The sequence below is a fragment of the Pleurodeles waltl genome, chromosome 1_1, assembly GCF_031143425.1.
Source record: "Pleurodeles waltl isolate 20211129_DDA chromosome 1_1, aPleWal1.hap1.20221129, whole genome shotgun sequence".
NCBI lineage: Eukaryota > Metazoa > Chordata > Amphibia > Caudata > Salamandridae > Pleurodeles > Pleurodeles waltl.
The window spans coordinates 123,761,683-123,833,771 of record NC_090436.1 but is presented as its reverse complement, the minus strand read 5'-3'; positions in this window follow the sequence as shown (position 1 = coordinate 123,833,771).

The window sequence follows — 72,089 nt, the reverse complement described above, 5'->3', positions numbered from 1 at the left end:
AACATCAGGTCTGGCTCCAATTTGGTACACAGTTCTTGGCTTGTGGCCCGATCAAGTCTGTATGTTAGGATACTGTTTCTGTCCTCCATTGTCGCAAGGTCCACCAGGGAGCTGTACACAGGAGGATGTCTCCATCTCATATTCATACTCAGCGGTTGAAGCCTATGGAGGAAAACGGTTAGCAGAGGTTTATAACCACACATCTAGTGCAATAATGATGCATTTCTTCCTTTACAGAACCAGTATGTGAATCAGAGAGCCAGTTGCTGTGCAAGTGTCTGCTGTGACGCAGTTAGGGGCCATGGCCTGTGCTCCACTGAAATGGCGGTTGCCTGACCTGTGAGGAGGGACAAGTGGAAATGAGGTAAGTCCGCTGGCATTGTGCGCCGTTGTGGTAGGCAGTCGATGACCGCCGCATAACTTCGCATTGGATATCATCGGGCCTTATGGATTCCAGGAGCCAATGGTGATGTACACCGGTAGTGACGGTACGCACCGCCGCGGACGTAACTGCCATTTTCTATCTCTTCACTCACTTGCTACCTGACTTTCAACAGGAGAGGACCTACACTGCAAGTGCTGCTGTGACCTGTGTCTGGAAGTGACAATGGCTCATTTGACTGGGGAAAGGGACCCTGCCTTCACTGCAGAGGAGTTGGAGAGACTGGTGGATGGGGTCCTACCCCATTACACCTTACTCTACGGTCCTCAAGACAAACAGGTGAGTACACTGTGAGCATGATGCAAGGGCCATGAATGTATGGAGTGCTGTGTATGTAATCCACATGGAGGGGGGGGCTGAGGCATCCTGGCCAGAGTGCTGCATGTATGGTGGTCAATGTATGTGCGTCAGGGATGGGAGTGATATGGTGGGCCATGAGTGTGACGGTCCAGACGGTTAACTAATTCCCTTTTATGCTGTCTTTTTCCTGCAGGTCAACGCCCATCAGAAAAAGGGTATTTGGCGTGCCATCACCAAGCATGTGCAGACCCTGGGGGTCTTTCACAGGCAGAGCACCCACTGCCGCAAACGATGGGAGGACCTGCGCCGCTGGGCAAGGAAGACCGAGGAGGCCCAGCCGGGGCTGGCCTCCCAATGAGGAAGGGGTGCCGGTCGTACCCTGACCCCCCTGATGTTCCACATCCTGGCGGTGGCCTATACGGATGGTTGGATGGGCACTTGAGGGCATCACAGCAGCCACAAGGGGGTGAGTACAAAATCTGATTCAGTACTTTGCACACAATAAGCTTTTACCTGGGTGGGGATGTGGACTGTGGGTGCCCCTAGGCCAGGGCGCACAAGGCAGGGTAGGTCCCTTGTTGGGCAGACTCTGAAGCACTCCAAACCCAATAGTGTTACTGGGCATATACTACTGGTCAGGGCTCTGTTTATTTCAGGTGTGCAGCTGATGGCGTTAGGCACTGTACCCCATGGGCTGGTGACTGGCATTGTAACAGGTAGTGCATGGAAAAGTGCATAGGGCTGTTCCCTGTGAGTCGTGTACATCAACAGTAATGTTGTTGCTGGCATTGACCAAGTGTATCCTCTGTCTCCCCCCCTTTTTGTTTTGTCATCCTGTCCTTGTGTGCATTAGCATCATCTGGCAGAGGAGCAGAGGCACCGGCGACAGAGGGAGCTGCATCCCACATGGGCCTGGAGGCCGAATCCACCGACGGTGAGGGCACCAGTGGGACGGAGGGCGAAGGGAGCACCACGATGGGGACAGGAGAGGACACCACAGACAGCAACTCGTCCTCCGATGGAAGTTCCCTGGCAGTGGCAGACACCTCTGTGCCCACCCCAACAACAGGTACAGCTGCCACCCCCCCCCCCCACCAGCACCGCCCTCCCAGCAGCTCCTCAGCGTGTTTCCCATGCCCGCTTACCCAGGAGGGTGGGCATCTCCTGCACCCCAGGCACCTCAGGCCCTGCACCAGTCAGCCCTGCTGCCCTCAGTGAGGAGGCTATTGACCTCCTGAGATCCCTCACTGTTGGGCAGTCAACCATTCTGAATGCCATCCAGGGAGTCGAGAGGCACTTACAACAAAGAAATGCATCCCTGGAGTGCATTCACTTTGGCGTGGCGGCCCAACAGAGAGCATTTCAGGCTCTGGCCTCTGCACTGATGGCAGCCATTGTTCCTGTCTCTAGCCTCCAGCCTCCCCCTTCCAACTTCCTCTACCCAGTCCCCATCCCCTCAACCCCAACCTATTCCAAGCACACCTTCAGACCAGCATTCAACCAACTCAACACACTGAAGTGGCTCAGGCAAACACAAGCCCCACATTTCATCTCACAGGCACTCACACAAGCACTATCCCCATGCAGACACACAAACATCCACTGACTCCACTGTGTCCCCCTCCTCCTCCTCGTCCACCTCCCTCCCAGTAGTGTCTCCACTCACACCTGCATGCACTACATCTTCATCCACTACCTCCATCACCAGCACACCCATCACTACACACCCCACACTGACAGTCACCACCCCCACATCCATGCACACATCCCCTGTGTCCTCTCCCAGTGTGTCTGTGACCCCTCCTCCCAAAGTACACAAACGCAAGCACCCACCAACCCAACAGCCATCCACCTTACAACAACTTCCAGCCCATGCACCTTCACCCAAACTCAGCAGACACCTCCTACAACCACTCCCTCTTCCTCCACTCCCAGACCTTCTCCCTCACCCCGCCCCAGTGTCCCTAAGAAGATTTTCCTTGCAAACATTGACCTCTTCCCTACAACACCCCCCGTCCTTCCCTTCAGAAAAGGGTGGCCAAAACCCAGCTCAGCACCTCAGCCAACAAGTCCAAACCCGCTGTGGTTCCTGCAGCTGTCAGAGGATCAAAGGGGGCACCCGTCCACCCAGCCAGTGTGCACCAACCCCTGCCAAGGCAAAATCCATTCCACCACCTGGCAAGGTGAAGAAGGGGATAGCATCCAGCAAGAGAAAGGAGCCACAACCACCCAGCAAGGCCACTTCAAAGACTCCAGCTCCCAGACGCAACGTGGCACCACCATCTGCCAAGGTGAGGAAAGGGCACAATACACCAGGCAAGGCATTTCAGCAGTCCGAGGCTGCAAGTGATGGGCTTGTGGCTACCAGCACAACCCCCAGCACCGCCATCTGCACCGTGGCCAGCACCGCCAGCAGTCCCGCTGCCAGCACTGCCACAAGCACTGCCACCTGCACCGCCACAAGCACCACTACGGTCAGCAGCAGCAGCCCCAGTGGGCAGCCGTCGGGGTATGCGGGAGAAGGGCTGGAGCCTCCCCCCACCACTGGCAGCACAGGCACCTGCACCGCAGCCAGCACCGCCACCTGCACCGCTGACAGGAGCACCACTGCCAGCAGCAGCAGCCCCAGTGGGAAGCAGTCCGAGGCTGTAGGAGAGGGGCTAGAGTCTCCCTCAAACACTGGCAGCACCTCCAGTGTCACCGGTCCTAGTACCACAGCGCAGAGGTAGCCGCCACCGGATGAACTATAGCCCTGCCTCCATGGACTATCATGCATCCTGGTCACTGCAAATCTGGTGGCTCAGACACCCAGGTGAAGGACTGTGAACTGCCACACCCCAAGCATTGCATCATTTGGGCACAAAGCCCCCTCCAGAACCTGTGGAGAAAGGCATCCACTCACCCTATCCTTGGCAGGATGAAGCACACTGGGCACAAAGCCCCCTCCAGAACCAGTGGAGAAAGGCATCGACTTGAGAGACTGTGGCTTTGCACTCCCCAGGAGCAAGCAGTGGACAAACCACCCACTTGAGAGACTTGAGAGACTGTGGCTTTGCATTCCCCACGACCAGGCAGTGGGCAAACCACCCACTTGAGAGACTGTGGCTTTGCACTCCCCAGTACATCGCTGTAGGCATGGAGCCCCCCCCAGTAGCAGTGGCGTTGTCCCATCTTCCGGCTGAGTTGCCCCCCTTTCCCCGTCCCCCTGAGGTGCCTGTCTGTTTTTGACCTGATGCCCCTGCAGTGTTCTCTCTTTATTGAGGCAGGAGTCAAGTGTGGGCTTGGCCTGTGAGTTTTATCCCAGTGGCCCACAGACATTTTGAGTGGACAATGTACCACCTTATGTATATATTGCATATATTGTAAATACTGTTTTGGAATTTGTAACGTATATCTGACTATTTCTAATATGACACTCATTTTACTCAATTCCTTTTGTCCTTGCATTCTCCCTGATGGTTACGGGGTGTATATGTAACGTTGATGCATGTATTTGTGTGTATGGTGTTGGGGGTGAGGGCGCGGGTGTTGTGTGTTTGTGTCACTGTCATTTTCAAGGCAAAATCCATTCCACCACATGGCAAGGTGATGAAGGGGACAGCATCCAGCAAGGGGAAGGAGCCACAACCACCCAGCAAGGCCACCTCAAAGACTCCAGCTGCCAGACCCCAGGTGACACCACCATCTGCCAAGGTGAGGAAGGGGCACAATACACCAGGCAAGGCACTTCAGCCGTCCGAGGCTGCAGGTAAAGGGCCGGTGGCTACCAGCACAACCGCCAGCACCACCACCTGCACCGCAGCCAGCACCGCCAGCAGCCCCGCCTCTAGCACCGCCGCAAGCACTGCCACCTGCACCGCCACCTGCACCGATGCAAGCACCACTACTGTCAGCAGCAGCAGCCCCAGTGGGCAATCGTCCGAGGCTGCGGGAGAAGGGCTGGAGCCTCCCCCCACCACTGGCAGCACGGGCACCTGCACCGCGGCCAGCAGTGCCACCTGCACCGTCGCAAGGCCTGAAGCAAGCCCCACCACCTGCACCGCTGACAGTAGCACTACTGCCAGCAGCAGCAGCCCCAGTGGGCAGCTGTCCGAGGCTGCAGGAGAGGGGCTGGAGTCTCCCTCCACCACTGGCAGCACCTCCGGTGGCAACGGTCCTGGCACCACAGTGCAGGCGTAGCCGCCACCGGATTAACTCTAGCCCTGCCTCCATGGACTATCATGCATTCTGGTCACTGCAAATCTCATGGCTCAGACACCCAGGTGAGGGACTGTGAACTGCCACACCCCAAGAATTGCATCATTGGGCACAACGCCCCCTCCAGAACCTGTGGAGAAAGGCATCCACTCACCCTATCCTTGGCAGGATGAAGCACACTGGGCACCAAGCCCCCTTCAGAACATGTGGAGAAAGACATCCACTCACCCTATCCTTGGCAGGATGAAGCACACTGGGCACAAAGCCCCCTCCAGAACCAGTGGAGAAAGGCATCGACTTGAGAGACTGTGGCTTTGCACTCCCCAGGAGCAAGCAGTGGGCAAACCACCCACTTGAGACTTGAGAGACTGTGCCTTTGCACTCCCCAGGACCAGGCAGTGGGCAAACCACTCACTTGAGAGACTTGAGAGACTGTGGCTTTGCACTCCCCAGGACATCGCTGTGGGCATGGAGCCCCCTCCAGTAGCAGTGGCGTTGTCCCATCTTCCGGCTGAGGTTCCCGCCCTTCCCCGTCCCCCTGAGGTTACTGTGTGTTTTTGACCTGATGCCCCTGCAGTATTCTCTCTGTATTGAGGCAGGAGTCAAGTGTGGGCTTGGCCTATGAGTTTTATCCCAGTGGCCCACGGACATTTTGAGTGGACAATGTACCGCCTTATGTACATATTGTATATATTATAAATACTGTTTTTGAATTTGTAACGTATTTGTGACTATTTCTAATATGACACTCATTTGACTCAATTCCTTTTGTCCTTGTGTTCTTCCTGTGGGTAACGGGGTGTATATGTAACATTGATGCATGTATTTGTGTGTATTGTGTTGGGGGTGAGAGTGGGGATGTTGCCTGTGTGTGTCACTCTCTTTTTCCTCCTCCCCTCAACTGTGTGCTAGGTGCAGTACTCTCTGTGGTCGTTGCCGCCATCCTTCGTAATCCTGGTAGATGAGAAGGTACACCAACATCGGAAACACCTGTAGTTCGGGCTCCATGGCATCCTAGTTCTTCGTTGAGTGTCGAGAGGTGAGTGGTTTCCCTTCTGTGTACTGTTTCCGCCGTGCTTTTGATGGCATTGGTACAGCCCCAAAAAAGCTGGCGGATGGGCGGTTTGTAATGTGGGCAGTACATTGACTTCTGCCTGTCTGTTGGTGGTTACCGCCTCAGTGTTTGTTGCTACCACTGTGGCAGTCAGAGTGTTGAAGTGGCTTTCTGTGTTGGCAGTTTCCGCCGTGGTCGTGATTCCACTTTTTTTTACTGCCGGCCTGTTGGCGGTTTTACCGCCGCTTTAACACCAACCCCCAGGGTTGTAATGAGGGCCAAAGTGCAGTAATGCAGCTGAGCTGTTGCATTTATTGCCAGAATTCCATGCAATAGAAGACACACCCCAAACAAACATTTATATTCTATAAGGTAGAACTCCTTAGCTGGATGAGGTAAGGAAGAAGGGATGGTGCCTGCAGTACGAGGCAGGGGACCTTATCCAGGGATCACATGGAGTAAAATTAAGTCATATGAATGACACACTCATAATCGTCATGTGATAGGTCAATCTCTGCATGATGACATAACCCAAGGATTGTCTAGAATAGCCTAGATCAAAAACTAAAGGATTAAGTTGACTGAGTTATCTAGCCCCTGGATGGGGACACTCTGTACAGACATCTCAGATGAAATACACTAGACACATCCTAGACTTGACTTGTACGGAGGGTAGCCAAGAGAGAGTTCTGATTGATTTTCCATATGAAGGAAACAGATATCCTGATGCTACTGATACATTCATGCACTGTAGCTTAAGTGCTAAGGAGAGGGTTTGACAGCCACTGGTTGGCTGCATGCTGTGCATTAGAGCAACAATAACCCATCTATATTGTGCAGATATATTTGCAAGTGTATAGTGATGAAATGTGTTTGTGTGCCGATCAGCTGCTGAAAATGTGACCGAAGAATAGAATATTTCTGTTTTATAGGCTGGATGAGTATCAACAACAAATGTAACAAGACCCCCCAGGGCCGTTAGGTCATGTGCCAATAAATGTGCAGTAAGGGGTGGTCGAATATTGTTTGCAATTGCTACCTGTTGCAGGTTTGCCATAATGAATGGTAAATTTTGTTCAGAGATAAGCACACCAAATGGGGATTATCCTTTTAAAGTTCAAGCTTGAACAACCTACAGCGTGAGTTAGGTACTCCCTACTTAGTACTCTTTAGGTAACTTCCTCTGTGAATGAAATGGTGTCCATAATAATTATAGCAAAACATGTCACCATAATTCTCTTTGGATTGATAAACATCCTCACTTTCAAATACAGTAAAATACTGCAATTCAGTTATCATATAATCAACTGTTTTCACATCCCAGTCATCAGAAACAACTCCGGGTATTATTACATTGTTCATAGAAAGTTCAAACACATATAGGGCCTGATTCTGACCCTGGCGGCCAGGGTCACCGGCCACGGGAGCACCGCCGACAGGCTGGCGGTGCTCCAAAGGGCATCGCGGTCAGAAAGGGTAAACCGGCGGTCACCCGTCGGTTTACCGCTGCCCTTCTGAATCCTCCATGGCGGCGGAGCGCGCTCCGCCGCCATGGGCATTCAGACACCCCCTACCGCCATCCTGTTCATGGCGGGAAACCCGCCATGAACAGGATGGCGGTAGGGGGTGCCGCGGGGCCCCCGTAAGAGGGCCCCGCAAAGTATTTCAGTGTCTGCTATGCAGACACTGAAATACGCGACGGGTGCCACTGCACCCGTCGCACCTTCCCACTACGCCGGCTCAATTCTGAGCCGGCGTCCTCGTGGGAAGGTTGATTTGCCCTGGGCTGGCGGGCGGCCTTTTGGCCAGGGCAAATCTCAGAATCACCGCAGCGGTCTTTCGACCGCGGTGCGGTATTCTGACGGGGTTACTTTGGCGGGCGGCCTCCGCCGCCCGCCAAAGTAAGAATGACCCCCATAGTATTTGAATGACCTCCATGGGGCCGTAGATATCAATTGTGACTTTATCCTAAACTATCCCGTCAGGATTTGGTATGGTGGAAATGTCTGCGGACCTTGTGAGAAGAAAAATGGGGTATTAGGACCTCATCTACCAGTTCAACTGTGGATCTTTCAGGAAGGTAATGACCATGTATTAATAGAAAGAAAGTAATAACAAAGCCAGTCCAAAGGAAGAAAGCTAATATAGTCAAGAAAAGCCACAGATAGTTCCATGGGAAAATAAAGTAATTTTTTATGCCACTTTATCAGCCTACGTGTTTTTGGCAGTTCAGATGTAGAAGAGGCAAATAAGTCCGAAAAGGTGTCATTGATGTCCGCAAAGTATTCAGAAGCAGTTTGTGCAAAAACTGGAGCCGTATTTGGAGGAAGAGAACTGGTAGGGGTCTCCTGCAGTGGTTCACTGTAAATGATGCCATCCGTCTGTTTAGAAGTCGAGTCAAATCAATCAGAAATTCCTGTGTTGTGTGTTTGTATAGATGTTAGTGGAATTAATGCAAGATCATTTTCCACCCTCCCCAAGCTCCAAGGGGTGTCAGCATTGCTGTTCAAAACTTGTAGAGGGACATCTTGAACAGTAGTGAGAGGGCTTTGGGAACTACTGGTTGCTGCTCTTGGTCTGCTGTGCAGGATCGGCCACATGGTGTAACTTGACATTGTCAATAGATACAAAACGATTTTCTTTAGCACCAGGCAATGGTGGTAGAATGTCAGTTCTGGTACAGTTCCCAGGACTAGGACCAGTGCAAGATAAGAAAGACCAAACTCCTTTTTCACAGCAACTTTTTTACGTACTAGATCCCCAACCTTTGGCATCCAGCCAGAAGATGTTATTGGTACATCCTTAATTCCTACGGAAGCAGCACTGGCAGAAGCTTTGTTGTCACAGAACTTTTGTAATTCCTGCAAGACAGTGACATGTTCATTTATGTTAAAAGGTGTTTCTGCCTCCGCCACGCCAGGACCATCAAGATCTGGAACATACGTTTTGATTTCCAAACAGGCACTCGTATGATGTATGACCCCCCAGGGACCCTCTAGGCTGATTGTTAAGTGCTCGCTGGACTCCATACAGGTGATTGAGCCAACTACGACCTGTACCTAATACTCTGGCTGTTATGGATTGCTTTAAATCTCGGTTTCGTTGCTCCACAACACTATTTCCCTCGGGATGAAATGGAGACGAGTAATGGAGTTGGACCCCTAATGAAGCCATGGCGTCCCTGAATGCCCTTGAGGAAAAAGCAGGGCCCTGGGGCGAGTGGAAAGCCGCAACTGCATATGTGCCGATAAACACTTGCAAATCTTTAATAACAGTCCGAGCGTCAGCCGAGCATTGTGGCCACACCCATAGAAATCTGGAGCAGGAGTCAATAGCGACTAAAATTTATTTGTATGCACTGTCCGGTGTTAGGGGACCACAATGGTCCAAGTACACACATTGTAAACATTTGTTGGAAATTAGGAGGGGTGTCGGCAGTGGGCATTTGAGGGTGGACCCCTTAATTTGTTGGCAGATGTCACAACAAAGGACATATTGCTTGGTCTGTTTGTATAGACCCGGCTACCAATGATGTGTTTGCAATAATGATATTGTAGGCGCCACACCAGCATAGGCAGAAGCAACCCCCTCATGCCCACCTTTAATCAACTCTGGTCTTAGGTCTTTATTTGGAATTATCCAAACCCCTAAGCCTGGTATTTTTACTTCTGAGTCAAGGAAGCATCCCATTTGGTAGGAATACTTAGCAGGAAATGCTTTTGGAAAGGGCATGCCTTCAGCCTGGGCTTTCATGGCAGCCCATATGTCATCGTCCGGTTTCGTTCTAGAACGAGTTACTGCAGCAACAGAAGTTGTGGCTACTGCTGATTTGGCTGCTTCATCAGCCAGTGTATCTCCAGCAAAGTGTATTCCAGCGCACTGGTGTCCAAGTGTATATACAACATGGCTGTCAAAGATGCTGCCCATTAAATCCAACGTGGATGTAATGCTTTAGCGTTTGAAACGCTGCCTTTGGTAACAGCCACAAGGGCTGGAATTTTAGATACAACAATTATGCGTTTCCCCTGGGCCAGTGGTCTTTCTTTGATGACAGCCATCTGAACAGCAGTGACGATTTCCTCATTGGAAGTAAAGCGCTGTTCTGCTGCTGAACACAAATGTGATTTGTATGCAATCAGGACCGTCCCACCCTCATTGAAAGTTACATAGGTAAAACCAATGGCACCTGCAATTACTCTGATGACCAGATGTTTTTTATTGTCCCTTATGTGCAGGTGTTGTGTTGCAAGCATGTCTGTTTGCAAAGCTCTGAGACTGCATATGTGTTCGACTGTCCAAAATTTACTGGAAAAGTTGGGACATATTAACTTATATAGGGTTTTTTGCGTGATGCATAATCTGGAATGTAAGTTCTGCCAAAATTTAGGAAACCCAATAGGGATTGGAGTTTTTTATGGTATTTGGAGGTTGTAACTGTGTGCATTTTTCTAAGAATTGTTGCGTTAGGCTCTTTCCTTCACTTGATAATTCAGATCCCAGAAACAGGACACTAAGGAAGGCTATTTTAGTTTTTTTAAAGTTTAATTTATAGCCAAATTCGGCAAATCCAATAACAATGTGGGCTACCTGTCTTAGATGTTGCAGTAATTCATCATCCATAAAATAGATATCATCTACGTAGGACAATGCTTCAGGGTCAATGTTGTACAATATTGCAGTTACACGAGCCACGAACAGTACTGGACTGATCTCATATCCCTGTGGTAAACGACAGAATTTGTTTCTGTGAGCCTAGTGCACTGAAACTTCTAAGGTCTCTACTTTCAGGCGCTATATTTTGGCATAAGAAACCGTTGAAAATATCCAGTGTTTTATATTTTATGCGCACTATGTTGTTCATAAGTGCTGTGCTATGAGATTTTAGTATAGCGTATGTATGTGTATGACTGTTTAAGTGCCTGTAGTCTAAGACTATTCTGTACGAATGGTCCAGTTTAGCTTCTGGGAATAAAGGATTATTCATTGGTGAGACACAGGGTTCGATTACGCCCTGGTACTCTAGTTGTTTGAGGATTTCCCTCACGGGTGCTTTAGCATCATGTTTTCTTGGATATTGTGATTGACGTTGGGGTTTATTTTTTATTGGAATTACATGATAGGGGGAATCTTTATCCCACCCTACGTGGCTGTGATATAACGCAGGTGCCTGCAACAATGTCCAATCAATGGCGTAGGAGTCTGTGAGCTCATGTGGAACAAGGGGCGAGAAAGAAGGTTTGATAACATCTTCCCCTTATGTGCAAGAATGGACAAATTCTGGTGGCCAATCTCTTTCGGCCAGTAGAATATCATATATATTTACGACGCGGTCCCAAAAGATTGCGTCCATTGTGCGTTCAATGTCTCCTTCTAACTGCAATGTTACTTTGTACAACATATCAGGCGTGGAGATACGCATGTCTGCAGTTTCAACTTGTAAGAAGTCATCAGTTGCTTTCAGCTCAGGATGCTCTTGAAGATTCTGGAGAACTATTGTGACCTCTGCCCCGCTGTCTAGCAGAGCTAGTGCCCACTTCTTGTTCTTCAATAGAGCCCTCTTCTTGATTGGCATGATGAATCGCAACTGCTGCCACTTTTTTCTTTTTGAATTGGGGTTTTTGTTTGGGAGGTTTCTCTTCATTTTCAACAGAAACTTCTGTAGAGCGTTGTGATTCCTGTCTCAGTTTCACGTACTCAGTTCTTTGCTCTGACCGCCCAACTCTCTCACTGCTTTTTTCCAGTGAGTTCTGAAAGGAACAAGAATGGCCTGTATCAGTATATTGATATCTGTCAGGTGTTTTTATATTATCTCTATTTCTGAGATTATATGTATTCTGTGGGGTCTCCGTATGCAGAGATTCTCCCCTTTCTTTTTTAGTTGTTTGTTGTTTTTTATTCCAGCATTTTTTAGAACTCCCAGGAGCTTGATTGGTAGAAACTTTATTAGATTTACCCTGAAATTTTGGTTCTGTGGGTCTGGCCCCCCAGACTATCTCGACCAATACTAGAGTAGGTCTTCGCGATAATCTTTGGCAGCTCACGTTCTTTATCCTGTGGAGGAACGTCCTAGAGCCGCTGACGCACTGCTCGTGGAATTGCTTCCCCTTTAAGATTACTCAGTATAATGGAAGATACAGTGGCAAAATTGCCCATAAGTTGCATCCCCAAGTCTAGGGCCGGGGCAGCCCTGTATTCATCTTGAATTTGTTTTAACACTTCAGGTAAATTGGCAAGTGCTGGTGTACCGTGTGCGGTGGTATAGAGCGTGGCAAATACTGTGCCCCAGGTATTGCAGTTACCTACTGTGGGAACCACCCCAAATGGCAAGCACATAGTTAATATTCTATGCTTATCCTGAGGTCCTGTTTGGGGAAATTCCGCTTCCAGTGCATTTATTGTTTGAGCTAACCAAAACGGAATCTCTTCATGTTTGGCGGGTACTTTATCCATAATCGAATACACAGTTGCAGTATTAATGCCTGGTGTTACTGCATGTGGTTGCACCTGGGCAGCACGTGCTGAGTTTGTATTTAATGTTTACATTACAAACTGTATTAATCGTCTGTATATTGCCATAAGCTCGGCATATAAGCAACGTACGTCAGCTACAGTCAAGGTTGCTGCCCCAGGGTGAGGTGTATATGGGGCCAATAAAGGCCAGGTAGGACCATCATTACTTAGAGGACCCTACCTAACGTGTAGAATTGTATGTGGTAGGGCACCATTAAGCATATTATTATGTTTTTAATAAGATAGAGGTATTTCTAGATATGCATATGCTGTATATTGTGCAGGTGTATTTGCAGGTGTATAGTAGTGAATGTATTTGTGTTCCCATCAGCTGCTGAAAATGTGACCAAAGAATAGAAAATTTATGTTCTATAGGCTGGATGAGCCTCAACAACAAATGTAACAGGACCCCCCTTGGGCCGTTAGGCCATATGCCAATAAATATGCAGTAAGGGGTGATCACATATTAACTGTGTCAGGAATCCCCAAGGTGCCTCCTGCGTTATCTGTCAGCATCCCCAGGGATTAAGGTTAAATCATATCTCTGTTCTTCGCTAAACCTTCATGTTTTCTAAGTAAACATAATGTGCTGTGTTACACAATTGGTTTTTATCAATCCGTGTTTTTCCAATGCTTGTTTGCTAATGTGAGCAAGATTAGAACATGTGCTTCTAAATGGGTGTTGTGACTCATCCACATGTGGAAACTCAACTGCTTTCCTGATTGGCTATAAAAAGCAGAGTGAAGCATGCCTCCCTGCTTGGCTTCGTTTTGCTTCCTGATCTCAGCATCTGATTTGGCAGTCCAGCCTCTGCTGTCATTCTCATATTCAGGACTTTGAGGCAATTCTTTTCTTTGTTCCTGTACCAGCTGACACCAGGCATTCCTCCAGCACTCCAGAAAAGACTGCAGCTAAGTGACTAGTATTCTCCAGGGAGTTTGTTCTTTGAGTGCTGCGTTTTCCTAGAACAGCTAGTGTATTTCAGACCTCGTATTTTAGCAGAGAGCTTATCTTGCAGAGACAAATGCATTTCTGAACATTCTACATAAGTATTGTAGTTACTTGCCTAAATGTGCTTCAGGAAATCTGCTTGAGCTCAAGTACTACAAAAAGTGTCAGTGCAATTTTAAAAGAACATTTACGTGACTTTTCTTTCTCTAATAGCATAACTCTTGGATTTAAATTGTGTCATTCATGCCTGTGTTTCAGGTTTGAGGAATTTGCTTTTGAAGGGGTTTTCACACACACAGTGAAACCAAACTGTGCCACCCTAACTGTTTAAACTCAGAGTGGACATTTGTATTTCTTGGATTGTTTTTGTTCCTTTTAGTTTAACCCTATGCATGCAGGAAAGTCATATGTGATATGATTATTAATGCCCTTGTTTGCCTTTCTTGTGCATGATAAGTGCAACCACAGTTCTAATTGTAGTGTGCAACAGTGAATCTCTGTGAAGCCAACCCTAGTGTTGCAGTACTTATTGTTATGGAACTCAGTTTGGGGTTTGGTAATGCAGTGTTAACAGTTGTGCCAACAGTTATTATTATCCAAGAAAAGTGCTGGAGCATCCTAGTGACCGCTCCCATTCCCATATCAGAAAGAGAGATTCAGTTTCAAGGAAGTTGAGTGCACTAACTCTGCTATCACTCTGTCAACAACGACCTGCCCCCTAGAAGATACATGGTGCCTGGCTTGACCAGCAAGACCTGGCAGTGTTTTGTCTCTTTCTCTTCCACTTCCCCTTTCCTTTTGGGACACCTGCTGGGGTTCCTGTGTCCATCAGGAAGTGCCGAGAGGTGTTCCAGGAGGTCGGGGGCATACCATCGCCCCTGCAGACATCCTGCTTTTCAGGTGAGTTGCCCCGTCTCGACATAAAGCCAAGCCTCAACACACAGGGCTGCCTGAGCGATGGATTCCTCAATGGGTACTTTCAAAGGTTTAGCACAGGCTTTACCAGCTGATCAGGATGCTCCATCTATATTAGATTTAATTAGGGCCCTAGCAAGATTACAGAAGGAAGTTCTTTCCTTAAAACAGGAGAACCTCGAGTTGCACACTGAACTACAGCAGTATAAACCACAAGACACCCCCTGGGAAGGAGTCAAACTAAAACAATGATCTCCAGTACTACAGGCCCCTCGGTTTGACCCGTCTAATCATGTTCCTAGACCCCATTCAGGCCCAACGATTTCCACTACACAACCCATGCAGGTAATGGTCACAACACCAACCCCTGTGCCCTTAGCTCCTCTAGAAAGGTTTTTGTAGATAGTGCCAAGTTAAAAAATTTCTTTACCAGTGCCAGCTACAGTTTTTGTGTTGGGCAGCTGCATTCCCCAACGATGATGCAAAGGTAGCTTTTATTATCTCCTATTTGGGAGGCAATGCAGCTAATTGGTCTATTCCGCTGGTGGAGCGCAATGACCCTATACTGTATGATTTCACCGGTTCAAGGAAGCCTTGCGGAAACTGTTCGCTAAACACCTCTTCGTCCAAGCCAGTGACAATGAGTTGCTGAACTTGCACCAGGGAAACAAGGATCTACTGTCCTAAATTACTTCTTTCAATCGGTTGATGGCAGAGACTGAGTGGCCTGAGGAGAAGAGGACCTCCCTCTTCTATCGTGGCCTTCGGGGCGATCTCAAGGATGTTCTATCCCAAATTGTGGAACCTACTACAGAGTGTTCTGAGTTCATTGACCTGGTGGTACGATTGGATCACCGCTTGAGGGAACGTAAGGGAGAAAAATTCTGAGAGACACATGCTTAGTGGTGCTCAAATCTGAGAAAAAGGAGTCCACTATTCCTCATGATACACCTGAGCCCATGCAAATTGGCAGTGTGCGGGGCCCACTGTCTAAGGAAGAGAAAGAACGTAAGAAAAAATTGAAACTGTGTTTATACTGCGGTACGGCAGGGCATTTTGCTTGGGAATGTCATAACAAGCCTACTGCTCCAAAGAAAGCCATCGGAGTGGTAACAGGGCCTGAATTCTCTCTTCCTGACCAGGCGGAAAACTAACTGGCTCGATAACTTCTGAGACCATTTTATCGAGTGCTTCTTTCAATATGGTCTCACATCTTCTAGCTAATACCACCAGTCCAGGACCTCAACATCTAACTCTTATTTTGACGTTAGTGTTGTCCCCTCAGGTTTGTAAGGTAATTCCCATATTGTTTGACTCTGGGGCTACCGGAAACTTTTTAGACTTGGGTTTGGCTAAAACCCTAAATATTACGACTGTCAGAAAAGACGCCCCTGAACCAGTCAGAGCTGTGGATGTCTCAGAATTGTCCTCCGGGCTTATCGTTTATCAAACAACACCCTTGTCCATGCTTTGTGCAAACAACCACACAGAACAAATTCAGTTTGACCTCATAGATACCCCAGTATTTCGAGCCATTTTGGAGATACCCTGGCTTCAGTTACACAATCCTAAAATTGACTGGGCAGCAAGGAAAGTGACATTAGACTCTAAACATTGCTGGCACTCCTGTCACCAAGACAAACCATTACTAGTGACACCCTTGCACCACACATAGGGGGTTATTCCAACTTTGGAGGAGGTGGTAATCCGTCCCAAATGTGACGGATTTACCACCAGCCGTATTACGAGTTCCATAGGATATAATGGACTCGTAATACGGCTGGTGGTATATCCGTCACTTTACCGTCACTTTTGGGACGGATTACCACTTCCTCCAAAGTTGGAATAACCCCCATAGTATGGCTATCAAGCCAGACGACACACTGGCCATTCCTGCACCGTATAAAGACTTCCATTATGTCTTTAGTGAACAGAAGGCCACCCAGCTGCCGCCACATAGGTCATATGATTGTCGTATAGACTTGATTCCAGGGGCAACGCTACCATGTAGTAGGGTGTATGCTCTTTCTGAGCCTGAGAATCGATATCTGAGAGACTACCTGGATGATCTATTGGCTAAGGGTTTCATTCGTCATTCAACGTCACCAGTATCGCCGTCTTTGTTCCTCGTGGCCAAGAAGAATCGCGAGTTGCGCGCCTGTATTGATTATCGCGCAGTGAACAAAGGCCCTCATTACAACCCTGGCGGTCGGTGATAAAGTGGCGCTAATACCGCCAACAGGCCAGCAGTAAAACAATGGGATCACGACCACGGCGGAAACCACCAACATAGACAGCCACTTCAACACTCCGACCGCCACAGCGGTAGCAACAAACACCGTGGCGGTCACCGCCAACAGACAGGCGGAAGACAATGTACCGCCCACGCTATTACAAGGCACCAATCCACCAGGTTTTCTGGGGCGGTACCAACGACATCAAAAGCACGGCGTAAATAGGACACAGAAGGGGAACCACTCACCTTTCAACACTCAATGAAGAACCAGGACGCCATGGAGCCTGAACTACAGGTCCTGCTGATGCTGGTGTATTTACTAATACACCAGGAATATCAAAGAAGGCGACGACCACGGTCAGTACTGCACCTAGCACACAGGGGAGGGGGGAGGAAAAATAGAGTGACATACACACGCAATACGCAATACCCCACCCTCATCCACAACAACATACACACAAAAACATGCAGCAACATTACATTTACACCCCGTTACCCCCTGAAAGAACGCAAGGACAAAAGGAATTGAGTTAAATCAGTGATATTTAGAAACTGCAGATAAAGTTAATGATTGTAAAAAACAGTATATACAAATATTTACAATATGTACAGAGGGCCGTACACTGTCCTTTGCAAATTTCTGTGGACCGGTGGGCCTAAAAAACATGAGCGAAGCCCACACTTGACTCCTGCCTCAATACAGAGAGAACACTGTAGGGGCATCAGGTCAAAAACACACAGGCACCTCAGTTGGAAGGGGAAGGGGGCACCTCAGCCTGAAGATGGTACTACGCCACTGCTGTTCAAGGGGGCAACATGCCCTCGGCGACATCCTGGGGAGTGCAAAGCCACAGTCTCTCAAGTCTCTCAAGTGGGTGGTTTGCCCACTGGTGGATCCTGGGGAGTGCAAAGCCACAGTCTCTCAAGTCTCTCTAGTGGGTGGTTTGTCCGCTGCTTGGTCCTGGGGAGTGCAAAGCCACAGTCTATCAAGTCTCTCAAGTGGGTGGTTTGCACCCTGCTTGGTGCTGGGGAGTGCAAAGCCACAGTCTCTCAAGTCTCTCAAGTGGGTGGTTTGCCCACTGCTTGGTCCTGGGGAGTGCAAAGGCACAGTCTCTCAAGTGGGTGGCTTTCCCACTGCTTGGTCCTGGGGAGTGCAAAGCCACGGTCTCTTAAGTTTTCCACTGGTTCTGGAGTGGGCTTTGTGCCCAGTGTGCTTCATCCTCCCAAGGATTGGGTGAGTGGATGCATATCTCCACTGGTTCTGGAAGGGGCCTTGTGCCCAGTCTGCTTCATCCTGCCAAGGATTGGGTGAGTGGATGCATATCTCCATTGGTTCTGGAGTGGGCCTTGTGCCCAGTATGCTTCATCCTGCCAAGGAGTGGGTGAGTGGAAGCATAGCTCCGCTGGTTCTGGAGGGGGCCTTGTTCCCAGTGATGCTTCACATGGGGTGTGGCAGTTCACATTCCCTCACCTGAGTGTCTGAGGCATGAGATGTCCAGGGAACAGGTAGAATGATACTCCATGGAGGCAGAGCCAGATTCCATCCTGTGGCGACTTAGGCTGCAAACTGCTGGTAGTGCCAGTGCTGGTGGTGATGCTTCAAGTGGTGGGCGCAGGGTCCAGGCCGTCTCCTGCAGCCTCGGACGGCTGCCCACTGGGGATGCTGCTGATGTTCGATGTAGTGGCACCGGCTGGGCATGTGGCAGTGCATGTGGCGGTGCCTTTGGCGGTGTCTGCGGCGGAGATGCTGCTGGTGCTGGCCGTGGTGCAGGTGCTAGTAGTAGTGGAGGGAAATACCAGGCCGTCTCCAGCAGCCTTGGACGGCTGCAACTGGGGATGATGCTGCTGACTGTTGTTGTGGCAGCAGCGGTGCAGGTGGCGGTGCAGATGGTGGTGCAGGTGGCAGTGCAGAAGGCAGTGCAGGTGGCGGTGCTTTCCGCGGTACAGGTTGCTGGCCTGTCAGAACTAATGGTGGTCACCAGTCCCTCACCTGGAGGCTCCGAGCCCTGAAGTGCCTTGCCTTTGTTTTTTTTCCCTTTCCCGCCTTGGCAGACGCTGCTGGGCCCATGGCACTGTCCTCTTGTTTTTTGGATGAGGCCTTGCTGGGGGGATCGTACTTCTTATCTGTGCTGCTTGTGGCCTCTTCTTCAACTTGGCAGGTGGCAGAATCGGTTGGTCCTTTGAATTTTTCGGTGGCACACTGCAAACCCTGACGGGTGACCCCTTTGACCCCCTGGGACTAGCAGGTACCACAGCAGATGCCGAGTTGGTGGCTGAGGTGCAGGCCTGGGATCTTGACACCCTGGCCCTAGGGGAAGGACGGGGGGAGGAGGCACAGGGAAGAGGTCAATGTTAGCCAGGAAAAGTTTTTTAGACACCCTGGGATGGGAAGATGGAGGGGGTTTGGGAGTGGAGGAAGAGGTAGTGGTTGTAGGAGGTGTACGTCTGCTGGGTTTGGGTGAAGGTGCATGGGCTGGATGTGGATGGCTGTTGAGTGAGTGTGTGCCTGTTTTTGTGTACTTTGGGAGGAGGGCTCACAGACACACTGGGAGAGGACACAGGGTACGTGTGCATGGTTGTGGGAGTGGTGACTGTTCGTGAGGGGTGTGTTGTGATGGGCGTGCTGGTGATGGAGGCAGTGGCTGATGATGTAGTGCATGCAGGTGTGAGTGGAAACACTACTAGGATGGAGGTGGACGAAGAAGAGGAGGGGGACACAGTGGAGGAATTGGATGCTGGTATGTTTGCATGGGTATGGTGCTTGTGTGAGTGCCTGTGTGATGATGTGTGGTGCTTATGTTTTCCTGAGCCACTTTTGTGTGCTGATTTGTGTGCATGCTGGTCTGAAGGTGTGCTTGGGATAGGGTGAGGTAGAGGGGATTGGGTCTGGGTAGTGGAAGTTGGAGGGAGGAGGCTGGACACAGGGACAATGGCTGCCATCAGTGCTGAGGCCAGAGCCTGAAATGTTCTCTGTTAGGCCGCCACGCCAGAATGAATGCCCTCCACGTATGCATTTGTTTGTTGCACATGCCTCTCGACACCCTGGATGGCATTCAGAATGGTTGACTGCCCAACAGAGAGGGATCTCAGGAGGTGAATAGCCTCCTCACTGAGGGCAGCAGGGCTGACTGGGGCAGGGCTTGAGGTGCCTGGGGCGAAGGAGGTGCCCACCCTCCTGGGTGAGCTGGCACGGGAACCATGCTGAGGGGCTGCTGGGGGGGCGGTGCTGGTAGGGGGGTGGCGGCTGTACCTGTTGTTGGGGTGGGCACAGAGGTGTCCGCCACAACAGGGAGCTTCCATCGGAGGAGGAATCGATGTCACTGGTCTCCCCTTCTGTCGCCGCCATGAAGCTCCCCTCGCCCTCCATCCCAGTGGTGCCTTCACCCTCTGTGGATTCGGCCTCCGGGCCCATGTGGGATGCAGCTCCCTCCATCACTGGTGCCTCTGCTCCTCCGCCAGATTATGCTAATGCGCACAAGGACAGGGTGACAAAAGAAAAAGCGGGGGAGACACAGAAGATACACTTGGTCAATGCCAGCAACACCATTACAGTCGGCGGACACAACAGATAGGGAGCCGCCCTATGCACTAGGCCATGGCCAACCAGTCACTAAGGGAGTCACCAGCCCATGGGATACAATGCCTAATGCCAGCATCTGCACACCTGACACCCACAGGCCCCGGCCCAGTAGTATTTGGCCACTTGTACCATTGGGGTAGGAGTGCTTCAGAGCCTGAAAACAAGAGACCTATCCTGCCATGATCGCCCTGGCCTAGGGGCATCCACCACCCCCATCCCCCACCCTGCTAGCTCCTAAAGCACGCCAAGTCAGCTCTCTGAATCTGTACTCACCCCCTTGTGGATGTTGTGATGCCCACAAGCACCCATCCAACTCCGGATAGGCCACTGCCGGGATCCGGAAAATCAGGTGGGTTCATGGTGTGACGGGCACCCGTTCCACGTTGGGAGGGCAGCCCCAGCTGGGCCTCCACCATTTTCTTCGTCCAGTGGCACAGGTCCTCCCATCTCTTGCAGAGTGGGTGCTCCACCTGTGATAGACCCCCACGGGCACGCTAAATACCCTTTTTCTGGTGGGCATTGACCTAGAGGGAAAAGACAGCGGAAAATGTAATTACTCAACCATCCAGAACGTCATACTCATTGGCCACCAGTTCCCACCCATGCCCTGATGCACATACACTGACAACCTCTCATGCAGCACTCACGCCAGGACGCCTTAGCACCCCCCAACATGTGGCTCACATCCGCACCAATCCAAATAGCATTATCCACGCATCATGCTCACAGTGTACTCACCTGTTTGTCTGGAGGACCGTAGAGTAACGTGTACGGGGGGAGGACCCCCATTCACCAGTTTCTACAACTCCTCCGCAGTGAAGGCAGGGGCCCTTTCCCCAGACACTCTAGCCATTGTCGCTTCCAGACTCAGGTCACAGCAGCACTTGCAGTGTAGGTCCTCTCCTGTTGATGGTCAGGTAGCAAGTGAGTGAATAGCTAGAAAATGGCGGTGACGTCCGCGGCGGTGCGTACCGTCACTGCCAGCGTACATCACCATTGGCTCCTGGGACCCATAGGGCCCAATGATAACCAATGCGGACTTGCGCGGCGGTCATCGACCGCCTACCGCGACACAGCACAACGCCAGCGCAGTTACCTCATTTCCCCTTGTCCCTCCTCACAGGTCAGGCAGACACCATTTCAGGGGGGCACATGGCATGGCACCTAGCTGCGTCACAGCACATATTGGCACATCTACTGACTCTCGAATTCGCAGACTGCTTCTGTGACATTAATTCAAAAACAGTTGTGCCATCAATGTGGAAAATGACATTTTGCTCACCGTTCTCCTCCATAGGCTACCACTGCTGAGGCAGATGATGAGATGGCGGTATCCTCCGGTGTACAGACCCCTGGTGGGCCTGTCGACAATGGAGGACAAACACATTATCATCACGTACAGACTTGATCGTGCCACAATCTGAGAACTATTTGCATAATTGGAGCCAGACCTGATGTCAGCTATCCGTCAGCCCACAGGAATACCCCCTCTAGTGCAGGTTCTGTCAGTGCTCCATGTTCTGGCAAGTGGTTCCTTTCAAACTACAGTGGCCATGGCAACAGGGAGGGACGTCTCAGCCAATGTTCTCCAACGTGTTGACCGGAGTGTTGTCTTCCCTACTGAAGCACATGCGCAGCTACATCGTTTTCCCCCAAGTGGATGATTTGGCCACAGTGAAAGCTGACTTCTATGCCCTATGACATATCCCCAACATCATAGGTGCCACTGATGATACACATGTGGCATTTGTCCCCCACGCAGAAATGAACAAGTCTACAGGAATAGAAACAGCTATCACTCAATGAATGTGCAAATGGTGTGTTTGGCGGACCAGTATATCTCCCATGTGAATGCCAAATATCCTGGCTCAGTGCATGACCCCTATATCTTGAGGAATAGCAGCGTCCCTTACATGATGGGGCAACTCCAGAGGCACCCTGTGTGGCTAATAGGTGAGTGTAAGGAAATGCCTCCTCTGCATGGTTACCCCCTAACGTTTTGCCTTTGCTGATGCTAAGTTATGATTTGAAAGTGTGCTGGGACCCTGCAAACCAGGCCCCAGCACCAGTGGTCTTTCCCTAAACTGTGCCTTTTTCCCCACAATTGGCACAACCCTGGCACTCAGGTAAGTCCCTTGTAACTGGTACACCTGGTACCAAGGGCCCTGATGTCAGGGAAGGTCTCTAAGGGCTGCAGCATGTCTTATGCCACCCTAGGGACCCCTCACTCCGCACATGCACACTGCTTCACAGCTTGTGTGTGCTGGTGGGGAGAAAATGACTACGTCGACATGGCACTCCCCTCAGAGTGCCATGCCAACCTCACACTGCCTGTGGCATAGGTAAGTCACCCCTCTAGCAGGCCTTACAGCCCTAAGGCAAGGTGCACTATACCACAGGTGAGGGCATATGTGCATGAGCACTATGCCCATACAGTGTATAAGCAAAACCTTATACATTGTAAGTGCAGGGTAGCCATAAGAGTATATGGTCTGGGAGTTTGTCAAACACGAACTCCACATTTCTATAATGGCTACACTGAAAACTGATGCCAGTGTGCAATTTATTGTAAAATATACCCAGAGGGCATCTTAGAGATGCCCCCTGAATACCTACCCGACTTCTAGTGTAGGCTGACCAGTTCCTGCCAGCCTGCCACACACCAGACATGTTGCTGGCCACATGGGGAGAGTGCCTTTGTCACTCTGTGGCCAGGAACAAAGCCTGTACTGAGTGGAGGTGCTTCTCACCTCCCACTGCAGGAACTGTAACACCTGGCGGTGAGCCTCAAAGGCTCACCCCTTTTGTTACAGCACCCCAAGGCATCCCAGCTAGTGGAGATGCCCGCCCTCCGGCCACTGCCCCCACTTTTGGCGGCAAGGCTGGAGGAGATAATGAGAAAAACACGGAGGAGTCACCCACCAGTCAGGACAGCCCCTAAGGTGTCCTGAGCTGAGGTGACCCCTGCCTTTAGAAATCCTCCATCTTTAGTTTGGAGGATTCCCCCACTAGGATTAGGGATGTGCCCCCCTCCCCACTGGGAGGAGGCACAAAAGAGGGTGTAGCCACCCTCAAGGACAGTAGCCATTGGCTCTGTGCTTGGTCTCTTTTTTAGTTGTAAGGGGTTGTGGGCAATGTGGGTGTGTGTTTTATAATGGTATGGGTGTGAGGGTGTAGAGTGTGTATGTGTGTCAAGTGTGTGTATTTTGAATTGTCCAATGTGGTGTGGTTTTGTAAGTGTGTGTGTATTTTGAGCGCAGTGGTGTGTACTGCCAATGGATTACAGCGGTTGAAAGACCGCCACATTGATTCGTGGGTTGCATATTCCTGTTGGCGTAATGGTGTGGGTTTTGCTATCGCTAGTTTATCACTGACCATTGGGCTGACGGATTTGTGTGGGTGTCTGTATTGTGGCGGGATTCTCTGTGTGGGTCATAATACCCTTGGCGTATTACCACCGTGGTCACAGTATGTTGGTGGCCATCGGCACGGCAGTAGGCGGCATTTACTGCCAGGGTTGTAATGAGGGCCAAAGTGACCATAAAAAATCGGTATCCACTTCCGTTGATCCCAGTACTTTTAGTACAGGTACGTCAGTCGACCATTCATACTAAACTCGACCTCTGGGGTGCCTATCACTTGATCCAAGTGATGAAGGGGGATGAGTGGAAGACGGCGTTCCAAACTAAATTCAGACTCTTCGAGTACACAGTGATGCCCTTCGGGTTGTGTAACGCTCCTGCAGCGCTTCAATTTTTCATCAATTAAGTGCTGCAGGAGTTTCTGGATATCTGTGTGGTGGTATACATAGACGACATTTTGATCTATTTGTCTTCCACTGAGGAACATATAGGGCATGTAAGAGCGGTTTTACAATGGCTTTGTGAGCATCATCTCTTCGCCAAGCTGGAAAAATTTGTTTTTCAAGCTACAAATGTAGAATTCCTGGGATATGTGATCACCCCCGATGGAATTTCTACGGATAGGTCCAAGGTACAGGCCATCCTGGATTGGGTAGCCCCAAGATCCATCAAGGAAGTGCAACAATGTTTGGGCTTTACAAATTTTACTCTGAGATTTATACCCCACTTTTCTACTGTGGTATCTCCCATAACTGGTCTCTTACGAAAGGGGGTTAAGTTCCTCTGGGATGCAGAAGCTGAGAAAGCCTTCCAACGTCTTAAAAACACATTCACTGAAGCACCCAATCTCCATCATCCCGACCCGGCTCAGCAATTTTTCGTGGAAGCAGACGCTTTCCAAATGGCAGTGGGTGGTGTCTTGTCCCAACGAGATCCTAAGTCTGGGCATTTCCATCCAGTAGCTTACTTCTCAAAGAAATTGCTACCCGCAGAGCAAAATTACACGGTGGTGGAGTGGGAACTGCGGGTCATCAAGCTTGTCTTCCAGGAATGGCATTACCACCTACTAGGAGCTAAACACACCGTAACTATTTACACAGATCACCGTAATTTACAGTTTTTTCAAGCGACCAAGGCCCTGACACCTCGTCAATTACACTGGCTTCTATTCTTTAACAAGTTTGACTTCGTAATCACCTGTAGGCCTGGTACTACACAACAAAAGGCCAACACGTTGTCTAGGATGGGTTTCTTCTCTGATGTTGCGCAAGAACAGGTTAGAAGCATTGTACCCCCAGAAAAAATCATGTCTGTGTGCACTTCCCAAGAGTTCCTTGAGAAAATACAGGTAGCCCAACACAAGGTTCCCTGTTCAACTGATGTGTATGAAGAAGAGGGTTTACTATATCATGCTGACCAGTTGTATGTCCCTACCAAAGAATTACGGGATACAGTGTTACATTGGGGACATGATTGTGTTCTCGCAGGTCATCCGGGTGAGAAAAAAATGTTAGATCTCTGTCAAAGATGGTTTTGGTGACCCACACTTGTGTAGGATGTCAGAAGCTACGTCCAGACTTGTTCCACCTGTGTTCGGGCTAAAACCCCACATACTCCAACCACATGATTTTTACTTCCCATGCCAATTCTGGTGGCCCCATGGCATACCATAAGTATGGATTTTATTTCTGATCTCCCAGCTTCCACTGGACACACTGTCATATGGGTAGTTGTAGATGCCCTAACTAAAATGGCTCATTTTGTTCCATTAAAATGCCTCCCTACGGCTTCCAAGCTCTCTGATTTGTTTGTCCAACACATTGTATGGCTTCATGGGTTGCCCACCACAATTGTTTCCGATCGTGACCCCCAATTTATATCACAGTTTTGGTGTAGCTTTTGTTCCTCTGTCGGTATGGACATCCGCTTGTCCTCTGCATATCATCCACAAACAGATGGGCAGACGAAATGTGCCAACCAATCGCCAGAGCAAATCCTGAGATGTTACATTGACACATGGTCTACTGAGTGGGATAAGGCTTTACCTCTTGTTGAATTTGTATATAACAACAGTGTCCACATAGCTATCCCCGTTTTACTGTTTGTTTGGTCTGCACCCAAGAATGCTACCTATAACTGGGTCCCAAACATCCACAAGAGTCCGATCAGTACAGAAACACCATAAAGAGTTACAGGAGATTAAAAAACAAGTACAACGTCATTTAAAACTCTACTAAGCTCAAGTAAAAAAACAAGAAGACAAAAGAAGGAGACCTGCTCCATCTTATCAGATAGGAGTTCATGTGTGGCTCTCATCAGAAAATCTCCATCTTGCAGGATCCAGAAAATTAAACCGCCGATTGCTAGGCCCCTTTCCTATTGCCAAAATCATCAATCCTGTGGTAGTAGAACTGACATTGCCAGATGATTTCAAAGTACACCCCGTGTTTGATGTGTCGTTACTCCGTCCCTATTCCCCTGATATCCCCGATGGCCCACCACCTACCCCGGTAAAGGTACACGGGAAATGGAAAGTGGCCAAAATTCTTGATGCCAGGCACGTCCGTGGTGCTCTACACTATTTATTGGCTTCGAAAGGCTATGGGCCTGAGGACAATTCCTGGGAACCCACGTTCACAGTTCATGCTCCACTACTTACTAAAATATTCCATCTCCTGCACCCTTCCAAGCGCCACCCTTTGATAGAGTCCTTGGTGGGGAGGACTGTCAGGAATCCACAAGGTGCCTCCTGTGTTATCTGTCAGCATCCCCAGGGATTAGCGTCAAATCATATCTCTGTTCTTGGTTAAACCTTCATGTTTCTAAGTAAACATAATGTGCTGTGTTACACAATTGGTTTTATCAATGCTTGTTTTAACAATGCTTGTTTGCTAATGTGATCAGGTGTAGACATGTGCTTCTAATTGGGTGTGGTGTAGACATATGCTTCTAATTGGGTGTGGTGACTCATCCACATGTGGAAACTCAACTGCTTTCCTGATTGGCTATAAATAGCAGAGTGAAGGATGCCTCCCTGCTTGGCTTTGTTTTGCTTCCTGATCTCAGAATCTGATTTGGCAGTCCAGCCCCTGCTGTCATCCTCGTATTCAGGACTTTTGAGACAATTTTTTTCTTCATTCCTGTACCAGCTGACACCAGGCATTCCTATAGCACTCTGGAAAAGACTGGAGATAAGTGACTAGTATTCTCCAGGGAGTTTGTTCTTTGAGCGCTGTGCTTTCCTAGAACAGCTGGTGTATTTCATACCTCGTATTTTGGCAGAGTGCTCATCTTGAAGAGACAAATGCATTTCTGAACATTCTACATAAGTATTGTAGTTACTTGCCTAAATGTGCTTCAGGAAATCTGCTTGAGCTCAAGTACTACAAAAAGTGTCAGTGCAATTTTAAAAGAACATTTACGTGACTTTTCTTTCTCTAATAGCATAACTCTTGGATTTAAATTGTGCCATTCATGCCTGTGTTTCAGGTTTGAGGAATTTGCTTTTGAAGGGTTTTTCACACACACACACACAGTGAAACCAAACCAAACTGTGCCACCCTAACTGTTTAAACCCAGAGTGGACATTTGTATTTCTTGGATTGTTTTTGTTCTTTTTAGTTTAACCCTATGCATGCAGGAAAGTTATATGTGATATAGTTAATGCTCTTGTTTGTCTTTCTTGTGCATGATAAGTGCAACCACAGTTCTAATTGTAGTGTGCAACAGTGAATCTCTGTGAAGCCAGCCCTAGTGTTGCAGTACTTATTGTTATGGTACTCAGTTTGGGTTTTTGGTAATGCAGTGTTAGTAATTGTGCCAACAGTTATTATTATCCAAGAAAAGTGCTGGAGCATACCAGTGTTCTTATACCGCTCCCATTCCCATATCAGAAAGAGAGATTCAGTTTCAAGGAAGTTGAGTGCACTAACTCTACTATCACTCTGTCAACAACGACCTGCCCCCCAGAAGATACAGGGTGCCTGGCTTGACCGGCAAGACATGGCAGTGTTTTGTCTCTTTCTCTTCCACTTCCCCTTTCCTTTTGGGACACCTGCTGGGGTTTCTGTGTCCACCAGGAAGTGCCGAGAGGTGTTCCAGGAGGTCAGGGGGCATACCATCGCCTATGCAGACATCCTGCTTTTCAGGTGAGTGGCCTCGGTTCGACAGACTACAATTGTTGCCTGTTACGAGTTTGAAATAATTGAATGGTAAATTTTGTTCAGAGATAAGCACATGAAATAGGGATTATCCTTTTAAAGTCCAAGCTTGAACAACCTACATTGTCAGTTATGTACTCCCTACTTAGCTGAGGAGGACGATTCTTAATACCACGGACGTCTCTGTATATAGTGCTGAGGTTTCTGTGCATGTAGTGAGACAGAGATACTCAGGAGGACCCAAAAATGTGTGCCTGACTAAACGTTGGGGGGCACCATGTCACGTAGGTTCTCATTATCCTAATGAGACTACTGGATTCAGGCAACAGAATCACTGATACTGTGGGGAACTGAGTATGAACCCACTACAGGGGACACCTGTCGGCCTAATCCGGGTTTGGTTCTGGCTAACTAGCAGTACCTCATCTCCACCCAAGAGCAGGGATGATTGGGCAACCGAGCACATGACACAATTGACTCCTCAGGGAAATCATGGTCACTCAGATCTCATCCATTTCTCTCAGTTACATTAGTCTCACACATGCAGGGACAATCAGAGGCAGAATTTAGTTCAAGAAGGTTTTATTGAAGTAACTGCATCTTAGATAATAAAAATGTAATGCAATAACTAGGACGATGAAGCATGACAGGATTAAAATTGCGATGAGGAGAGTAAAGCATAAAAATAACACTACCATATTGTCACTATGATCGTTAAGAATAGTCCTATCTATGCTATGTTAGAGCACAGCATGTTAAGCTCTAATTCTGCCCTTCATAAGACATCATACCTGAGCAAGAGGCCTGTAGTCTACATAAGCAGCTACAGCGAAGCATTCAGCAATCAGCATACAGTCGTGGTCATCTGGCTGGAATCTCCCTCTAATGTACATAGGTCAAAATAGTGTTTTTATAATAAAACAGCTGATGTTCTAAGAAACGATCCCCACGTAAGAGTGTGTATATTTCTGTGAACATTAGAGACAAAGCGTACCACTTTTGCTGACAACCTATCTTACTGCAGCCTTGAGAAAAGCACAGAGTGAAAGAAATGTCTTGTTTAAGAAAACAGTGCTGGCTTAGGCAAAGAACAGCTAGATAGAGAAAATCAAACAAGACCGCAAATGTGGCTATTGTTAAAATAATTAAAGCGAAGCTGAATAAAGTAAGTCTAGGTTAAAGTGCACAGGGGCAGGCCTAGTTTGCTAAAATAATGTGTGTAAAACTATAGCTGAAATGGCTACACAACCTTCCTGGATGCAACATGGTATGCCATGTTTGCCTAAGTGTAAAAAGATGTTTTCGTTCTTGTTCCTTTGGCAATGTCTCTAGGAAAAGAGATTTGTGGACACTGATGATGTGGCCTCTTCTTAGTGGGTGTACTGGTGCAAGGAAGTGTGGATGTCTCGGTGCCAGTTTAATGTAAAGGACCTTAACTGTGTTCAGACTAATATGTTGTAGGAAAAAAGAGAGTGTACGGAAGGAGAGAACTGAAAGCTTCTGTACTTGAACATTTTTCAGAGAGTGAGTATCCAATGTCTGTATTGACCCTACTGACAGAAGTCTGGATAGTTTTCCAAAGTACTGTGGCATTAGCCCTGTCAGTGTTGTTGTCCTATTCTCAAATCTCTTCATTGTGGTTGACCAAGAAAGGAAGAAATGAGGACTCACCAGAACACTGAATTAGCTATCAATGTAGTACTTGTAGGATTTGTTGCCAGGCTCAAGTTATCCTCCAACTATTTGGGTTTCTTAAAATCTTGAACAAACCTTTTATAAATCCATAAATGCTAGTTTCCTCACTAATTCCATTAAAGCTATCCAGCGAGCGTGCATACAAATGTATCATTAACATTACAAAACCTTTGAAAATGCACTTAATGGTGCCCCCAAAGAATACTTTGGGGGTACCTGTCGAACATTTACATTGCATGCATTAGGCCACTCATCTGAGTCTCCATTTGTACTTCATAAACACTTCACAGTGCAAGTGAAGCTCAGCAGCTGAATTTGATATCATGTATGTAATCAAGGCACTCCTGGCTTTGTTGAATATATCTCAAAGGTATGCATGTATTACAGATTCATTTATTTGGGAAGTTTGTACAGGGTCATGCTTTGCCTTTCAGTAACCCCAGAACACTGGCAAGGAAGGAAATACACCTTGCTTGTGGGATGGGAAGTTAGTATCCAATTTGGCAGAGAGTAATTATGGCCAATATAGACCTATCAACTTTAGGGTGGTTCCCCCATACATGTTGCCTTTACTTCTCTTGTTTTGGTGGATTTGTTTTTGTTGGCCTTAGGACTCTGCACCCTTTACCTCTGCTAGCCAGTGCTAAGCTACTTGTACTCTCTCCTCAAAACCATAAAACACTGTGAAATCGATTTACATCCACTTAGAACATTTCATTTATTTGTAAATCCCTAGTATAGTGGTACTACAGGTACCCAGGGCCTGTAAATGAAATGTTAGTAATGGGACTACATAACTGATTTTGTCACCCACTGACATTTTAAAACATTCTCCAAGTCTGCCATTGCAGCCTGTGTGCGCAGTTTTAAACTACCCTTTTGCCCTGGAAAAATAAACCCTTTGCCAGACCTAAACCTTACCTTGAAATACATATGCAACCCCTTTGGTAGGCCCTAAACAGCCCATGGGGCAGGGTGCCTAGTACATAAAATGTTTTACATGTTTTTGTAGTTAAAACCCCCTAAATGCATTTTTCACTTCTGTGAGGCCTACCTCTCTCATAAGATTTGGTTACCTTTTTACATTTAATAAGTTGTAACTTTTGTTTGGGAGCAGGTAGGAATGGCATGTATGGAACCCTCTTTAATGGTACGATCAGATTTTAAGTCAGAATTCTAAAAATGCCACTTCTTTAAAGCTGTCATTTTCTTGTGCTAACCGTTTGGTGCCTGCAGTCTGTTTCTGGATCACATGACGAGGTTGCAGATAACTCCCTGGAACTGCCAGCTGACCTACTGTACTGGTACCGCCTGAACTGCAACTGAACCTGCCTGAGGCCTGCGGGCCTCTGCTGATGTGGGTTTGATTCTGCTGGAGTGGGTTTGATCCCCAAGAGGTGCACCTCAGGTCCTGGACCCTTGGTATAACCTCCCAAGAAAAAAAAAGATATCCTGAGGTTCTAGGCTGTTCCAGACCACGAATGGGGGAATGGGCAGCAAGATCTTGCAGTCCGCACTAACCACCAATGTAAAGCTTCAGTTAACCTGACTGTCACGCTATAGCGACCACCAGAGATGACTGGCAAAGCACAAGCTGCACTTTGCACTACAGTATCATCAGCCCATTGCTGACCACCATGAACACCCAGTAATGACCATCCTTGACATCTGACAGGATATTTGCGCTACAGTGACAATCATCGGTGATGCCTCGCCTGCTTTTCGCACCACAGCATTGATAACCGACAATGCTGTCCTTGCTCTTCATGGCCTTCTCCCCTTTGAACTGAACTCTTCGCTGTGGACTTTAGAAGGTAACTTTTTCAATGGGACTAACCTGGTCCTTGTGTTCGGCCCTTGCTCCATTGTGGTCAGCCTGAACTTGTGAGTTTCACCCTATTTGACACGACCAGATGACCATGAATTGTGCTTTATGCTTCTTGGTGCTATAGTTACCTTGAACATTTGAAATTGCTCATCTCCAGTTATACTGAGTGGGTATTTGTTGTTTTGGTGTTAAATAGTTTATTAGATTTCACTCTATTTTTCTAAATTGATGTGGGATTTTTCTTGTATTCTGTTTTAACATTATTGCTGTTTGTTTGCTGCATTAATACTTTACATAATTCATCAACGTTAAGCTTGGCTGCTTTTTTGCCACGCTACCAGAGGTTTAAGCTCAGGTTAAATTAGTGACTTTTGTGGTTTACCCTGACATGGATTGTGGTTGTTGCTTGACAAGGAGTCACACACCCTCAAACAACAACTCAGTTTCTCACAGCCAATGTTCTTTTTTCACAGTCCCTTTTTCTAGGTGAAAGTCTTATTCCTGCCTGGAAAATGCTATGCCAATTGACTCCTACCAGCCTTGGAAAAAGTGGGAACTCGCTGGATTCTGAAACTGGGAGGTATTATTGAGCCACCTTAGCACTGCTGAAAATCCCCAGAGATTCTTCCTGTCTATGTCTCCCAGTGCAGTTGGCTGACAATAGGACAATAGGACACAGCAGAAGTAAAGTTCCAATGCACACTCACTGCATACTTAGCCATGCAAGACAGCAGGCTGCAGTGGGTTAATTCAAATTTATGGGTACGTCTTTTTATCCAACATTGTTTCCTGGCTGTAACAGTTGGAGGTCATACTGAGCACAGTTGGAGCTTAACAACCTGCCCATTTGGACAACTGGCATATATTTAGCAGGATACTTCACACTTTGCCAAGAGACACAGGAAAACATATCAATACTTTGCATCACCACAAAGTAATAATAAATGATGAAAAGTGGTACAAAGTATTGAAAGGGTATTTATTGTCCAGTGGAAAACTTATTTTCTGCTGAAAAAAAGTGTCTTTTTTTCGTCACAGATAGCGCTTTGCTCATTTTGCGTCAAGAGGGTGTTACTTTGGTTGCACTGGGGAAAATCAGCACAACTATCTTTCGTTTTTGTCACAAATCTTGACCTACTAGGATAGAGCATATTATTCATCCTAAAATAATGCCTCCATTTCTCCAAACATTACACACATTGCTGCCCTGTACACCACATTTCAAATGTTTGGAATGAAATTAATTGGAAGGTGTCAAGGCATGCAATTTTGTACTGGAAGTGTATATATACAGTGAAAAAAACCAATGCTAGACATCACACATACAAACCTTTACACTATAATGCAAAGGTTGTGCTTGGTGCTAAGAAGCCTGTTTTTGCATGAGTGCAGAAGATGAGAGAAGCAGCAAGCCATTCCAGACGATGCAAACTGCCTGGTTGTGAAAGACCTATTGTGAGCTGACAGCCCACCCATTGCTGACCATGGTTTGGATTTATAGTCACTCTCATTATCAAGCTTCTTATTCAATGGCTTGCCTTCCTATTCTTGTATTTGTTCCACCTCTGGAGCACAGTCTCACTACCATCAGTTTCATTGGCTGATATGTATTCTTCCAGTGCTCACTTTTAGGGAACAATGTTTTTCTTTTTGGTTAAACACTGTGTATGTGTTTTCAAGCGTACTTTTCCCATCAACATGTACCAACCCACTCACCTCATGCTAAAAAAAGTGATTTTTTTAATTCACTGATCCAAGTGCCATCCACCATCTCGGGGCCCAAATGACAAAGGTAAACTTGCACTGACAGTCTTGAGTTAAAACCTGAAAGGTTTCAAAGTTATATCTTTTTGAAGTGGGCACATTACTTGTTCGTCTATTTATGTGTGACCTGAAGGTTACAAAAAGTAATCTGCAATACGATCGTTAGCCAAACTGTGTTATCATATATAAAACAAAGTTTCAGACTTACACATCACACACTCTGAAGTGGGCACAGTATCCCTCTTTGGAATTTTATGAAGCTTCAAACCTCTATAGGTGACACACATCTCTCTCCATTAAGTGCATTAACCGCTAATACACTGAAACTTACTGGATGCACATAGATGTGTGCAGCAGGTGCCTTACCATCAGAGATTTCAGTGGGTGGGTGTTAAAAATTGGGGTACTGATTGACTGGGGTGTGAGCCCTGATCAAGCAGAAACCACAATCCTAGTCAGGGTAAGGCACAAGCACACCCCTAATTAATCTGTGTTGCCCCCCTGGTAACTTGGCACAGAGCAGTTAGGCTTAACTTAGAGGCAATGTGTAAAGTATTTGTGCAACACTTCAAACAGTAAACCATTGAAAACACCACACAAAAAGGCCCCACAGCAAGTTAGAACAATAGAGCTTAATTTAATAAATAAATCATGATGAAAACAACAAATATCCAATCAGTAGAACCGGAGTTATGAATTTTTGAAGAATAAACTGCAATATAGTGCCTGAAAGCATAAAGCGACAACCAGGTCTTTCTGGTCGCACTGGACTGGGTCAAATTCAAAGGTTCTAGGCTGACCACAATGGCATGAGGCTTGGGTACACTCCCAAATTGGTCCCTCTAAAGGTTTACCTTCTCAGTCTGGATGTCACCGATGGACTGGCTGGTGCTTTGCAGTGGTGGCCCCCCGTGAGCGTTTGATGCTGATGCATGAAGAGACGGGCTGGCAGTGGCTCATACTGATTTTGGTAAGAGTGAGCTAGTTTGTGTCGCAAAGAGCCCAAAAGCTTGACTTTAAGAGCTCAAGAGCCACACCTAGGATTCAGGACCCTAAAGGCACCTTTTGGGGGGCAGGAACTCAATGAAGACATGCCCAGGAGCGGTTAGGAGCCTGTTATGTCCCTGAGGCGCAGATCAGAAGGCTAGCAGACTAGCCATTTGAGTCACTCTGGGGTTCTGAGTTCAAGATGAGGTTGTAGGTCCAGTCCATCTTCCCCAGGCAAGAGGACAGCAGGCTAACACAGCAGGGCAGCAGTAGCTTTAGATCAGCAACCCAGCCCGAGTTTGCTGGATGGCAAGCACAAGAGGGAGCCACCATGGAGGAATTCTGTAAAACATAGAGAAAGTGTCCAACCCTGGAGGGCATGAGGCAAAAGGTTGATGCCCAGGCAGCTGGGCACACCTCTGGAGATCACACATCTATTGGGAGAATGATCTCCTGTATAGTGAGCCTAAGGCACCTTCACATTGGACAACACAGGCACTGATTGTTCTCCAATGCTACAGGGTCTTTCCACTGGAGTTGACTCATGAGATACCCCTGGCAGGACATTTGGGGCAAGACAAGACCTTTGCCAGGCTTGTCCCCCACTTTTACTAGCCCTGGATGAAGATTTCCTCAGATACATTATGTAGGACTTGCTTGAATGCCAGGCCAGGGAGAAGACAGAGAAAAAGCTGGACGCACCCCTGAATCCCTTGCCTCTCATTGGAACCCCATTTGAAAGATTGGGCATCAACATTATAGGGTCCCTGGCCCCAAGACAGCCTCTAGTAACAGTTTTATCTTGGTCTTGATAGACCATGCTAATAGGGACCCAGAGGCCTGCAACTATACCTGTGGTAGCTAGGCTCTGATGGGTATTTTCATCAGAGTAGGTTTCCCCAAGAAAGCGGTGTGTGACAGAGACACCAACTTTACGTCTCCATATAATGTCAATGTGGTAGGAGTGTAGAGTTACATACAGGTTCTCCACCCCTACCATCCACAAACAAACAGGCTTGTAGAGAGATTCAACAAAACAGAAGGGTATGGTTATCTGCCTACCTGAGCCCAGGAGGTGGAAGTGGAACATTCTCGTACCATGCCTGTTCTTTGCCTACTGGAAGATACCACAGAAGGGGGTTGGATTTAGCCCCTTTGAACTTCTGTATAGTCATGCAGTTAGGGGACCTCTCAGTCTGGTTTAGGAGGGGTGAAGGAAGCTCCTAAGAAGCCTCCCCATGACATAGTTAGCTGCATGCCAGCCCTCTGGAATCAGATGTTCAAGGTCTGTAATAAGGCTTCTGAGAACTTGGAGGCTAGCCAGGAGGTAATGAAGCAGTGGCATGACTAGACAGCTACCCGTCTGCAATTCCATCCTGGCAGAAAGTGTGGATGATGGAGCCAGTGGAGCCTTGGACCCTCTAAGACCACTGGACTGGGCCTTATAAAACAGTTGAGAGGAAGGAGGAGGCCACCTATCTGGTGGACCTCAAGACCTCCTGGCACTGCTTAAGGGTCCTCCATTTCAGCCATCTCAAGATACAGTTTGAGAGGTCTGGGGTCACTATTTTATTAGTGACAGTTAATGGGGAGGAAAAGGAGAGTGAGCCTCTCCCCGCCCTCTTGTCATCAACATAGAAAGATGGGTTAGTGGAAGGTGTATACCTTCTCCCTCCCTTCCCCATAACTGAGAAAGGACTGTCACCAGCTCTTGGTGCAGTTTGCCTCTCTATTTTCCCTCACTACTGGGCTTGCACATCTGTGTACACATGCCATGGATACCAGAGCCAGCCCCCAATCAAAAATAAAATATACAGGCTGTCTGACAAAGTGTGGCCCAGCATCAAGGAGGAAATCTCTAAGATGCTGGAGTTAGGGGTGATGAAGCACTCCAGTAACCCCTGGTCCAGCACTGTGGTGCCGGTACCAAAAGCTGCCCACCAGGTGCCACCCCCGGACGGTAGATCTGGGTGGACTACAAGGGGCTCAACTCACTCACAAAAACTGATGCTTACCCAATCCCCAGTTCTGATGAGCTCATTGATCGGTTAGGGACAGCCAAGCTCCTGAGCCCTTTCAATTTAACTCAGGATATTGGCAGATTGCCCTAACTGAAGAGGCTAGAGCGAGGTCAGCCTTTTCTACTCCAGAGGGCCACGTTAAGTTTAAAGTGATGCCCTTTGGACTGGAAAATTACCTTGCCATCTTCCAGAGGCTGGTGAACCGGGGTTTGACTGGTATGGAGGCCTTTGGTGCTGCTTAGCTGGATGACAAAGCTGTCTACAGCAGCAGCTGGAAGGGCCACCTCTTTCACCTGCAGGAAGGGCTTCTGGCCCTGCAAAATGAAGGCCTGACTATCAAGGCCAATGAGTTCCAAATAGGGGAGGAGTCTTTGGTATACTTGGGGCACATAATGGGAGGGGGTAAGGTGATGCCCCTTCATGCCAAGATAGAGACCATTCTTGCGTGGGAGCCCCCAAAAACTCAAACTGATACACCATTGTCCCCTTGTAGGAAAGTACCCTCTTTTTGGCACATCACCCCCATTTTCTGTTTGATGTCAGTGAGTTTGACTGTGTTCACTGGGATCCTGCTAACCAGGACCACAGTGATTATGCTGTCTCTCCCCTAAATGTTGTCACTGCATACTGGTAACCCAGTATTTCACCCACAATTGGCATACTTGTGCCCCCTTATAAGTCCCTAGTGTTTGGTACCTAGGTACTTAGGGCTTTGGGGTTCCAGAGGATCTCTATGGGCTGCAGCAATTCTTTTGCCACCCATAGGGAGCCCATGCAAAGGCTTCTACAGGACTGCCATTTACACTTCACCAGGTCACTTATAAGTCACCCTTTTTGCAGGCCTGCCAGCCCTGAAGGCTTGGTGCAGAGTACCTGTGTGTGAGGGCTCCCCTGCGTTAGCAGAGGTGCCCCCATGACCTCCAGGACCATTTTCGCAGACTTCATGGGTGCAGGGATGCCATTTTATGCGTGCACTCGACATAGGTCACCTCCTATGTCCATCTTGATAATAGTAACTCTGAATATGGCCATGTTCGGTATCAAACATGTTGGAATCATACCCCAAGGCTTTTGCACGTATTGGTTGTCTGATTCCATGCACTTTGGGGGCTCCTTAGAGGATCCCCAGTATTGCCATTACAACCTTCTGAGGTTTCCCAGGCAGCCCCAGCTGCTGCCACCTTACAGACAGGTTTCTGCCCGCCTGTTGCTTGAGCAGCTCAAACCTAGGAAGGAAGAACAAATAATTTCCTTTGGGAAAGGGCTGTTCCACCCTCTCCCCTTGGAAATAGGTGTTACAGGCATGGGAGGGGTAATCTCCCAGAGCCTCTGGAAATGCATTGAAGGGCACAGATGGTGCCCTTCTTACATTACCCAGGCTATACTGGTTCAGGGACCCACAGTCCCTGCTCTTACACAAAACTGGACAAAGGAAAGGGGAGTGACCACTTCCCTGTCCATCACCACCCCATGGGTGGTGCTTGGAGCTCCTCCAGATGGTCCCTTGGTTTTGCCATCTTGGATTCCAAGGTGGCAGGGAACTCTGGGACATCTGAGTGTCCAGTGCCAGCAGGTGACATCAGAGCCCTCTCCGAGTAGGTGCTTACCTGTGTAGCTGAGTTTACTTCCAGAGTAATTTAGGGTCTCTCTCTTGGGTGCTTCTTCAGATTTGGATTGCAAGACTGCAGCAGGAATCCTCTGCATCTTTTACTTCACCTTTTTACTGAAGAAAGTGCATCTGGACCCTCCAGGAACTCTACAACTGCAACAAAGAAGCAAAGATGACTTTTGCAACATTGTATCTTCAGCTCCTGCCAGCAGCTACAACTGTTTCCTAGTTGTGCATCCTCAGAGGACAGCCAGTCTTCAGCTTGCACCAGAAGAACGAAGGAATCTTCCTTGAAGTGAAGGAGTCACTTTCCTGCTTCAGCAGGCACCCTTCTGCAGTGACCACCGGTAGCTTGGGTCCCATCTCCTGATGAAGTGTGTGGATCCAGCATCACGGGTAATAGACTGCAGTGGACCCGACAGTCCTGATGTACCACTGTCCAACTTTGGTGGAGGTAAGAGCTTGCCTCCCCACACAAGACAGTACCCCCCGTACCACATTTTTTGCAGTTGCCAAGGCTTGTTCACATCTTCCAATGAACTTCTTTGTGAACACAATGCAGCTCCAGCCCCCAGCACTCCTTACTGTGACGCACAGCCTCCCACGTGGTTCTCCAGCGGCGTGGGCTCCCTTTATGTAGTGCTGTGTGGGCCTCCTATTGCACCTTCTTTGTCCCCGTGCTGTGGGACTACTGTGTGCGTGGCCTGATTTTCTGAGGCCTCTCTGACTTGCTGAGAGCCCCCTCTGACTCCACCTCCTGGTTGGAGTCCACTAGGTCCCCCCTGGTACGGGGCAGTGCCATTTTCCGCTAACTGCGAGCTTCGCATGTGCCAAGGCTTGTTGGCGGAATCCAGCCACACAATCAGACTGCAATCATCCATCCGGTGTGGGACATCTTCTGCACAACCAGGAACCTGCATCTGTCTTCTTGGGTGCAGTACTGACTGTTGTTCTTCACTGGTGGTTCTTCTTCTGCGCCTTCATCTGGGTTAGCAGGGGCTCCTGTTCTCCCTGGAATCTTCAGTGCTTCTTGGTCCCCTTCTGTCACAGGCCTTCAGGTCCAGGAATCCATTGTTGGTCTCTTGCAGTCTCTTCTGGTTCTTGAAATATCTTCTTTCTTGTGTTCTTGTGTGCTCTAGGAAAGTTACTGTGATTTACTCCTGCTTTCCTGGGCTCTGGGGTGGTTCTATTACTTACCTTCGGTGTTTTCTAATACTCCCAGCACTGCTCTACACAAGACACTTGCCTAGGTGGAAAACCAACTTTTGCATTCTGCTTCCTTAGTATATGGTTTGTGTTCCCCAGGCCCATTTCTAACTATTGTGATTTTTACTATTTGCACTGTTCTCTAACTGTTTTTACAGCTATTTCTGCATACTGGTGTATATAATTTGTGTATTACTTACCTCCTAAGGGACTATAGTCTCTACGGTGTTTTTGGCAATTGTGTCACCAACATAAAGTACCTTTATTTTTTCATGTGTGTGAGTACTGTGTGACCACGTGGTATTGCATGAGCTTTGCAAGTCTCCTCGATAAGCCTTGGCTGCTCAGCTACAGCTACCCCTAGAGAGCCTTGCTTCTAGACACTGCCTACATTTCACTAATAAGGGATAACTGGACCTGGTATAAGGTGTAAGTATCTTAGGTACCCACTACAAACCAGGCCAGCTTCCTACATTGGTGTTGCAGTGGTGGGATAAGTACTTGCAATTGCCTTACCACTCTGTCACCGGTGCTTTCCACAGGAAAGTATACTCTATACCTAGAGCTATGCACATATACCTTACACAGGGTTTTAGTCTCTTACTTTCCTTTCTAAGAGACTAGAGGGTAGTTAGGTTACATTTTCCTTACACTACACTACCACACAACTACATCATGTCCACTGCTGGGCCTAGCTCTGAGGTTATGAGTACTCCCTATGGGGGCATGACCTTCAAAGAACCTGAAGGGGCTTTGCTCAGAAAGGACCCTAGATGTAGGGAAGAACCCCAACAATAATTTTCTGTTGAGCCTTCTCCTTCAGGATGATCAGGAACATGCTGATAACCAGGAGGAGGAGGGGGAGGGAGACTCTAGCCCCTTAAAGTCAGAAAATCATCCTTCAGATTCAGGGGAGGGCTCTTCAAAAGATCTTCCACCTAGCAGACCTACTATTATAGCTGGCAGTGGGAGGGGTAGTCACACAGGTAGGGCTTCCTTCACACCTAGAGGTCAGGTCACTAGAGTTAGCAAAGGTAGGGAAAGATCTACCTCTGCCCATTCCCATATCACCTCAGTTTCTGAGGGATCCCATGGTTCACATCCAGGTGATGACTCCATATATAGGGAGCTCAGGAAACCGAGATTGGAAGAGGCCAGGCTGAGGCTGCAGCAGCAACAGCTAGCCCTAGATAGGGAGGCCTTGGCTGTGGAAAGGGAAAGGCAGTGGTTGGGGTTAGTTCTCCATGGTGGCAGCAGTTTCAGGAGTTATGGGGTTAGGGAGGACACCATTGACTCCAGAAATCTGCACAAAATGGTTCCCCCATACAAGGTGGGGGATGACATCTACAAGTGGTTTGTTGCAATTGAGAGGGCCTCTAACGTTCAGAGGGTCCCTCAAAAGCAGTGGGCTGCTATTCTGTGGTTGTCCGTTTCTGACAAGGAGAGGGATAGATTTCTCATTGTCAGAGAAGAAGATTCAGACTACAATGGTATTCTTAAACCTGCACACATGCATGGATTTGGCTCAACCACTGAACAATACAGAATTAAGTTCAGAGAAACTAGAAAATAATCCTCACAAGATTGGATAGACTTTTTGGACTGTTCTGTGAAGGATTTGGAAGGTTGGTTACATGGCAGCAAAGTGTCTGACTTTGAAGTTTTATATAATCTAATTCTGAGAGAGCATATTGTGAATAACTGTGTGTCTGATTTGTTACACCAATACTTGGTAGACTCAGATCTGACCTCTCCCCAAGAACTGGGAAAGAAGGCACACAAATAGGTCAGAACAAGAGTGAGTAGAAAAGCTTATACAGGGGAAGACAACCACAAGAAGAAGGATGGTAAGTCACATGACAAAGGCGGGGACAAAGATAAAAAAAGGAGCCTTCATCAGGCCCACAAACATCCTTTAGGGATGGGTCCAAATCCTCTTCTAATCATCAGAATAAAAAGCCTTGGTGGTATATGTGTTAAAACAAAGGCCATTGGGCAAATTACAGTACTTGTCCAAAGAAAAACACCAAAGCTCCCACCACCACAACCCCCACTGCTTCCACTAGTGCTCCTAGTAATAGCAGTGGTGGTGGGAAAAACAACACTACCAATAGCCAGACCTAGGGTGTAGCAGGGCTCACTCTGGGTAATGTAGTGGGGGTTGGTTTAGTTAGGGAAACCATTGAGGCTGTTTTAGTCTCTGATGGTGGCATTGACCTTGCCACCCTTGTTGCTTGCCCCCTTAATACGGATAAGTACAAGCAACAACCCCTAATAAATGGTGTTCAGTTTGAGGCTTATAGGGACACAGGTGCCAGTGTCACAATAGTGACTGAAAATCTAGTGGCCCCTGAGCAACACCTACCTGGTCATCTGTACCAAGTGACAGATGCTCATAACAACACTGTTACCCACCCCATGGCTGTTGTTGATCTCAACTGTGAGGATTGGGGGTTACTGGTCCAAAGAAAGTTTGGTTGTCCACAGACCTACCTGTAGAGTGTGTAGTAGGCGATGGCGTGGAGACTTCAGCTTGGGCTGAGGTGGAGTTGGAGGCTCATGCAGCAATGCTGGGCATTCCTGGGCATATCTTTGCTGTGACAAGGGCCCAGGCCAAAAAGCAAAGAGGAGAGGGAATCTTGGATCCTGGAACAATGGACCAAGAGCTTCCCAAAAGCAGGGGTAGAAAGGGTAAAAAGGTATCCACTATCCATCCCTCCACTGAAGATTCCCCTTTTGAGGAGGAGGAGTCTACTCCCTCTGCAGAACCTACACCAGAGGAGCTTCAGCCTGACACAGCTGAATTCATGGGTGCAGGGGGGCCTGCCAGGGAGGAGTTAAGTAGGTTCAGCAAACCTGTCCAACACTTGAGGGTTTCAGACAGCAAGCTGTCAAACAAGAGGCAGGGGATGTCAGTGACACCCATAGGGTGTACTGGGAAAATAATCTCCTATACACAGAGGCAGGGGACCCAAAACCTGGTGCCACCAGGAGACTGGTCATTCCCTTGCAGTATAGGGAGCTTCTTGTGATCTTGGCACATGACATCCCTCTTGCTGGACATCTGGGGCAAAGCAAGACCTGGGACAGTTGCCCCTCACTTTCACTGGCCTCACATGACAGAAGATACAGTGGAGTTTTGTCGCTCCTGTGTCACTTGCCAAGCCAGTGTTAAGACTGGTGGCACCCCAAAGGACCCTTGATCCCACTGCCCGTGGTTGCGGTGCCCTTTTAAAGGGTAGGGGTTGACATTGTTGGCCCCATTGACCCTCCTACTGCTTCTGGCAATAGGTTTATTTTGGTGGTAGTGGACCATGCCACAAGATATCCAGAAGCAATACCTCTGAGGACCACTAAAGCTCCTGCAGTGAAAAAAGCCCTTCTGGGAATCTTTTCCAGGGTGGGTTTTCCAAAAGAGGTGGTGTCAGACAGAGGTACATGTCTGCATACCTAAAAGCAATGTGGAAAGAGTGTGGTTTAACCTACAAGTTCACCACATCTTATTATTCCCAAACAAATGGGTTGGTTGAGAGGTTTAATAAACCTCTCAAAGGTATGAGAATGGGAATCTCTGAAAAGCTCAGTAGGAGATGGGATATCCTGTTACCATGCCTCCTTTTGCCTTCAGGGAGGTGCCCCAGAAGGGAGTGGGTTACAGCCCATTTGAGCTCCTTTTTGGTCACCCTGTTAGGGGTCCATTAGCTCTTGTAAAAGAGGGGTGGGAGCACCCCTTGAAGCCCCTTAAACAAGATATAGTGGACTATGTACTTGGCTCAAGATCGAGAATGGCTGAGTACATGAAAAAGTCCATTAAAAACCTTCAGGCAAGCTAGGAGTTACAGACACAATGGCATGACCAGAAGGCTGTCCTGACTGTGTACCAACAAGGACAGACGGTGTGGGTACTGGAGCCTGTGGCACCCAGGGCACTCCAGGACAAATGATGGAGGAAAAGAAGGGTGAGGTCACTTATTTAGTGGAACTAGTCACTCCCAAAAGTCCTCTTAGAGTTCTTCATGTGAATCGCCTGAAACCCTACTATGATAGGGTTGACTTAACCCTACTCATGGCCACTGATGAGGGACAGGAAGATGAGAGTGACCCTCTCCCTGATCTCTTCTCCAACACTGCAGCTGATGGCTCAGCCAAGGAAGGTGATATAGACAGAGGCTTGACAGAAAGCCTTTGACACTCTCAAACTGGCCATGTCCAGCAGAATGGCAGTCCTTGTCACAGCACAGCAGTCCTTCTTCCTGTCTGCAGTGTCTGCAGGTCCAGAAGTGTACTGCAGAGTAGGTCTGAAGGTCCTATTTATATACTCTAGTGCCCCTCTTCTGGAAGGTGTTAGATGAGCAGGATGAAATGGATGAGGGTGTTGTCAGTCCAGGTGAGGGGGTGGGTTTGTGCACTGTGGTGTTGTTGAAGTTGGTAACCATTGTGTCTAGGAGGTGTCCGGCATCATGGATGGGGTCATTCACTCACTGGGTGAGCCCAAAAATAGTCAGGATGTCCAGGAGGTGGTTACTGTTGGGATCTGTGAGGTACTCCAGGTAGTTATTGAGGTCAACAAGGAGTTTAAAGGAGCTGGAGTTGAGCACCAGGCGGGCAATGAAGTTCCCAATGGTGTTGTCAAAGTTGGTGCTTGGTCTGGGGGTCCTGTTGATGATGGCACCACCTATGGTGGAGTTGATGGAGATGTGTAGCTTGAAAGCGAGGTGTCACTTGCTTTTTCTGGTGATTGTGGGAGTGATGATTCAGTGGATGTTCTATTTAAAGTTGATGGCAAGTCTAAATTTAGATTTGTAGGCTCTGTCCTGTTTTAAGATTTTGTACCCGGGGTGAAGATGGGATCGTCACTGCAATGTCGAAGACTGGTTTTGTGTGTGAAACAGGTTTAGGTTAGGATGAGCAGGTCTGGTGAGAGGTCATACAGGAGGTCCCAGAATTCGGTGGCGTGTCTGATGAGTAAACAGGTGTTGTGAAGGAGGTAGGACAGGGAAGGTTAGGAGCTGCTGGATAGGTAGTGCATGGTGCATGGTCATGTGTGTCAAGGGGTGAGGGAGTGATGGATGCTGGGGAAGTGTAGGTGGAGAGAGTGCAGGAATAATGGCAGGTGATGCAGAAGAATGCACCCTTGGAGTCGGTTGGGGAGGGCTGGCAGTAGCTCTGGGAAGAATGTCTGGGATTCAGGGCATGGAAGGCTGTGGTGGAGTCGCGTCTAGGGGTGAGGTGGGGGGAAGGACACCCAGGCTGCTCTGTGGACATGTATCAGATGGGCTTGCCTTTGGTGTGCATTTGTTGTGGCAGCAGCGTGCTTGCTGCATGCAGCTTCCATAAAGTAGCAGCGTGGCTGGGTGGTCTGTACTGGGTGGCAGAAATGGCAGAAAAAGTAAAAGCAGGTGGAGCACAGGTGAAAAGGTAGGAATTTTGCAGGAGGAAAGGGATCCAAAGGGACAGTGAAGAGCAGGAAAAGCAAAAAGACTGAAGCACCAGGCAATCAAGGAAGCAAAAAGCAGACAAAAAAGGTAAAAGAAGGAAAGGTGAGCAGAAAAAGAAGGTAAAAACTGAGGAAAATCAAGAGCAGCGGAGAAGCAAGCAGGTGTAAGTGTGCAAGGGTGAGAGGAAATTAATGAGCAAAGAAACCAAAAACAGAGCACATAGTGAGAGGATAGCAGGCGGAGAGCAAGACAAGAGCGTAGAGTGAGAGAGCTGAGCAAGGGGAAAGTGGTCACAGGGTAAGAATGAGCAAAAAAAAAAAACAAGTAGAACCTGACAAAAGACGACTTAACAAAATAAAATAAAGTTAGCTGTCCTGCAAGGCACATTTTTGCCAGTGACAAGCCTCCTGTTTGTGAGGCACTGGAAGTTAGAACAAAACAGTTCCTCTATGACATCGGGAGCAGCGGACGGGCACTAATTAAGTTGAATTCAATTAGTGCTTGATCCCTGCTCCACACAAAGGAACGGAAAGGATGCCAGACATGCCTTGACAAATTACGAGGCTGTAAAGAAGAGTGCCATGCAATCCAACAAATGGTGAGCGACAGGTGGGCTCCAAAGCCCTTTACTGAAAACAACAGCGTCTCGCGTGCGCGACGCATGCGCAAGTGCATGCACTCGCAGGCTCGACACTAAAAAAAGCTAAGCAAAGAGTGAGAAAGCAAGATTCAGGGCAAGTGGTCAAAGAAAATTAAGAAAGAGCGAGCAAAACAAGCTAGAAGTAGGAGGGAGGCAGGAGCGTATGTCTGGGAGACTCGGGCTGTGTCTGAGCCGGGTCTGTAAGGGCCAAGCGTGGTCGGAGGACTAGGCATAGGTAAGTGGTGAATGCAGAGCCAGGCAATATGGTATTCCAGAATAAACATTTTCTATTTCCATTACTGCCTTCTACAATGCAAAGCCACGAAAAAGTGTCACTGGTGAAAATGTGAAAATGACAGATACAGGAGGAGGCGTCAGCAAATGTAATCTGTGGTATAAATCGCATATGTTCACCCACTGTGATGACCAATTTCTGTCCTGGCTGGTTTCAAAGAGAAATCTGAAACAAACTGCACAGCACACACTGAGGCGTGCAGATTCCGCTTCCCATTACTCAACTATTCCTTGCATGAAGACGTGGACTGTGACACAGCTAGCCTTGAAGAAAGACTATCGTTCATTTCGCTTTCTATGGGCACGGCGGCATTCAACAACACCGCGGAAGCAGCGCATGACCGTAGCTTTATGTGATAAACGCTATTTCATATTTTCAGTGAAATGGGCAATCAGTCAAACAACTGCAATTCCTGTTTGCTCATAGAGAACTGTCTGCTCCCCTGTAATCTTCACACTCTCCTGGCTGGAATGGGAGAACAAATTACACTAAATAGATCAATTTTTTCCTGCCAGCGTCATAGCACCGTCAATACCGTGTGCTTTGCACCAAGGTGACAGTGTCTTTCAAAGCATCTTCTGCAGTCTAATTGGGCTTGTCTTTATTTCGAGCTTCATGTGTTTCACAGAGGTGGGTGAGAGTGGCACTGAGATCCGGCGTGGAGGTAAAAGAGTGCTCTGCAATAATCTTTGCTACATTTCTTATGGAATGCCTTTAGCTCTAATTGGGTGTCATTGCATTGCCTCCTTTAGCCTTGCAACGATCCTGAGGTTCTCTGCAAAATGCGAGGAGAGGTGTAGGGAACCTTTCCATTAGCATCCTTCCAGTTCTATAGAGCAGGAAGTATAATCTCTGTAATATTAGACTTGCAGTTTCAGCTCAGCACCTGCAGTGTCTAAGGAAGTAAAATACTTTTCTCCGGAAGCACCTCCTGAGTTATCAATAGGAACCCTGCCGGCTCCACCCAAGCCCTATGACAGAATCTGTCCTTAAACTATTTCCACATATGATTTCACCTGATCTCATAGTTCTCACTTATGCGCTGGTACCTTAGGGGCATATTTATCAAGGGTTTTGTGTCACCATTGTGCTATGCAAGGGGGCTCAGGGTGACGCAAAACCTATTATGAGATTTACCAAGCAACGCATGGCCGCCTCACGTGGCCCTGAATGGCTTGGTAAATCTGGAGTATTGCTAGGCAGCACAAGTCACTGCCTTGTGCTACTCTGCCCCAGGGAGGCGTTCCATGGGTGGAGTGTGGATGTTCCCAGATTTACCAATACTGGTAGATCCGGGAATGCGTCAGAATGCCACGCCTTCCTGGAGGAAGCATACCAAGGGGAAATATCTTTATTTCTCCTTGTTTTTCCTCTTGCTACATGTGCTGCATTCTGCAGCACATGTAGAAAAAGGATAAGCTGCAGAGGATTGTTTTTGTGCAGGAACCCTGGCACATTTGCACCATGATGAAATGGTGCCCGCATTAGCGCTAGGCAGACGTTTATGCACCATACCAGGCAGAGAGCAGGAATGCACCATATCTTGATAGATATTGCACAATCTGCCCTTTCAACACAGTACAGCACAGCAAGGTATCTTGCTGCAGTGTGTGAAATAATGATAAAAATGGCCCTTAATTTCTACCCTATTGCTCTGTGCAACAGCTCTATCTCAATTCAGCGAATATAAATGTCAAAACCTACATCTAACACATTCTTTAGGAAGAGTCCAATAAATAGGTATAGGAAAATGAATGCCAGATGAATATGGTGCTAGTCATCACTAATCACGTCATGCCGCACACACACTCTCCCTTTTTATGTTGAGCATAGCAGCGCGCAAGCGCTGCTTTTCCGACGTGTTGGTATGTATCTGGGCTTTTAACAATGCCCACCTCAAACCCATCACTACCACTCATTCATGGGCTTGGCCTTCAAAAGTCCTTTGATGACATTGGTAAATGGTTTACGTTTGTCCCTCCTTGGGGAGGTTTAGTTACGGCCTTGGCCATCGCCCCTGTTACATGGCTAATTGCACTTCTGCTGATAAGTTTGACTGCAAGCAAACTTCTTTTTCTTTTTGTGTCTCTCCTTCGAGCTGATGCTAATGGTGGCCATGGCGCTGTGAATCAGCTCGCTTATGTGAAACTGTTTTACTTTTCATTTTCAATTTATGTGGCAAGAAAAGTCCGGTTAGGAGTTTACAAGGCTAATCACTCTAATTCGAGCAAATGCCAGACCCAATGCTTGTTTTCCCCTTGCTGCTCTGGGCTTAAGGGTCTTGAAGGCAGCCGCAGGAACAGAAAGTCCAATCGTCTCATTTGACATCTTCAGTTTACTCCCCTTTCCTTTCATCTAGCCCCTCAGAAACAAGAAGCAGGCTGTTGATTGGCTGAGAGTGTCACAAGGGGTCAAATTGTCTGAGGTCATCTGGGGTCTAAGGGTGCATGTCAATCCTGCTGCACTTTGCATTTTGGTAAATTATCTAGTATTGCGCGCAGCTGATTGCTGGGTCACAGCACTTGACAGCACAGAGCCACATGGGAATGTGAGGGGTGCAACTTAGAATCTAAAAAAAAACCAGGTATTTTCATGGATTGCTACTGTGCCAAGAGGAAGCAGTTTAGCGGGAGCTTGAGGAGGTACAGGCAGGTGCTGCTGGATCTTCATAATCCTCTGTGAGGCTCACTTGGCAAAAATAATAGGATTGCAAACCCTTGATTTGAGGGTCGTAGTGCAACCAGTAGCAAACAAAACTTAAAATAAAGATTGGAAATTGCAAGGAATTCTTTGAGAACTCTCACACATACCATAAATCGATAACCCACCAAATAAATATTTATCTCTCTCAAGCATTACAGCTTAATTCCAAAATCACATACTACAAATACAGAAAAACAACACATCACTGAAGTAATAGGAGTTCATTACTTCACTTCACTACCTCACTGTTGAGTCTCTCTGCTATGTATTGCTACCTTATTCAGTTGAATATAATGCACCACTGCAGGGAGGGGATAGCAGAGTGATACAAAAAGATGATGGACAGAATGCTGAACATTATCAAACATTCACCCCAGTCATGGATCTGGGTTTAATCCACCGTTTTTTTGCTCACCATGCCACCCCAGTTTGGAACCAGCCATACGCAAATCAGTCTTGACACTGCCCCAATGGGAACAGTCCAGCCCGAACTGCCTGGCCAGGTCCTCCTTAGCATCCTGGGACCGGTTTCGGGGTATCACCCCTCATCAGCCAGACTAGCTTGAATCCAGTAGCACAGTGAGCACAGGACCAACATCTGGGGATACCCGTCCAATTTAGGGCAACTATAGCAACACTTTTATTTTGTGGTGTTGTGATAATAGAGGGATAACACATCAGTGTGATGGAAGGTAGACATTCAGTCACTCTGAGGAAGGAACTGAGTGAGCAGGAACATATGACCTCAGTCTGAGGTATTTGGATGAGAGTACCTCACTCTGAGGGAACTGAACTTGAATGGTGCTATGACATAACTCTGAGGAAGTGAGGTATTCTAAGGGACTGAGGCAATACAGTACATCTGAGGGACTTCAGTGACAGGAGGGTAGCTCTCGGAGGGTACGATTCCTCTCCTGGCATCTCTCAATTCACTAATTCAAGTAAATATGGATTGAAGGCAGAAAAGTCTGTCACAATGTTAAAGTCTCCTGAATAAGCCGTAAGTTGCACCCATGAGTAGGATCGGCCCGAACCACCGTTCCCTCCCCCACTGCAGCAGGCGAGGAGGTTTCTGTATGGGACTGGGAGTCTAGCAGGCCCATGAGAGGCCCAGAGCAACCTCTTCATCCACCTGTTTGTAACTTAAATTCATTGATATCTGAAACAAGGGCAACCGATACCTGGAGCGGGGTCTTGTGATTAGACCAAGGTGTGGTGGGAGAATGTTATCACTACACTGCACTCCTATAGGCCTCGCATCCGCGATGCTATCAGGGCCGGACTGGAACCAAAATTAGCTCTGGCAAAAATGCTGAAACCAGCTCTGTGCTGCATGGGGCTGTGAATAGAATGAGCTCATGGCTGGATCACAGCAATCAATTCTGCCATGAAAACAACCTCACATCCTGCAGCCCTCTGGAAAAATGACAGAGTAACCAAAAGGCCAGTCCATCCCTGGCTGGTACCCAAATCACTTTCAGAAACTATCAAAGTGCCCTTTCTGGACCAGGACAACAGGGATGTTCGGGGATGACCGAGTGTGCTCAGTGGCAGCTACTTTTCGGTACCTCAGGAAGTGCCAGCTCTCTGAGTCCCGAGGCCGAGTGGTCTGACAGCTAAATGCAGGGGGAAAGGCTGACCTAACATTCAAGTTTAGCCCTGGCAACAATGTTCACAGGACTCCTACGCTACGGAAAAATGTATTAGCAGAAAGCTATGAAGCCTTCATGGTGGGTTGCCTCAATACCATACTTGAAAACAGCTCCCTTGCCTGCAGCCCTTCAGGAAGAGGTCAAACTACCAGAACAGCCAGTTCAGGCATGGGATCAAAGGTGGGTACCTTCCAGGTGAAATGACGCACTTCTGCAACACTTATACCACTTCAGCCCTTGTGAAGGGTTAGCCACCTCCCACTTCTGCCACCCGTAGCACTTGGAGAGGGTAAATAACTGGACACAGATTAAACTTTGCCGCCAGATTGCCTTGCCAGCATTAAAAATCTCACTGAATGGACCAAGTGTAGAGTACAGGAAGAAAACTGAAATTGAGGAAACCTTTCAACAGAGAACATGTACCTTTGGCTATGCTGGTAGTCCTGCTAACTTGTTTGACAATTTCACCGACAGAACAAGGGATTCACTAGAGTAACTCTGGCTGGGCTGCCAGGGTCTCATCTCACCTGGACCTAAGTGTGTTTTACCTTAGAAAACTATCTTTCCAGCTCCGGGTAGCCATCTCACACCATGTCGTTAAAACACTGTTTTTCAGAGCTTGCCTTTTCAGCTGCAAATCATTACTGCTGGAATATTAGTGATTAGTTCCAATAGCAGCAAAGACCCAGAGAACATTAAGTTACTATGACTACTGGGGAAATAGCCTTTAAAGAAAGGAAAGCGGAGTGTGGATTCTCTATGTGGAAAAAGCCCAACAGCAGCTTCAGTGGTGTTGCATCCTCAGATTGCATGGTATATGAAAAAAAGCTTATCTATATTGCTAAACCCTTGCATGAGAACCAACTTTGACTTTACTTACATTTTTCTACCTTCCGTCCTTGCACTCCTTCTTTCTCTGAACACAGCCTACTCTGTCACATGGATTTGCCTTAATCTCTATAATTGCATTTCTACAAATTATCCACACCTCCTTTCAAAGATCATAACCATCTCCTTTGTAAGTACTACCCCTGCACCCCTTCATGTATTAATCCCATCAACTATGAACTCACATACATCTACTAATGATCACACCTAAGTCCTATTAATTTAATCTACCCTAAATAAACTTAGGTAAATGCCTGTGATGTTTTCCTGGAGACCACAAGAGTAATTCCAATGACCAATTATCACCAATAAATACTGGACTAACCACTAAGACTGGTTTCCAGGCACAGCATGATGCCGGGGGTAAATCGCTTCAATATATCATCATGGTTAGTAAGAGCTATAGAAATACAATTACAATACAAAAACAATTAAATCAGATTAATACATATTTTGACATACATAGTTACTGATAATCTTGTACTTGGTTTCTGGTTGGTAAGTGTTAGAAATGGCATCTCTAGTTGGCAGAGGTATACACCCTTGTCCAATGATTATTCATGAGGTAGGTCGCAATTTGCTACCCTCTGGGGAATGCGGCTCTCACAGGGATGGTGGCCTGCTGGATACAGCAGACCACCATGTCTGTAACTGCTTTTAAATAAAGCATTTTTTTTTTAAATGCAGCCTGTTTTCCTTAAAGGAAAACAAGCTGCATTTCAAAAGCAAAAAATGAAACGTTTTGTTTGATTTTTTTTCACCACTGCCTGCTCTGAAAAAATGTTTTCACTGACATTCACAAAGGGGAAGGGGAACCATGGAGACCCCTTCCCGTTTGCGAATGGGTTAGCACCAGTGTGACACTGGTGCTAACTGCGACTGTTTTGCGACTGCATTCACGGTCACAAAACAATCATACATGGGACTGAGAGTCGCAATTAGGAAGGGAACACCCCTTCCTAATTGCGAGTCGCAATCCCTTTTTGTGATTCAGTAAATAGTTTACCGAATCGCAAAAATGGGTTGGTACATGGGAAAGTGCATTTTGCACATCACAAACAGCCTGATTCGCTGTTTGCGATGTGCAAAAGCCTTCGTACATGTGGCCCCTAGTCTTTTTGGCCCTGAGACTTCTGAAAACAGGAGGCAAGCTCTATCCAAGCTCTTGGAGAGCACTTTTGGGGAAGGCAGATTTCTTCTCAGCACAGTCAGAGGCCAGCAGGACAGCAGGGCAACAGTAGGGCTGCATTCCTTCCCAGCAAAGCAGTCCATATGAGTCCTTTGGGCAGCAAGGCAGTTCCTTTTGATAGGGTGCACGTGTAGGTCCAGGTATGTCTTGTTTGGTGGTGTCAGAGACCCAGTTTATATACCCCAATATGCCTTTGAAGTTGGGAGAGTGGTTTGAATAGTACAAGTTCCCCTTTCACTTCAGTCCTGTCTGCCAGGGTCCCAGTAGGGGGTTTAACAGTCCATTGTGTGAGGGCAGGCCACTGGCCTTTGAAATGTAAGTGTCAGGCCCTTCACCCTTCCAGCCCAGGAAGACCCATTCAATATGCAGATGAATTCAGGGGTGACTAAGTGCCCTGTGTTTATGGTTGTCTGGGTGAAATGTACAAGGGAGCTGTCAACAAACACAGACCAGACATTGACTGGAGACAGGCTGTAAGGCACAGATAGTTTTAAGTGCAGAGAAATACCCACTTTCTAAAAGTAGCATTTCTAAAATAGTAATCCAACCTCATCAATAAGCAGGATTATCCATTACCATTCTGGCCATACTAAATATGACCTGGTTACCCCTTTCAGATCAGAATCTACCACTCTAAAAGTATATGTGGGCAGACCTAATGCTGGTCTATGAAAGGAACAGGCCTCATAGTAGTGGAAAACAAATGTAGATGTTTTTCACTACCAAGACATATAATAAACATATGTACATGTCCTGCCTTTAACCTACATAGCACCCTGCCCTATGGGTTACCTAGGGCCTACCTTAGGGGTGACTGATATGTAGGAAAAGGGTAGTATAAGGCTTGACAAGTATTTTTAAATGCCAAGTCAAAGTGGCAGAGAAACTGCACACACCGGCCTTACAATGACAGGCCTGAGACATGGTTAAGGGGCTACTTATGTGGGTGGCACAATCAGTGCTGCAGGCCCACTAGTAGCATTTAGTTTGCAAGCCCTGGGCACATGTAGTGCACTTTACTAGGGACCTATAAGTAAATCAAATATGCAAATTGGGGACAATTTTTAAGGGAGAGAGCAATGGTTAGCAGTGGTAAAGTGCACAGAGCAGAAACAGTGTCAGAAAAGTGGAGGGAGGCAGGCAAAATGTTGGGAGATGACCATCCTAAGGCTGTCAGGTCTAACAGTAAGGCCCTCATTACGACTTTGGTGGTCTTTTTGGAAGATGGCTGTGCTGGCAGCCTCCAAAAGACCACCAGTGATGGCGGTACAGTGACTGGCATATTGCAAGACACAAACTGAAGACTGCTCAAATACAGCCACAAATCCTAAACTGTCAGGCTGACTGAGGGCGGGAAAGAGACAGTCCTAACATCAGCACCACCATGCCAACAACACCCTTCCCTCCATATTATGACCCACAAATCAGCACGGCGGTCATTGTATGGCGGTAAACCATTGGTGGTGTGAAACCGCTGCTGTCAAAACATCACCTCCACCAGAACCTGACACCACATTGAATAGTCTGAATACCCCACATCTGACACACACCACACACACCCTTGAACTGAAGCATATGACACACCCTCACACACCCCTACAATCCTTTGCAACCACAACTACCAACAGAGAGACTGAGGAGCACACCAATGGAGGACACTGCATGTGTAACCCATAGGCACCAACACACTTCCCAAACATCACACACCATACAACTGCACCACCAACACAATACACACATCACCACTGCACACATACACCAGATACCACCAGCACACACAATCAAATACCAACTACCCTACACTGCACATACATACACAACACCCCCCAACACAACCACCATGTCCTGTCAGAAGCACCCACATTTCAAAGATGAAGAATTGAGGGTCATGGTAGATGAAATCGTCAGGGCAGAGCCACAACAGTTCGGAGCCCAGGTCCAGCAAACCTGAATATCCAGGAAAATGGAGTTACGGTGGAGGATCGTTGAGAGGGTTAACTCAATGGGCACCCATGCACACACAAGGGAGGACATCGGGAAGAGCTGGAACGACCTACGGGGGAAGATGCATTCCATGCCATCCAAGCACCAGATTGCCATTCACAAGACTGGTGGTGGGCCCCCACCTCCTCCCCCTGAGTTCACATTGTGGGAGTAGAAAATCTTGGACATCATACATCCTGAGTGCCTGACTGGAATCATTGGAGGACTCGACTCTGGTAAGTCAACAATACTCTCTAGTCGCCAACCACTCATGCCCTGCATGTGTCCCCAACTCATCACTCCCTATTCCACCCCATCACACACTTCTGCCCTATCACCCCACACCACTCCCCTGCATGCAACACCACCCTACTGATACTATCCCCACTCAATCCCTCCCTAATGCATAGATATCAGTCACTAAGCCAAGCACCACAACTCCCACAAAACATCACTTCCTACACATCAAGAATGCGCTGTCCCACTTCACAGTGGAAAACCTGCACGGACAACCATAGTACATGCCACACCAACTGGATGCTTCGACTGCGTACCAACACTGGGCAATGACAGCAATGCAATCCACAATTCCCAACCTTAATGTCAAATTGAAACAATGCCACAACATGTCACATGCACGCAAACAGTGCTGCAGCTGTAATTGCCATCATGGGGAAGCTAGTCAAAATACTTCAAGCATCAGATGATTATACTAACAAGTACATCTCAACAATGTAACTCCCTCCCTGTTTATCCACAGGTCCAGCTGCCGCTGCCACCCGGCAGCCGATGCCCGAGACAGACAGCCCTCCCCAGGATGAAGACCCCATTGGATGTCTGGAAATTGTCGACTTACCTGGCCCCTCTGGGACAACTGGTCAGTCCACCACCACAAGCCCCACCCTGGACACATCAGAGTCCCCCACCCATGTGGCTACCACAGCACAGCTAACCCTTAATCCCTAAACCTGTGTTCCAAGGACACGTCAATCAGCAGTTTTCCCCTCGGTATAGGGACCAGTGTCAAGTCCACACACACAAGACGATGAATGTCCTGGTGCAACTGGGAGTGGGCATACTGTTCCAGGGGCACAGGCACAGGGGGCCAGGGGCAGTGGTAGGACACCTGTGGGCCAAAGGATGGGTCACCCACAACAAACGACTAGCTAGGAGGCAATCTCCCAAGTCCTGGGAACACACCACCAGTCCCAGGACACTATGGGCAAGATCCTTGCAACCGTCCAAGAGAACCAGAAGCTGAGGAGAGAATACCACCAGGAGGCCATGCAGCAGTAGCAGACCCTCACTGCCACCATGGCCTCCATTGCAGGGGTACTGAAGGAATTGCCCACCATCCTGCGTGTATCCTCCACCCACCAACAGCCCACTTCCACTAGCCACATTACAACAGAGACCTCCACTTCAGCAGCAGATAGTGGAATGGAGGCCCTGCCAGGGGACCTGCAGACTACCAGCACCCCTCCCCCTGTAGCTGAGGAACCCACACGCAAGTGAGAAAGTCCATCCAGACATCCTGCAGAACCTGATGCCAAGACTAAGACCACTGCCAGGAAGTGAGCCTCTCCTGAACATTCTCCCTTGTCAGCCACTGACACACCCTGTTTACTGTCCACTATCATATCTCCATTTTCGATAGCCCCCTTGGATACTAGACCTGGACAACTACTGTGATGATTATACCCACCATGACCCCAGTCATCACACATTGCACTTGTGAGTTACATTAAACACCTTTGAGCACAGCTACTGCCTATGTGTCTTTATTGTAATGAGTAAGATTTGCATTTGAATGACATGTCATCACAGTCAAACCATTGTCCTGCAAATGTCTGTGAGAAAGACAGACGGGGGATGCAGCAAGGTTGATGGTAGAGTAGACATGATCTGGATACATGTGTCAAGGGAGCCACCAGTCAAGGCAGGAACCAGAGTTGCACCACACGAATGCCCTGCAAATAGAGCAAGACAGGGAATACTATCATGATAGGAGACACTGAAGGCCACTCAACACACATGCTGAACAATGTCTCAATCCCTAGTATGTGATAGTATGTGGAATCACAAACAATATGCCTATGTCAGGTCTACATTTCTACAATATCCATACCCAATTGTCCTTCCCTCACAGCTGACAAATCTCACCTAAAGGCACGTTCCACAGGCTGTAGAAGTTGGGTTACACATTCTCCCATTGTGGACTGTGAGGAATAATAGCAATACTGATGATGACAACACTATCCTTGGCACAACAATTGCAGCTGGCAAAGCAGTACAGAGAACATAGCACATGGACAATAAGTTGTATGAGTGATGCTACACAACAGCACAGTGGAAATAGCACTCATACATGAACTGTAACACCTCCTCTGATGGGCTAAATGTCCCCCCAACGCCTCCACTGATGACAGACACCAGGAGGAGTTATGGCACAAAGCAGACAGCAGTACAGGTAACATACATTACACATCACACATACCTGTTTCTCATAGGAACTATTGTTGACTTTACTCTGCTCTGGAGTCAGCTGCATCCTCACCATCTTCTTCCTCCTCATCACTCACTGTGTCCCCTTCATCAACCACTGGTCCTGCTGCCACCTCCTCTACATCCAGCAATGGGATGTGGTGCCTCAGGGCCAGATTCTGCAGCATGCAGCAGGCAACAACGATCTGATAGACTTTAAGTGGTTTGTAGAGTAGGGTACCTCCGGAGACATGTAGGCAGTGGAATCTGGCCTTCAGTAGGCCAAAAGTACTCTCAATGACACGCCTCATCCTGCCATGGGCCTCATTGTAATGGTGTTCACCATCTGTTGTCGGATACCTCATAGGTGTCAGCAGCCAGGGAAGGTTAGGGTACCCAGAGTCACCTGTGTGCACAAAGGTAGGACGAATCTCAATACTGGTGGGGACACAGGGTAGATTGTGAAGTGACGTGAGATGACAGGGGCACACATCCTTTTAGATACATGTCGATGAGCCATGCCCGGTCCCTCTGTAATTGTGCCATCATGTGTGGGACATTGATATTCCGCAGAATGTATGCATCAAGTACCGAACCAGGGAACCTGCTCGTTACCTGTGAGATATGGTGGTCAGCGAGACACACCACCTGCACATTTATGGAATAAAAGTTTTCTGATTCCTGTACACTTGTTCATTTATCCTAGGTGGAACCAAAGCAACGTGGGTGCCTTCTATGGCCCCTATCACAGGAGGGACATGTGCTAAATCATAGAAGGCAGCCTTAACAGTGGTCAAATCCGCACATTGAGGGAACATTAAGTAGGAGGGCAGATGTTTGAGCAAGGCACACAGTACACCCTTCAATACATTGCTGAATATCAGCTATGACATTTCTACCGCCAAGCCCACTGTCATCTGAAACAACCCTGAGGCAAGGAAGTGGAGAACTGAAAACACCTGTACTAAAGGAGGGATGGCATATGTCAGGCAAAAGATCAGGCTCCAACTGGCTACAGAGCTCCATGGTGGTCTGACGGTTCAGACGATACGTCTGAATGACATGCCTCTCTTCCAGGGTAACCAGGTTGACTAGGGGCCGGTACACAGGGGCATGTCTCATCATCACCATTGCACCGCATCTGGGAAGAGAAGAGAAGAGAAGAGAATACAACAGTTGACATTGTTAATCTATGCAGTAGCCACTACATATCATCCATAATGCACATAAAATTAATCTACTATTCACTTATTGCATGTACAATGGCAGCAGCCTATCTTGTATGCACAGGACAGTTGGAAGTAACCTCATTCTGCCGACGTTAGACATCATCGCAGTAGGTGGTCTAAAGCACTGTGCAACTCCTCATTGGATGACATGGTTGCTTATGGGAGACTGGGGCCAATAGTGATCACGCAGTGGCCGTAACTGCCATTTACTATTACATAGATCACTTGACACCTAACACTCATGCAAGTAAGACTTCCACTGCGTGTGCTGCTGTGTTCTGACTCTGGAAGCCAAAATGCCATGCCCTGCAGGAGATGGGGCCCCAGCCTTGACCCAGGAAGAGATGGAGAAGCTTGTGGGTGGGGTCCTACCCCTGTATGGGCAGTTGAATGGGGCCCCAGAACAGCAGGTGAGTCTCAGGTCACAGGCATGTGTGGCTGTGATGTGTGTGAGGATGAAAGGAGTTGGGATGAGGCAGACGGAGTGGATGCAGGGAGATGGGTGAGGAGTGTGAGCGTTAGTGGCATGAGGACACGTGACTGTGGTCATGAGATGTGTTTGATGTGTGATGTCCACTGCTGACCCTGTAATGCCAATTGTTGGACCTGGCTTTTTTGACAGGGTCATCCCCAAATTTTTTGCCTCCTTCCTCCTATTTTTTTTTACCTGTTGTTGGCTTTTGAACTCTGGGCACTTTACCACTGCTAACCAGTGCTAAAGTGCATATGCTCTCTGTATAAATTGTACTATTGATTGGTTTATCCATGATTGGCTACTTAATTTACTTATAAGTCCCTAGTAGAGTGCACTATATGTGCCTAGGGCCTGTAGATTAAATGCTACTAGTGGGCGTGCAGCACTGGTTGTGCCACCCACTTCAGTTGCCCCTTAACCTTGTCTCAGGGCTGCCACTGCAAGGCCTGTGTGTGCAGTTTCACTGCCACTTCGACTTGGCATTTAAAAGTACTTGCCAAGCCTAGAACTCCCCTTTTTCTACATATAAATCACCCCTAATGTGTGCCCTAGGTAACCCCTAGAGCAGGGTGCTGTGTGGGTAAAAGGCAGGACATGTACCTGTGTAGTTTATATGTCCTGGTAGTGTAATACTCCTAAATTCGTTTTTACACTACTTTGAGGCCTGCTCCCTTCATAGGCTAACATTGGGGCTGCTCTCATACATTGTTGAAGTGGCAGCTGCTGATCTGAAAGGAGCAGGAAGGTCATATTTAGTATGGCCAGAATGGTAATACAAAATCCTGCTGACTGGTGAAGTCGGATTTAATATTACTATTCTAGAAATGCCACTTTTAGAAAGTGAGCATTTCTTTGCACTTAAATCTTTCTGTGCCTTTTAATCCACGTCTGGCTAGGTTTAGTTGACAGCTCCTTGTGCATTCACTCAGACACACCCCAAACACAGGGTACTCAGCCTCACTTGCATACATCTGCATTTTGAATGGGTCTTCCTGGGCTGGGAGGGTGGAGGGCCTGCCCTCACACAAAGGACTGCCACACCCCCTACTTGGACACTGGCAGACAGGATTGAACTGAAAGGGGACCTGGTGCATTTCTTAGCCACTCTTTGAAGTCACCCCCACTTCAAAGGCACAATTTAGTATAAAACAGGGCCTCTGCCCTACCTCATCAGACACTTGCTGGAGAAGAAACCTGAACCAGAAACTACATCCTGCCAAGAAGAACTGCCTGGCTGCTCAAAGGACTCACCTGTCTGCTTTCTACAAAGGACTGCTGCCTTGCTGTTGGCCTGCTGCCTTGCTGAACTCTTGTTTGGCTGTAAAAGTGCTCTCCAAGGGCTTGGATAGAGTTTGCCTCCTGTCCCCGGAAGTCTCAGGACCAAAAAGACTTCTCTTTTTCATTTGGACTCTTCGTGCGCCGAAAATTTAGACGCACAGCTTGCTCCGCAGCGAGAAAATCACCCCAAGCCGACGCAGCTCGACGCAACGCCTACGGGCGGAACTTTGATGCACGGCCTCGCATAGACAACGCCGCCCGACTTCCAGAGGGGAAATCGACGCGATGCCTGCCGTGAGAAAGAAAATTCCACGCACAGCCTCGCAGAACGACGCGCAGCCGGAAAACAAGACGAAGAATCCACGCACAGACCCTGGGACATCTGGTAATCCCGCGATCCATAGAAGGAGGTGGTCCGCGTGCTGGAAAACAACGCCCGTCTTCCCTGAGTGAAAAATAACGACTCAAGTCCGTGTGTGAAGGGGCGCAACCGACGCACACACCATTTTTCCTCCAGTAGAACGACGCACGTCTCCCTGCGGGAAAAATAACGACGCAAGTCAGTGTGTGAAGGGGCGTAACCGACGCACACACCATTTTTCCATGCATCTCCTCTTCTGCGGCCGTATGCAGAGATTTTCCACTCCAAACCAGGTACTTTGTGCTTGAAAGAGACTTTGTTTGCTTTTTAAAGACTTAAGACACTTCATATCACTTTTTAGTGATATCTTTACAAATTCATATTGCATCTTTGATCGTTTTGACCTGCAAATACCCAGATAAATATTATATCTTTTTCTAAACACTGTGTGGTGTATTTTTGTGGTGCTATATTGTGTTATTGTATGATTTATTGCACAAATGCTTTACACATTGCCTTGGTACTTAGGTGGAGGTTTGGAGGGGTGTCCTTTTGGTTTTGTTTGGGATGGGGCTTTTGACCCCCATGCCTGCATCCCATGCACCACATGTGTACTCAGCACAACTGTCAAAACCCCCACATGCAGGACATCCACCCTACCTGCAAACACCACCACAACATACATTCACACATCCCCCTGCCATCTCCCTGCAGCTCCTCCCCCCTCCTTCCACTACACCTAAAAGCCCACACTCACACGCCCAACAGTCACACAGCACACACATGACATCCACGCTCACACCTGCATCCAAGGCACCTCACCGTACACACCTCACAATCACTCCCTCTCCCTCCATTCGCAAACGTCACTCCCATTCCCAACTTTGTGCCCCTAAGAAACATTTCCTGCATGAGTTTTTCCTGTTCCCTCCCAGTGCCCCAGCACGTCCCCCCCAAGCACCCTGTTCCACTCCTAAAACCCCTGCCTTCCACGTCCGAAGCCTCCGATACTGCACCTGGCCCTCCCAAAGTAAAAGCACAAGCCCCCTCCTGCAAAATCTAAATCCAGAACAAAAGCCCCATCCCAAACAAAACCAAAAGGACCCCCCTCCAAACCTCCACCTAAGTACCCCCTTCAACACCCAAACCCCCACCTTGTCCCCGTCACTCTTGAGGTGCCTGCATGCCCCATTGATGCCCCTGCCATGTGAAGGCCACTTTTCAGTCAGGAGTCAAGTTGGGTCCATGGACATTGCCCTGTGTGCCTGGGGCACCCGTTCAAGTTGGATTGTCCAGTAGACCTCTGTTGCTTATTGTTTTATTATTCATTGATATTGCTCTCCAACATATCTGCATCATGGACCTCTTGGTGTCGAGGGTTACATACTTGTCGTGGCTTTCCTTCCACATGTGTGTGTTGCATATGTGCGATTTGTTGTGTGTGGTTTGTGTGTGAGTGTGCTGCTAAAGGTGTTTGTTTGCGTATGTGTGTGGCCATCGCTTGCTGTACCGGGTATGTGTGTTTTGTGTGTTTGTGTACTAATGTCCTTCCCTCCAGTGTGTGTTAGGCGGCTGTACTTACGGTTAGTGTCTTGCCCTCCGTTGCTGGTTCTGGAGTCGTTGGGAAGACTTTCATTTCGGGTTTCATGATGGCTGCAGATGTGCCTGTGTTCCTGAAGGTGTGTGTCCCCTTTTATGTGGTTCGTTTCCAGCAGCATTTTCGTGGCGAGGCATCCGCGGCAGAAATCCTGGCGGTGTGCAACCTTGTAATATGGTTGGCAGAAACATGCTCCCCGCCGGTCTGGAGATGCCTACCGTCAGCCGCCGTGGGACTGGTGACGACTTGGCTGTTTTCCAGTCGGAACACCGCTATGGTCATAATATGGCAGTCTGCTCCACCAGGCCTGCGGCGGTGTGACCACCACCTCCACAGTGGCGGTCATAGGACTGCCAAAGTCGAAATGAGGGCCTAAGTGTTTATTTAGACTATGCAAAACCTATCCCAGCCAAGGCTTTCTATGTACCTACCTATTTCTAAGGATGCGAACAAGTACACAGGATATACACCAGAAAGTTTCACCTTTTGAAATGTCATTAACTGACCTAATGATCCTTGGAGGTGCTGACCAGAATCCACTGTAGTAAAGAAATAATCCAATACCACTAGAAGGCATGTATAAGTCCCACAGCTCAAGGAAAATCTGAATTGGCAAATTAAATTGATCAAAACATTTATATGGACCTACAAATGGTCAAAAAACAATTCTTACAACGTATCGGTTTGTGTGGGTAAGCCAATAATGGAGCAGAAGTTGGACAGCTGGAGAAAACTCCATGTCCAGCTTGCCTATGGAGCCCTAAAAGAGGGGGAGGCTATAATCACGATACAATGACACATGTTGGTACATGGAACAATATTAGCTTGCCAGCTTGTAGTGTTTATTAACCTCAATTGATTCAATTTGATGAAACAGGTGCTTACCGTGTCCATCCAAGTGAATATATTACTGAGGGAATGACTAGTTGCCTATGATGCTGGTGTGAAACCTCACCAGGTACACCAAGTTAATTGACAAAATGATCTTTGCCACTTCAAATTACAAAAATTAGTCTGTGTTGATCAATCAAAGACTATCAGGCTCATTACGAGTTTGGCAGTCCCTCTACGGCCCCTCTAGCTTTCGGTACGCAGTTTGTGGTTTTGCTTATTTGTTGTAAATCTGTTCAGTAGGTTTTGAGATATTGAAGGGAAAACCAATTTGTATATCTCTGGCTGCAACGTCTTTGCGAAGATTGAGAGCTTGTGCACGGCAAATTCAGAGCTCTGATTGGCTGCCAACACTTCAAACCAGGAAGTATTGTCAGCCATTTTGGGACTCGGCTTCATATATATATTTATTTACTAAAACAAGAAGATTACAGGGATGTTATAGTTAGATTCTTGTTTTACCCACACAAAGCCATAGAAATTCAGCGGTTACAGTTATTACTTATACTTATACTTATGTTAAGAAACTATAACTTGTGGCCTAAACGTACTTAACACCACGAGTTATAGTTTCTTCAGATAAGTACAAGTATAGCAAAGAAACTAAGATAAAACAGCAATTAACCAAATCAAACGCAAAAGAACTGAATACAACTCAGAAATGTATGAAATGCTTCAATTCAAAGTCAGACTCTTTGTAAATAGCAAAGGAACTCACTATCTGAAAATGATAGCTAAATCACTATTATAAACTACTACCTACCAATTTACTCACAACTAAATCAGAACAAAATCTAACACCACTATAACTGTTAAATTATTTTAAATAAATATTAAAACAATATATAAATGAATCTATAACAAAAATATATTAAGAAAGTAGAAAATGACTGGTAAATACAATATTTTATGTTACTATTAAATCTAAAATGTACATATAACAATAAATCATCACCTTTGAGTTTGGGTGATAGTCACTCTGAGCATGAGCGACTGGGTTTGCATGTATCAATACCACCCCATCAGGAACCATGTTCCTGGCGGTGGGGCCTGTCCCCTTGTGGTCCAACTGCCAGTGTCGTTATCTGGTTGTCAGATGGCCAGGAGTGCAGCAGAATGACAGCCACTGCGAGTCTGGTGGTATGAAGACTACCATACTCGTAATGTGGCCATAAGTCTTTCTTAGTGAGGAGGACCTTGAAGGGTTAGCGCCAGCTTGAAAGGACCAGACTGGACTGTATACACCCCAGTGATACAGTGGAGTTGCCCACAATACCCAAGTTCCCCGGATGAGGTCAGTCGTTCAGGGAAGCCTTTATCCTTGGCTTTTATGGAGCTCTCAGGCTGAGTGAGTTGGTGGCCAGAAGTAAGAAAGATACTCGGGGTGAGGTGGCTGCAGCTGGCAGATATCCAGTGGTTGGATGGGGCTTGGTTCCTGGCGATTAATATTCCGGGTTCTAAGGTTGATCATGTTGGCAGAGGTGACCACGTCCTATTGCATGGGGCATCCGGCAATGAGTGCTCTTCATAACTTAGAAGTGTTTGTGACTCATCAGCCTCAAGGTGTGGGGTCCCCGTACTAGTCCACACTGATGGCACCCCACTGACCAGGTACCATTTCTCCAGCATACTCATCTTAGTTTGAAACCCATTCCTTTACAATTGGGGCAGCCACTGCGGGGGTGGCAATGGGGCTCTCACGTCAGCTGTGAGAAGGATTGGCAGGTGGTCCTCTGACTGTTACAAACTTTATGTGAGTTTTGTCTTCTCCCACTCCTTCGCCAAATATAGGCATCATGTGTAGGGAGCAGAGGGATCGGTTGTTAGTACTGGAGGCTCTGGTTCATGCAGGAACGCACAAGATCACGGATGGTTGGGTCATCGGCCGTTCTCATGTGCAGCAAGCAGGGAACTGTTTTTAAGAGGTGTTTTTGCATCCTGGGCACTGCAGGCGGGGTATCCCCTTGCCTTCTATGGTCATGGAGGATTGGAAGTTCTACAATTAAGCTCTGTACTGGGCACAATACTGCCTAAGGGGTACATGCCCCCTGGCATCATCATTCTGCATCTAGGTGGTAATGACTTGGTTCATATTTGCTGGCAGCTTCTATTTGAATTCAGCCAGTACTAGCTTGATCGAGTATCATACCCCGGTTGCAGTGGAGGGGTGACAATCTGTCAGAGCTCTGAATGAGTTGGTGAGGCGAATAAACAATAAGATTGCCAAGCTGTTCAAACCTGCTAGGCTGGCACCATACCACAGATATACATAAAGGGTGAGCATTTCTTTGTCCAGGATCGGGTGCTCCTCTCGAGGACTGGCATTGAGATGTTTTTAGAGAACTTGTTGGCTTGGTTTGTGCATCACCTTCAATAGGAGCGTTTGTAGGGGGCAGATGGTCGGATAACTATGGGGGCCTATGGTGGAGTGAGGTCATGATTGGTAGGGCATTTCAGCTTACTTTTCCTTACTTACGCATGACAACAATGCCACAGGACCCTCCAAGAGGTGCTTCAGGAAATTGAAATGAACATCCAGGAGCATGGTGGGGTTGCGAGTAATCGCCGGCATCTGGTCCTTAGGGCCAACCACCCATGCATGTGCAGTGGGCACGAAGCTAGCCCTGGCCCTTGGAGGGAGGACTGAGGGGTGGAGGGGGCCCCCAAGGTAGGTATCCTGGCAGGCAGTTGGGCCCCCTATACAAATTTTGCCCCCCGGAAGGGGTCTGGATGGTGGGGTCTTGCTATAATGAGGGACCCACCCCGGGTCACTTAGCGGGAGGGGTGGATCCAGGATCAGGAGCCACCATTGGGACCTGTCATGATCTCATTGGCAGCAAGTGAATGGTGATATGCAAGAATATGTCCTAGATAGTGTGCGGAAACCAGATGCATTGGTATCTCTGTTAAGGCTAGATGTCTAGCCATGTAAATTGAGTTTCACATTTTAAGGGTTACTGCGTACAATATTGGAATGATGATTGACTTACAAAGAAATCATCCGGGGGATTAAAACCCCTAACACAAAAAGACGTGTATATTATTGATTATTTGTGAAAAAGGACATTGGGAGGCTAACTGCGGGGCGGGCAAGGGAGGCCTCAGTGGTACCAGGCCATATGAAATCCACCTCAAAATGACACTAATAGAGTACAAAATGCAGTTAGTGTTGAAGAAATGGCCACTAAATGAAAGTCAATTTAAAAAAGAGCTTCCCGTAGAAATAAATAGAAATGTAAGTAAAACTCAACATCCAACTAATAAAATATTGTTAATTATTTTTTTTGAAAAATTAAAACACATTCAAATATTTTTGTGCTAAAATATTTCATACATGTAAAATTGTAATTTATAAAAAAACATTGAATTCAAATGTAAATGCTTAGAAAAAACAAAGCTGTAAAAGATATTAAAATATTATATGAAATTATATTTAAATATTTCACTTTTCTGTTTTCTAAATAACAACATAAATATAAAATTAAATAAATGATAACTATATTAAACATAGTTTACTAATGTAAAATACGGAAGAATAATGTATTTCTTAATCTGAAAGAAAATATTAAATTTCATACATCATGAAAAATAGAAAAAAGGTTTAAATATATATTTTATTATTAGATTTAAATTTCAAAATTTGACAAGTACTAAGCAAAAATGTAATACATTTTTTTAAACAAAAGATATTTACAGGAACACACATATCCTGCACCTTTTTTCCAATAAACTCAACATCCTGCTACTAAAAAACTAATTGAACATATATTTTTATTTAAAATTGACATAAAAGCATTTTAAAATAAATACAATAATTATGAAAACACTTGTTAAAATAAATATACATGACATTAAACTATTTTAAAATCAAACATATGAAATAACTTTTACAAAAAAATCATACAAATAGACATTATCTCCAAGGAGGTTTGCAGTCCTGAGTGAACTTTCTGTGACTTTAATTTTTTTGCTGAATCGTCTAGCAGAAATATGTAACTAAAGACAATTACTGCCAAATAAATAAATAAATGCTTAAATACGTACCCTACCTCACTGGCCCTCATGCGCATACACATTAATGAGCTTCATCCCTTCTGATTCCCAAATTATTCCAAAACTGGTACCTAGTGTTATTTAGTTGCTAATCTCTTTGTAGCAGAAATGTGTTCAGGCTGTGAAAAGCACAATTTTTTTTACTTGTGGACCTATGATGTTTGACCTCTCCAGTGATGTGGGACTTTCAAATACCTTCTTACTCACTGTGATGCTCTTGCAACCTCCAGTGCTTATCTTATATAATACGGTCAGTTTCCTAAGGAAAGTTTTGTCTACCCTTTTCAGCCCCCACAGATTAAGAGGTACTTATGTGGGACAGCCTGGCTCTATTTTGTAACTTCAGAGCTGCCACTGCGGCCCATCACCGACGCATCAAGAATGCAAAAAAAGCTGCACTCTGGGAATGCTTCAACACCTCCCTGCACAACACAAGAGAACTCTTCACGGTAATCAACAAATTCACCAATCCCCCCTCCAAAGCCACTGAAATCCCCCCATTGCAAGACCGCTGCGACAAACTGGCCACTTTCTTGCACCGCAAGATTAAGGACATCTATGACAGCTTCCTCCTGCAGAACCTGCCCACCATCAGAACCTATGACTAACCCAGCCTCTCAGAACCCACCCAAACTGTCCTCAGCTGGTCCACTCTCACCACAGAAGAGACTGAAATTATCATGAACAGCATTCACTCCGGAGCTCCCACAGATCCCTGTCCTCACCATATCTACAACAGAGCCAGTTCATCCATCGGCCCCAAACTCTGCAAGACAATAAACTGCTCTATCAAAACAGCCACCTTCCCCGATGATTGGAAACACGCCGAAGTCCGCCCTCTCCTGAAGAGACCCAAAGCCGACCCATCAGAGCTAAAGAATTTCCGGGCCATCTCACTACTACTCTACCCGGTCAAAGTCCTGGAAAAAGCAGTAAACTCACAGCTCCGACAATTCATTGAAGACAATAACTCTCTGGATACCTCCCAGTCTGGCTTCCACAGCAACCACAGCACAGAGACAGCTTTTCTTGCAGCCACCGATGACATCTGCAGTCTCCTCGGCCATGGCCACACTGCAGCACTGATACTCCTCAACCTCTCAGCAGCCTTCGATACAGTCTCCCACAGCACCTTATGCACCAGACTCCATGACATAGGAAACCGTGGAAAAGCCTTGCAATTGATTCACTCATTCCTCACCAGAAGAACACAGAGAGTCAAGCTCCCATACCCAAACCAACAGAAGTCAGCTGCAGGGTTCCTCACGGATCCTCCCTGAGCCCAATGATCTTCAACATCTAAATAGCCCTGCTTCCAGCCATTGCCAGAAGCCACGGAATGAACATCATGTCATACACCAATGACACACAAATCATAATTTGCCTCACTGAAGACCAGAACAAAGCCAAGAGGAACTTTCACACTGGAATGAAAGCCATCGCCAACTGGATGAGAGAGAGCTGCCTCAAGTGCAAATCAGACAAGACCCAGCTCCTCATCTTCGGCAACTCCAATTCAGCCTGGGATGACTCCTGGTGGCCCACATCGCTCAGCGTCCCACCTACTCCAACTGACCATGCCCGCAAACTGGGAATCATGCTAAACTCCATCCTACAATGACCTGACAGGTAAAAGCAGTCACCTCTTCCTGCTGGCACACCCTCTGCCAACTCCACAAAATCTTCAAATGGATCCCGGATGACTGACGCCCTAGTCACAAGCAAGCTCAACTACGGCAATGCACTCTAGGCTGGCACCATGACAAGAACATCAGAAAACTACAACTCATCCAGAATGCCACCGGCAGACTCGTCCTGAACCTCCCCTGCCAGGAACACATATCCCAACACCTGAGACTCCTCCATTGGCTCCCAGTGGAGAAGCGAATCAACTTCATACTACTCATCCACATCTTAAAGGCCCTTCACAACATTGGACCGGCCTACTTGAATCATCGCATCTCTTTCCAAACACCCACCAGACCCCTCTGATACACCCAGCAGGTACTAACCACCATTCCATGCATCTGGAAAACCGCCGCCGGAGGAAGATCTTTCACCTATCTCTCAGCCAAGAGCTAAAACAACCTGCCCACAGCACCTCAGACAAAGCCCATCACTCACCATCTTCAGGAAGAACCACAAGACATGGGTCTTCGAATAAGGCCCAGACCCACCATAAGCGCCTTGAGACCCTCACGGGTGAGTAGTTGCACTTTATAAAAACTGACTGATTGATTGATTGATTGATTGATTGAAGGAGAGTCACAGTTCCACTTCACCTTCATGCTATCACCTTGTACCAAAGACTTTGAAGGAACCAGTCTGAGTGAATTGTGAATATGTTGCTGGAAAGTGGTTTATTAGTTGGAGTGGATTGGTGTCCATCACAAGTAATAAAGTCACTATCTTGTTAACTCTAGTATAAGTTTTCAGTAATTTAAACCTGAGTTCAACACTTGTAGCTATGGCACAGAGTAGACAGGTTTATCCTAAGGAAAAGTGTAAAGTATGTAGCAGTACCAAAACAGTTACAAAGCTGAGAACACACTGTTGGACTTGGTCATTTCTGTAGGGCCATCCGCAAACTTTTTGCCTTCACTCCTATTTTTGCTGAATTTTCTTTTGTTGGACGTAGGACTTTGCACAATGTACCACTGCTAACCAGTGCTAAAATGCTTGTGCTCTCTCCTTAAACCATAGTAAAATTGGCTTACACCCAATTGACATATTTACTTTACTCGTATGTTCCTAGTAAAGTGGCACTACCTGTGTCCAAGGACTGTAAATTAAATGCTACTGGTGGGCCTGCAGAAACATGTCTTAGGCCTGCTATTTAAGCCTCTATGTGTGCAGTTTTAAACTGCCATTTTGACCTGGCAAAGTAAACCTTTTTCCAGGCCCAAGCCTTACTTTTTAATACATATGTTACTCCTAGGGTAGGCCCTAGACATCCTAGTGGGCAGAATACAGTGCCTTTAAAAAGTTTGACATATATGTTTACCTTTTTACATATCCTGGCACTGAAAAATTCTTAAATTAGTTTTTGACTACTGCAAAGCCTACCTCTCCCCTAAGGTAACACTGGAGTTACTGTATTAGATTTTATAAGTGAAATTCCCAAATGGGAAACAGGAAAACATTTCATGTTTGGTGAAATTGTAATAAAATATCATAACTCATGGTGAAGTCGTATTTTATATTACAGTTTTGAAAATGCCATTTAAAAAACGTTTTCTTGCCTTACCTAACTGCATCACGTGACTTTGTGAAGTTGACAGTTGGGTTTTGTGTACTCTTCCTAGACAGCCACAAACAATGGGGAGCTTAGGTGTAATGAATGGGCCATCACTGGTAGGAAGGGAGCCCCTAGCCCCACATTTACACCTCAATAGGCTGTGTCACACAATGGGCTATAGAGTCATTGTAGTAGTCTGGAAACAGGGAAGGAAGGCAAGGCACCTGTGCACTTCAACAGCATGCCTCTAGAAGCTTCTCCCCGTTTTAAAGGCACAGCCATGTTTACATACTAAACCTCAGATATCAACTCTTCAGTGCACTTCTGGACCTGTGGATACTCAGGAAGGAACAACTGCTGTGCTGTTGAAAGGGCTGCCACTCTGCTGGACTGCTGCACTGAGAAGCTCCTGCCCTGCTGTGCTGAACTGCTGTCTGCTTCGCTGTTGCCTAGGTTAGAAGAACTGGATCTGCATCTATGGAACCCAGAGAGACTTCAAGGACTGGTTGGCTGGCCTCCTGATCTGAAGCCTCAGATGCACAACAGGCTTCCAACAACCTTGCACTTGCACCTGGGCTCTGCCATCTATGAGTCCATCCTGCCAAATTGTTCGACCCCAGTTCTGGACCCTTGGAAGTGGGCTTAAGGTGCTCTAGCAGCCCCTGTGGATTCAGCAGAAAGACGCATCTCCTCAGCTGTGCGACATAAACCCTAACAGATCTGATGTATTGCCACTGTTGCATGGTTTGGACCCTTCGAAAGACCTGCATCGCTTCAAAGCCCATCAGAATCACTGCTAAGCAATGCATCCTTGACACATGCACTCACTTCCCTCGTCAATGGCAGCCACAATGATGATGACAGACTCTGCATTGAAGCCTCGCAGTTCCTCAGATCTGACGCATCACCCCGACTTTTCACAGCATCACAATGCAATGGGATCCTCAACGATGAACCAGATCCTTGCCTTGCAGCCTTGCCACAACTCAAAACCGATGCATTGTTTCAGCTGTGAGACACATCTTCGCAGTGGATCCTCACAACATTCTACAAACAAGGATTAAAGGTATTTTTGTTTTGTGATCCTTAGTGGGTTCCTCTAGCCGACCCGCATTCCATTACGGTAAGCCGGAACTTGTGACTTTGTCCCAGTCTGGTATGACCAGATATCCACAGGTGGCGCTTTGTGTTTTTTGGGACTAGTTTCACTAAAATCTTTCAAATTTCACATCTCCTGTCCTATTGAATGGATATTTGTCATTTTGGTCTTGTTTTATTTATTAAAGAAAGTTCTAGTTTTCAAACTTGGTGTGGGACCTTTTTTTGTGATGTTGTCACTTTATTACTGTTTGGAGTGCTGCACAAATACTTTACACATTGCCTCTCACTTAAGCCTGACTCCTCAGTGCCAAGATACCAGAGATTTGAACACAGGTTAATTTAGGGCTGCATTGTCTCTCACCCTGACAAGGATTGTGGTTTCTGCTTGAACAGGGCTCACACCTCACTCAACCAAAAACACAATTTCTTTCAAATACACAACACAAATTCATAAAAATAGAGAAAAAGTTAATAAGCAAAATGACAACAATCCAATAAGGGGTACCGAAGATATACATTTTTAATGATGTGAGTGGGAAAAGTACAGAGAAGCATAAAACAACAATGGCCATGGTAAACTGGGACCTATGTGCAATTTGAGGGCAACAACAATGGAGATCTGGTAGGGTACACCAAGTAGATTGGCCCTCCTATAGCCTGGAAGTAAGGAAGTTTGAAAAAACTTCCAAGTCCCAGTCTGACAAGGGAGTTTGTTGTTTTGCTGAGGAAAATCTCTTCTCCACATGGGACAAACCCTAAAATTTAATCCAACACTGTAAACCTGCAGTGGGATACTTTTTTGGGCAATCCCCTTAAACCTCTAAGAAAAACATTTGAAATACTTCCCAAACTTCTTTTGATTCCCAAAAAAGACAGGAGTACACTGCCAATGCCTGCCAGGGGAAAGACTTAGCGACTCTCAGCATGTCAGGCAAAAGGCATTAGCAAAGGTCAGACCAAGTTCAGTTGTAATGCAGAGCTCCTGCCAAACTCTGCTAATTCGCACATGGCAGAATTATTCACTTGTTCACACCTCACAATGTTCGCCTGAACAAGAAGCTCCACAATGCGTGTTTGCGAGCACGAGGGATATTTGCCGGCCCCTGGTGCAATTCCCAGTCAGCACAGAGTCTTCTGGTGCCATTTTGAAATGCCGTTGGGTGTGAGTGGTTGGGGCTGCTTTTCAAATAGATTTTCTACTTGAGAAGTAGTTAAATCAACTAAAAATACCTTTTAAAGTAAATATTGCACTCAAACGGATGGTTCAGGTATTTGTTTAGGGCAAAAAACATTTTTTACTTGTTTTCAAGAGGAAGGAAGTGCCACAGAGACTCCAAATTCCTCTTCCTGTCCAGAAGGCTCCTTCCAGTGTTTTGTCCATCTCCGGGGCACTTTTCAATTTGGTTTTGGAGGGAAAAAGAGCATTCTCTTGTCTCAAATTTGTGCTGCATATATACCATTAGATTTTAAGGGCTTTTTTTGTGACATCACAACAAGTAAGTTAAAAAAACTTTGGATAAGCCTGTTGTTTGATAAAGGGCATTGCACCTGTGTATATTTATACCTTTTATTCAAATTTTAAATTTGATTGTGGTTGTGGTCGGTGGCCTTGAGTTGCAACATTTGATGCCTTATCTTCTGCATTTATATTTTTAGCTTTTATAAGGGAAAATGGTTGCATAGTTAAGTACATTATCTCCATGTTTGTGAAATTTGAAATATTCATTTTATTTTACCATGTGGCCTAGTCTTTCCATGAGCCATCCAGCCACTACT